This window comes from Gymnogyps californianus, chromosome 20 (genome assembly GCF_018139145.2).
Source record: "Gymnogyps californianus isolate 813 chromosome 20, ASM1813914v2, whole genome shotgun sequence".
Taxonomy (NCBI): Eukaryota; Metazoa; Chordata; class Aves; order Accipitriformes; family Cathartidae; genus Gymnogyps; species Gymnogyps californianus.
The window spans coordinates 936,502-1,003,289 of NC_059490.1; the positions used below are offsets into that span (position 1 = coordinate 936,502).

At 65.5% G+C, this 66,788-nt stretch overlaps 3 protein-coding genes across 4 annotated transcripts; all 3 read left to right on the forward strand.

Moving 5' to 3' along the window:
• The first annotated feature begins 8,915 nt into the window (after positions 1 to 8,915).
• Positions 8,916 to 33,282, forward strand: ELN (elastin). The gene is made up of 34 exons (XM_050909091.1): positions 8,916 to 9,028; positions 15,942 to 15,995; positions 16,466 to 16,492; positions 16,680 to 16,712; positions 17,983 to 18,027; positions 18,663 to 18,752; positions 19,195 to 19,257; positions 19,373 to 19,438; positions 19,524 to 19,571; positions 20,803 to 20,874; positions 21,117 to 21,143; positions 21,352 to 21,423; positions 24,492 to 24,518; positions 25,028 to 25,096; positions 25,395 to 25,439; positions 25,579 to 25,662; positions 25,753 to 25,821; positions 26,771 to 26,875; positions 26,967 to 27,014; positions 28,443 to 28,601; positions 28,683 to 28,742; positions 28,898 to 29,050; positions 29,174 to 29,230; positions 29,856 to 29,951; positions 30,165 to 30,218; positions 30,447 to 30,581; positions 30,766 to 30,813; positions 31,237 to 31,278; positions 31,505 to 31,546; positions 32,013 to 32,039; positions 32,445 to 32,486; positions 32,721 to 32,750; positions 32,871 to 32,921; positions 33,055 to 33,282. The coding sequence occupies exons 1-34, from the start codon at positions 8,950 to 8,952 to the stop codon at positions 33,102 to 33,104; spliced, it is 2,169 nt and encodes a 722-aa protein (XP_050765048.1). The 5' UTR covers positions 8,916 to 8,949; the 3' UTR covers positions 33,105 to 33,282.
• Positions 33,283 to 34,781: 1,499 nt separating this feature from the next.
• On the forward strand, positions 34,782 to 44,083 carry LIMK1 (LIM domain kinase 1). Of its 2 annotated transcripts, XM_050908815.1 has the most exons (17): positions 34,782 to 34,850; positions 37,070 to 37,166; positions 39,182 to 39,320; positions 39,716 to 39,825; positions 39,909 to 40,100; positions 41,050 to 41,155; positions 41,244 to 41,313; positions 41,374 to 41,428; positions 41,505 to 41,688; positions 41,835 to 41,921; positions 42,162 to 42,293; positions 42,407 to 42,466; positions 42,565 to 42,630; positions 42,728 to 42,884; positions 43,009 to 43,064; positions 43,193 to 43,350; positions 43,454 to 44,083. In XM_050908815.1, the coding sequence occupies exons 1-17, from the start codon at positions 34,793 to 34,795 to the stop codon at positions 43,605 to 43,607; spliced, it is 1,881 nt and encodes a 626-aa protein (XP_050764772.1). In that variant the 5' UTR covers positions 34,782 to 34,792; the 3' UTR covers positions 43,608 to 44,083. The 2 variants fall into 2 exon arrangements, with proteins under 2 accessions (XP_050764772.1, XP_050764771.1); XM_050908814.1 differs by having other exon boundaries at positions 41,244 to 41,428.
• Positions 44,084 to 55,837: 11,754 nt separating this feature from the next.
• Positions 55,838 to 64,255, forward strand: LOC127024255 (septin-4-like). The gene is made up of 13 exons (XM_050908701.1): positions 55,838 to 55,873; positions 57,288 to 57,416; positions 57,665 to 57,964; positions 58,196 to 58,289; positions 58,405 to 58,491; positions 59,364 to 59,487; positions 59,675 to 59,809; positions 59,898 to 60,015; positions 60,384 to 60,485; positions 60,924 to 61,020; positions 61,167 to 61,329; positions 63,763 to 63,862; positions 64,196 to 64,255. The coding sequence occupies exons 1-13, from the start codon at positions 55,838 to 55,840 to the stop codon at positions 64,253 to 64,255; spliced, it is 1,545 nt and encodes a 514-aa protein (XP_050764658.1).
• Positions 64,256 to 66,788: the final 2,533 nt, after the last annotated feature.

Below are 66,788 nucleotides of genomic sequence, written 5' to 3' on the forward strand. Positions count from 1 at the left end.
GCCAGCCTGCCGGGAGGAAACAGCGTGCGTTGGTGGAGGGCCAGGGCTTCGCTTGTGCTGGAGCTCGCTGCCAGACTGCACGGCGAACGGCTGATCCCTCCCGGGGGGCTGTGTTTTGGGGCTCGCTCCTCAGCCCAGACAGGCCGATGGGAACCGAAGGATGTTGAGACCTGCCAGGTCTGGGCAGCGGCTCGTAGGGCTTTTCGGGAGGGGAGCCAAACCCCAACAGACGGACAAAGTCATGACTTCCCCTGGGAAGCTGAGACCTATAGTGGGGCTTGGTGGAAAGAGAGAAGCAATTCAGTCAGCCCCAAAAATGCAATGCATGCTGCCCAAGGGCTCTTGCCAGCCTGCCCGTCACCCCAAACCAGAGGTCTAGCAGTGTTTCTCGCCTCCATCTCCAGGAGGAGGTAGCAAGAAGAGGCTCTGGATTAGCCCTCACACAGCCCTGGGAGAGATACAGGGGCAGCTCCTCAACATGATCCCTCCTGACTGTGCCGGGCATCGGTGGTGGCCTGGAGACGTGGGGGTCTGCAGGCTGATGGTAAACTGGCTGGGCTCCCCCTTCCCATCCTGTCCCACGGAGCAGACATTGAGAGGGAACCATGGGTTAGGAATGTGTCGGGAGGGATGTTTCCAGCACGGTCACTGGCTGGAGAAGAGCAGGACCATTGCTGGCCAGCCACCCCACAGCAATGGGGAAAGGCAGCCAGGCTGGGCTGGGCAGAGCCTGTCTGCAGGAGGATCTGGTCGCTGCTGCTGCTGCTGCTGCTCAGGGGGAGAGACTGAAGAACAGCATTGACTCAAGAAGAAGGGGCCAGAGATGGCCAGGAACGCACTGGAAGAATCTTGCAGGGACGTAGCTCTGGAGGAGCCCCAGGAGGTGTGAGGAAGTCCTGGCTGGTGCTGGGATGAAACGTGCCCCTGATCCCACCATGAACCTCCATACCTCCTCTGCCCTGTCACAGCTCCCATCCCTGATGTCTCTAACCCCAGCTCAGCTCACGCAGGAACTTCTGGGCGCCCTTCCCACCATCACCTCTGCCTTGGTGTCACCAGCCCTCGCTCAGACCCTGACCCCTCTGCTGTCTCTGGCACGCTGTCTCACTGTCACAAGGTCTCAGCCCTTCTTGTTCCCTCAGTTCCTGGCTCTGAGAGCTGGACCCTTTCATCCCGCATGGTGTTTGACATCTCCTCTTCACTCTCTCATCTTGAACCACACCGGTATCTCCTCCTTGGTCACTGCTCTGCAACACTGGGCCACCCATCCCTCTCCTCGTCCCTCCATGGTGCTCTCCTTTTCCATCTTTCCCCTGATTTTGGCACCTGGTTCTTCCACCCTCCTTGGCCCCCTAAATCTCTCCTGCATTGATGAACCCTTTACTGCTGCAGATACCCCAACCGGCAGTGCCGGCTGCGTCCCCCTCGCTGCAGGTCACGCTAGTTGGCTGCTGGCTGCAAGCCCTGCTCCAGCTCTCCTTGCCTTGGTCCAGCCACCTTCTCAGCCCACCCCCTGGTCCCCTCTGCCCTCTCCTCCTGTCCCCACGCCTGCATTGCTGTGGAAACCCCCCAACATGCCTGTCCCACAGACCCACGACCTCCCCCATCACTTCTCCAGGTTCCTCACCATGTTATTTTGTTAAGATTCATTAAACCCCACAGTCACATTTCCAGTTGTCCAGAGCCGACCAGCTGCGGGTGACCACCCTGCACAGCAGCGGGTGCTTTCCCAAGGGGAAAAATAATGGGGAAACCTTCCATGGGGGAGTCACAGGTCCCTGGGCAGCCCAGGGAGGGCGGCAGAGGGACTGAGCCACCAGTCTGCACCTATGTAGCCAGCTGCAGCCCTGCTGGAAAGGACATTTTTAGCTTTTTGGAGCGTTTCTGTCATTTCCCAGCAAGGAGATCACGAAATGCCAGATCTCAGGATTGAGGGGCTTTTAATCGCACATGTGGTGCCTCTTCGGGAGTCAGACGAGAAGGCTGGAGATTACTGCTGAACCAAATCCCCCCCTTGACAAGCGTTTTGGCACGGGGAACTTATCTCAAGGTCACCCCGCGGCTGAGCCGGTCCCTCCCAGCCTCCAGGTCACCTCGAAGCAGGAAAGACTGGTGTCCTCCAGCCTCGGTGGGGAGTTACAGTTCTCTGCAAGGGGACTTTTTGGGAAAGGACATCCCCAGGGCACTGCCTCTGTGGATCCACAGCCTTGTCGCCATTAGCGAATACATCACTCGCCTTGCAGGTTTTTTAATCCCCATCTCCCGGAGTCATATGCCTGGGGGAGACTCAGATTTCACTTCGCTGAAAGGAAAATGCTAAGCCCTTCTGGATGCATAGAAAAGCTGGAGGCATAAACCTTATGGCTTAAAAAGCAGAACACAAGAAACCATACCCAGTATGTGCTTTTTTTTTTTTAATAATTCTTAATTTGAAGCTCTGCTCTTGATTTTTGGGCTCTGACTCATGCTCGGGATTATCAGGGCTCTGGGAGCCATCGACTGGCATTTGCAGGGTGCATTGGGAGGGGAGGGAGACAGCCCAGCCCTGCCTGCTATATGTTTCCCCTCAACACCACAAGGATCTGGCTGCGAGATAATAGAGCTCCACCGCCTTTTCCTTAGGGCCCCTCTGTGCTACAGACACAAACTGGAGCACAGGCAGTGTCTAAAGTTCATGTTCTGGCTGAGTGTTACCAGTTACATCTCTGTGCTCAGTTGCCCACAACTTGTTTCAGTTTTCCCCTTCTGGGTTGATATTTTCCAGCCTCGGTCTCTGCACAAAGGCAATTTGAAAGTTTCTTTGAACACGCTTTGGCCATTTCAGAGTACGCAGGCAGTGAAAAGCAATATCTCCATAATAAACATACCCTTTTTTTCTTTCGAGAATACAAAACAATCTTCCAATTTTTAAGCGGCTCCACTGCCGAAACTGCTGGGGGTCAGAGCTGACATCTGGCAGGGAATCAGTCCTGACCGAGAACGACCGTGGTGCGTTCCAGTAAACACTGTGTTTCAGTTGCTGAAAGCTATATCCACACAGGCACAGCACGTTTTGCAGCGGTGGTACCTTTTAATCAACACTCGGAAAGCTCGCAAGCAGCCCGGAGAAGGATGAAAACGGCCACTTGAAAGATCTGCCCAAACGTCCCCGGCAGCGGGGATGGAGGCAGGCACAGGAGAGGTTTCAGGCCCGAGCTGGGAGCGGGGCTGCACCGCGGCCTGGAGTTACCTATCGTCAGCAGATGTTCAGCTGTCCTTGAGAAGGACAGTGTGAATGAGATGTATGGAGCCAGGACCACTAAATCCCTCCTTGGCCAGCATCGGATTATAACGATATATCACTGAAGGCTTCCCAGAACTACATAAATACCAAAGAGAATTTGATATAAATCATGGAAGGATTTAGGTTGGGAGGGACGTCTGGAGGTCTCCAGCCCAGCCCCTGAGCAAGTTAGCACTCCAAAGCTGGGTCAGGCTGCTCAGGGCCTTATCCAGGCTTGTTTTGAACATGTCCAAGGATGGAGATCCCACCACTGCTGTCCCAGGGCTGCAGCACTCACAACGCAACCTGAGCCTCGCAGGTGCTGCACATCCACGCGTCTTCTCAGCACAAGGAGAGCAGGTTACCTGCAGGGGAATGGAAGAGGAGAGGATGAGAAAGAGAGGCAAAGCCTGCAGAGAAGGCACCATCACAAACATCATCTGGTTGTTCATGCACAGCAGAAAGCAGAGGCCTGGGTTAGGTGTCTAGCCTAAGGGCTGGGGATCGTGTCTCCCCTTCTCTCCCCAAGGGGACTCCGATGACAAACGTTCCCGAGAGATCTCGGGGTCCCTCTGGCCGTGGGTGAATGATGCTGTTTCTGTCAGTCACGCCAAGGAAGAGCATCCCACCACCGCTCGTGGCTGTGGCTCCAGCACTGGTCCCACCAAGCAGTATCCTTGTTTCGGCAAAACCTCTTCCCATAAAAACCGTGGGAAGCGACTGCCAGAGAAAGAAGAGCTAATGGAAAGTTAAGATTGGGCAGGGTATGGCTGGGGTCACATGAGCCTCGTTAGTTACTCAATCAAACCCAACAGACACACATACAATGGGACCTGCCAGCGATCAGCGGCTGGCAGGGAAAGGCTGCCTAAGCCCCTGCGGTCCCCAGACAGCCCCCACGGTGCTGGTAACGCCCCTCGTGCTTTAAGAAACACCCCAGCACCGAGTGTACACGGGGATAGCTGAGAAGATCCTGCCCGTAATGCTGAAACCGGTCTCTGTGGTGGCTTCCAGCCTCATGCCCAGGACGGGATGGCTCTCTCGGCAGCGCCGGGTAGGTGCCAGATGGATGTCCCGTGGGGATGCGTCGTGGGCTGCACGCGGGGTGTTTGAACATTCCCCCCAGGGAACACATGGGGCTGATGTGGTGGGATGCACAGGGGAGTGAGAGATGGAGACCCCATCCCCGGACCATGCTTGGAGTGCCCAGTGGTCCTCAAAAAAGATGTCAGTGTTTTAACAGCCACCCATCCAGCCCGGTCTCGAGACCAAAGCCATGACTCTTGGATGGCTGATGTGAGCAGGGGGGTGATGTTCCCCTGCTCCAGAGCTGCCGCCATGCACCAGCCCAAGCACGCACTCCACCCTGGCCTCCCGCTGCTGCCCTCCTGCTTGGCTGCCTCCAGCGTGCCCGCCGATGGGCAGGGGTTATCCAGGTTTCTGGCCAGAAAACAGCAGAGCTACAGCCGCAGCCACGTGCTGGGGTGGTGGCTGATCACCTCCCCGCTGCCCACCGCTCGGACCTGGCTGCAAATGTCAGAGCTGGTTCGGGAGAGAGCCACGGAGACAACTGTGGGCTGGTGAAAATACCTCTGAATGAGGGACTTGACAAGCCTGAAGGTTTTGCTTGCCAAAAATAAGACTGAGCGGAGACTTGACTTGATTCCCAGGTACTACAGAGCCCCGTACATGCCTCAAAACCTGCCTCCTCCTCCTGCCCCGTGCCCTGGGAGGCATTTCTCTGGGACGCTGTAGCAGGCAGACTTACAGAGGTCTCCATTTCAGACAGCCTCTTTAGTTTGGAGCTTTCTTTTTGCAGCAACTACAGGGGTGATAACCTGTTAGTTAACAATTAACAGCCGGTGAACCAAGGCAGGAAAACATAAGGATGCTCAGCCACGGGAAGAGGCAGCTTCCCTGTCCCTTGGTGCTTTAGATGAAGACTGTACCGCCTTTCTGGAAGACAGACCATGGCCAAACGCGAGGCACTTGCTCCGTAGAGGGATGGGCAGGTGAAATGAAAATTTTGGCCCACACGATGCCGGTCAGGCTGGCTGGACCAAACCCACGTGTCAGCCTCAGCTTCCCTGAGACTGTGACAAGGCCATGCTATTTCAACCCCAGCGTCAGTGCATGGCAGCAGCGAGGACCTGCAGTGGCTCCGCTGCATCCCCAACGTCTCCCTGCCCCTTGGTCCCTGCAGCTGCATCTCTCCTGGCACCGGCACCGGCTGCCGTGGCTGGTCCCTTGCAGCAATGCAGCCACAGGACACAAGTGTAACGTGTCCTGCTCACGGCCATCTATTTTGAGGCAAGCAATCCTCTCTCCTCCAGCTCGCCAGGATGTCTGCATCCAAACGTGGAGCACTGGGCCCCTTCTCCAGCATCACCCACACGGCATGTCTCCTCTCCACCTCTTCTGTCATGAGCTGATGCAGGGCCGGGCTTCCCGTGGGTGCCGCCCTGGGCATTTCAGGATATCCCCAGCTGCAGACACAGCTTAGGTCCAGATCAGGAAAATTTCTTCCCCAGGAGGGTGGCGCAGCCCCAGGACAGGTCCCTGGAGAGGTGGGGGATCCCCATCCTTGGAGGATTTGCAGCCAAGACTGCCCCAAGTCAGTGCTGGCGACGGTGCTGCCTGGAGCCAGCGCCGGGGCTGGACACCTCGGAGGGCCTCTTCCACCGGTGTTTCTGTGATCTGCCCCTCACACATACCTTTCCTTTGAGCACATCCCGTGCGCTCCCGCACAGGCACCGTAAAGCCCCGTCACACCCCGTTAGCGAGCGCCGTTTCCTATGACAACGCCGTCAACAGCACATGGAGCAGGATTCGGGTCCCGGGGGGGGGCAGGTGCGGGGCTCCTCCGTAGCTATGGCAAAGGGGTGTTTACTTCTGTGTTTTGCGTGTCGGTGTTACCCCCGGGACAGCTCTCTGTGTGTGCAACAGCAGGGTAAGGCTGTTTGGCATCTCCCCCAGTAACTATGTCAGCATTTAGGGGAACCGCGTGCGACCTACCCCTGCCAGCCACCGCGACGGGACCCGCAGCGGGGACTGGCCGCAGGAATCATCCTCCCCGGAGCTGCCATGGCTCCCAGCAAAGCCCCTAGCCCTTCACCTGCCTCCACGCTGATACAGGCAGGTCCTGGACGCGGTTCCTGGTAGTCTTGCTCTAGCCCTCGTGGTGGGTTTTCTCACCCAGATATTGCACGATGCAGCAAACCCCCTCTTTTCCACGCGGGCCCCGCTGCGGGAAACGTTTTCTGCCTTCCCCCTTTCTCTTCAGACCATAGCCGTATCTGTGCCTTCCTGGCGCAGGCCAGATTGCACAGCTTTTCCCCGACACTTTGCAAACTTCGGGGAACGCTCCCAACCCTTCCCCGCGGGCAGCTCGCGAAGCATTCGGCTCTGCCCTGGCCGCATCGCAAAGGGCTTGGATCCCGTTCCCCGGCGTGAGTGCCAGGGGCGGGGAGATCTTGCCTCGCATCTATTCTTTCTAGGTACAAAACACGCTTTCAAAAGTCAGAGCCGTTTCACTGGCAAGAGATGGAAGCTGCTAGAGACAGCCAGCTGCCCCAGTTACGATTCCCAGCAAGGCCACTTTCCCAGCCCTGCTCTCTGCATGTTTTGCAGACACGCGCATCGAGGATGCATCGCCCGGACCTCCGGCCAGCCCCAACCGGGGGTCTGCATCCCCGCGGGCCACATCACAGCCCTGAGGCCGCTGGAACCGCTGCAAAGCTGCTCGTCCCCGCATCCATCCGCTCCCGTGTCGCTCCTCTTGAGCAGAGAGCTCGTGTTTAACGACCGCGTGTGTTTTCGCTCAAGCATTACGTCATTCGGCAACGCTAGCCAGGCGGACGGACAGGCCAGCCCGGCTGCTCTGTCCCTGCTGATGCTCACCCCTTCTCCGTGTCGCGGGGTGCTCCGTGCCCCCCGCCGCCCCAGCCCCCAGCCTTTGGTGAGGATGCAGGTGAACAGAAAATCAGCGTCCGTGCAAAGCCCACGGAGGGGCCAGCAGCTCCTGCACGGTCCCCTCCCCATCTCCTTGATGTGTCCCAGCACCAGGTGTGGAGGGCAAAATGCTCTGTAATTTCCACCTCCCGGATTTCCTGCGGCCGTAGCCATCAGCGCTTTCCCTAAAATAAAGTGGGAGCTGAGATAAGCCAGACAACTGGGCTCCGGAGGGACTCTCTTGAGCGTGGATTTAGCTCACACTTCTTTAAGTGGGCGTCCAGGTTTGGGACTTCGCACCTCTCGCAGGCGGAGAGGAACTGGGTGGATTTGCTGATAATTTGCTGCCAATTTCCGCAGCCGTGGAAGGAGTGTGGGGAATGGGGGAGGCTGCTCACGGGGAGCCCCGCGGGAAGGGGGTGCAGACAGGGCATTTCCTTGCACGTGCTCTCGCTCCCTGGGCGGTGGGTTGGAGCTCACAGGGAGCCGGGTACCGGGATGAGCAGCATCTCGGCTCCTGGCAAAGAGGGGAAGCCCCGTGCAGGACCTGTGGTGATGGCAGCCCAAGCCTGGCCGGTGCTGCGGGCTGCAGGGAGAGGGGCATTTTGCTTTCCTTGCTGTTCTTCGCCCCTGTTTCACTCGCTGCCTGCCCTGCCCTGCTTTACGTGCCCCAGCTGCTCCCCAGCACTTGCCTGGAGAACCCCCGTGAGATGGGGGACGAGGTGCCCAGCAGGGACACGCGGTGCCTGGGCTGGCACCCAGAGCTGAGCGGCTGACCGGAGGTCGGAGCCCGGGTGGCCCCGAATGAACAGCGGCTGGAAAGAGGGGAGCAGCCCAGCTCAGCTGCAAGAAACCCCCGCCCCGGCACCGGGCTCTGGACGTGGCTGGGAGACGCGGTGGCCATCACTAGCCACGGCCGGGCTGGGTGCTGCGTGTCCCCAGGACACCCCGGGGCCGGGGAGGGGGCTCCGCTCCCGGGTCCAGGCAGTAAATTTTTCTGCAAACCGCCCGGTTTCACCCTCCCGCCGACGGCCGGACACCCCGCGCCCGCCACCTAACGGCCACCGCCGGTGGTGCCCCGCCGCAGCCGGGCACCGGGACCGGGACCGGGCCGGGTCCCTTTCCCCTACGCCCCGCGGCACCCCGCGGCTGGGAGCGGCTCCTCGCTTGACACCCCGCTTGCACCCCCCCGGACACCCCCATCCCTTTACCCAGCCGGTCGCCACCTGCCCCCCATCCCCCTTCTGCCCGGTGCCACCCGGGATGCGACACCCCCCCCCCACCACCACCCGTTGCCACCCGGGGCACCAAAGCCCCCGGTGCCACCCGGGGCCGCGGTGGCCCGTCGGGGTGGTCGCAGCCCTCCCCTGCCCTCCCCCCGCAGCCTGCCTTGGCAGCTCCCCCCCCTTCCAGCTTTTTTGGCAGAGGCGCGCCCGGATTGGAGAGAGCAGCGAGGGAGAGGAATTAAAAAAAAAAAAAAAAAAGGGGAAAAGGGAAAAAAAAAATAAAAAATAACCAACCAGCCAGCCCAATCGGCTGGAGAGGCTTGTGTGTGTTTGCCCTTTCCTCATGACGTAGTGTCCTGTGCCTCTCTCCCCCCTTCTCCCTCTCCTTTTCCCCTCCCTCCTTCCAAGCCCCCCCCCCTCCCCTTCCCCTCGCATCCTTGGAAGCAACAATTAAGCAGCTCTGGGATAAAACACACTGCCTGCGGGAGCACGGGGGCATTGCTTCAAGAGATGGCAAGGCAGGCAGCTGCACCCCTCCTTCCCGGAGTCCTCCTCCTCTTCTCCATCCTCCCGGCTTCTCAGCAAGGAGGTAAGGAAAGAAAAGGCTCCTTCCCCTTAGCCCCGGCCAGCGCTTTTCCCCGGCTCTGCAGGGACCCTCCACCGGCACCGGGGCTCGGCTGCTGCCCCCCCCCCCCAGCCCCCCGGGCAGCCCCACGCCTGCCCCGGCTGCGTGTCCCCAAGCAGGGATAGGCAGCCCCCCTGCCCTGCCTTGGGGACATCCCCGAGGGTGGGAGGGCACCCCCCGCTGGGTGCCACCTCCCCGGAGGGCTCTTTGCCCCCCAACCCCGCGAATGGCGTCTGCCATGCCCGGGTGGGGTGGGATGTCACCGAGGGCAGTGACACAGGGCAGTCCGGGAATGGCACCGCTGCGCGAAGCACTTGTTGGGGGGGAGGCTGTGAGGTGCTGCATCCTGGCGAGAGGCTCGGCGACACGAGAGGCTTGGGGACACGCAGGCAGGGCGCAGGGCAGGGCAGATGGGGGTGGCTGCCAAGCTCCCAGGGGGCTTACAAGTGTGAGGGACCGGGGGAGCTGGCACCCATCACACCCCCCCGGTGCGGTGGCGGCGTGAGCTGGAGGGGCAATGGGAGTGTCTGTGCGTGCATCCCGCAGTTGATGTGTGCGAGCTGCTGCGCAGTGTGTGGCCGCGACACAGCCTGCCGGGCTGGTGCAGCTGCAGAGCAGCTCGACCCACCCGAATCGCAGGCTCTGGGTGCCTGGGGTGGCCCCCGTGCCACCCTCCTTGCACTCGTGTCACCAGCGTCGGGTCCATCCACCGGTGCATGGCACGGGTCATGGCTCGCTGGCCAGTCCCCGGCTGGGCAGCGGCAGGGGCTGCGTGACACCCCAGCGCAGGCACACGCACACGCACGTGCCGCAAACCCGCTGCCGGGGCGGGGAGGCGAAAGCCAGCGCAGCGGTGCGCATCCCACGGCGCCGCGTGACGAAGCCGGAGCCGCCAGCACAGCAGGTGCCTGCCCGCCGGACGGCTCACGTCTCGTGGTCTGGCCATGAGCACGCACGGAGGTGGGGAGAGCTGCTCTGAGCACAGATTTATAGCCCGCTACAGCGGCCAAACTGGGCAAACGTCTGCGAGGTGGGGACAGCACGGTCAGGGATGGGACAGCCACCTCCGGAGAGCCAGGCGGTGGTCACCCCATGTCATGCCGTGGAGAGCGTGCGATGGGCATTGAGCCACCATCGGTGATGGGGTTGGTGCCAGAACCGTCACGTGAGGCTTTTCGGCCAGAGAGGACTGAGGACCGGAGGAGGGGAGAGAGCAGAATCCCATGGGCAGGGGAGGGCAGTGCCAGGGCTGCCTGCGGCACCAGGCAGCTGTAGGCTGGGCCACCCTCGCCCAGGGCAGAGCCCTCGGGGCTCTGCAGCCAGCAGCTCCATCTGCCAGTGCCCTGCAGCTCCCTGCTCTGCCCCGGTGTGGTGGGCTCATGGGACCCCGACCACAGGCTGGTCTGCCCCTGGCTGTGCAGGCAGCGTGACCCCAGAGTGGTGCCAAGCCAGGCAGCTGCCTGTAAAGCCGGGCCACTGTCAGTGCCTGATCCTGGGTAGCTACAGCTCAGGGTCAAGGTGCTTGATGGGATGCAGCTCAGTCCTGGGCACTCTCCGTCTCCGACAGTGATGCTCTGTGCTGGCTTGCTGAACCACGGTGGCTTTGCTCCCCAGGTCTCAGGCAGCGGCTGGCTGGGACGGTCTCAGGAGGACTTTGGCCCCCGGGTGAGATCCTGCAGCAGTTTCTGAGCAGTTTGGGGCTGTTGGCCCCGCTCCAGTCCCCAGCTCAGTCTCCAGGGGTGTTTGCTGGTTTGGGAAGCAGCTCGCAGAGGAGGTGGCCCTGGCCCTGGAGATGGTCCCAGTGCTGATGGGGACACCGGAGAATGCTTCCTCATGGAGAAGTGACCAGTGTCGCTGCAGCCTGGTGTGCTGCGTGGCACCGGGCAGGCTCAGCTGTGCTCCTTGCCCTGCCAGCCCTTGGGGACTGAGCTGGGACAGAGGCACAGCCAGTGGCACGGTGCGGGGGGGATGCCAGGGTGCTGTGGGGTGCACCCAACCTGGAGAGGGCTCAGGGCAGCATCCTCCAGCACCCACTGCCTCTGCAGCTCCAAACCAGCCTGGCAGAAAAGGGACCCTTGAGACATCCCAGGATCAAGGGGGAAAAGGGGGGGAGCCCCCCTGCACACACAGGCTGTCCCCCTCGGAGCAGTGCCAAGGGGTTGAGCCCCGGGCTTGCAGCAGCTGGCGGTACTGGGGAAGCTCCCAGCAGCGGGTCAGGATCAGCCCCTGCTGCTCTGCACCCCTCGGGGGAGCGGAGTTGTGCTGGGCACCGTGGCGACGCGTATGGCGGGATGCAGGCCGCTGCGCGGGGAAGCTGCTGTACGTTTCCCTAACAGATGCCAAGTGCAGCGTGTCCCAGCGTTTGGAGCAGGGGATCTGTCCCTCAGTGCTTCCATCCGTCCCTCAGTGCTGCCTGTGCCGGAGGACAGCGACACCCCCAGGGGGGACAAGCGGGGCCCCAGGGGGTCCCAGCCCTTGCAGGGTCTAGGACCACGGAGGGGCAGCTCGGGTGGGTGCAGAGAGGCTGGCACCGGGTGTGCTGGCATCCCAGCCTGGGTACCGTACCCCAGGGCCAGTAGTGCCAGTTGTGGGGCTGGGATGGCATCTCCCCTTCCTAGCCGGGCACCTCCCCGAGGCACCGGCCTGCTGGGGTTGCTCCCGCCGCAAGCAACTTGCAGGGTGCAAGCTTGTCTGCCAGCGCTCAGAGATAAAAGCTGAAGCCTCGGGGGGGCTGGAGAGGAGCCAGGCTCTCAACAGCAGCCCCCCCTGCTCTCCCCCCGAGCTGCTACCAACGAGCTCGGGCCGGGATGCAACGCAGCTTCAAAGTTGCTTGGAGACTGCATGTTTCCAAAACTGATTCTCCCAAGAAAAAGAAAACAGCGGCGTGAGGGAAGAGGGGAAATATCTGCGGCGGTTACATGCTGAGCCTCCTCCGGGAGTGATCGCCCACGGGTGCAGGGAGGGCGGCGAGGTATGAGGTTTGGCCGCCCGGCGAGGGTGTGAGCTCGTGTCCTGCGGTGGATTCTCCAGCCTGGTCTCGGTCTCAAAAGATGTTGAATAGAGAAAACGTCTGTATTTCTGGCTTGTAAAGAAAGCTGCAAGCAGTGGTGCAGGTAGAAATGGTGCAGATGATACAAACGGTGGTCAGTCTGAAATAGCACAGGTAATGGAATAGTGCGGATATTGCAAATAGTGACCTGTGGTACAGAGCTCTGGAAGAAAAAGTCCGGTTGCTATAAACAAGGCTCCACACCAGATCCTGAGCACCTCCAGGGAGTCAAACCCTACCACAGCTGGGGCTGCACATGTGGGTGCAAATTCTCCTGCCCCTGGCTTGAGAAGACATCCCCGGGGTGGGTGCTGGGGTGCTGGGGGCTAGCCCCATGCTCTGCAGGCTGACAGCCAGCCCTGGCCCAGGAGACAAGCTGGGAGATAGGAGAAACCCTCCTTCCCTGAGTCCCAGCAGGCTCGGACCAGGGGCAGAGGCAGCACGGAGCTCCTTCAGTGCTGGGAGGCTGGTGACTCAGTTTCCCCTTCCCTGATGTGCCAAGGGAATGCGGGATGGAGAGGCCAAAGAGAGGCACGCTGTGCTGGGGAGCAGACCCCAAGCTGGGCTATGGGCTCCTGCCCCCGAGGCTGGGGAAGGAGAGGGCTGGGGAAGGACAGAGGCCGGCTGGAGAGCGATTGCCGTAGCCCGGTGCAGCCTTGGGGAGCCCACGGTGTAGCCAGTGCCGAGCGCGTGGGCTGCTGTCAACACCCAAGCTGCTGGGTGTTGGTGGTGCTGCTGATGGGTGGGACTGGTGATGCTGGGGTGAATTTGGCTGCTCGAGGCTGGTCCTCAGCCGGAGAGCCGAGCGAGTCAGAGACCCCCATGCCCCCTGGCAGTGCCCGCACTGGGGAGCAGACCCCGAGCTGGGCTCAGGGCACTGCCTCCCCACCGGGACGAGCCCGGTTCTGCCAGTGCCAAGGCAGCTTGTAAAAGAGCTTCAGGAGAAGTGCAGAGCTGGCCGTGTTTGGCAGCAGAGCTGGTCAGGGAGAGCAGCAAGGGGGGAGCAGCCTCCTGCGATGCTCCTGAGCAAAAACCTCGGCTCCCCAAAGCCGCATGGCATCCCCACCCCGGCCATCCCACTGTCCCCCAGCCATCCAGGCTCCTGCCAGGACTTGCTGCCCCCCTCCGCCTCCTGATCTGGGCATGGAGATGGTTGATGAACTGGCACATCCCCTGGAATCCTCCAAAAGGTGCAGACCTGCCACGAGGCACGGGGATGGGCACAGCGCCTTGGCCCTGGGATGGTGTCTGGGGGATGTCCGGGGAGGGGGCAGCGACAGTGGCACCACAGTGGGACCCCCCTGCCAGGGTCCGCAGTGCCCAGGAGGGTGACAATGATGAAGGGCTGAGTATAGCAGCCGTGGCTGTGGGCGGGTGTCACCTGGACCTTTCTAGGGTCCCCAGGCACCCCAGGAAGGCTGTGAGCCATCCTGCCTTGTCCCAGCTTCCCCGGGGATCTCTGCCAGGCAGTGCTGGCACAGGAGGACAGAGGGGTAGGGGAGCTCAGCCCAGGTCCCCTGGGTGCCCGGCATCTCCCCAGCACCAGGGACCTTGCCTGGCCATGGGGGGCTGACGCTGGGGGGTACCACAGGGGCTGAGCACAGCGGGGACCTTCCTGCTTGGTGGGGGACAGTCACTGGCCCTGGACATGGGGGTCCCCGGCCGGATCCTGGCCATCCCATCGGCTCTCGCTCCCAGCGGTGGTGGGGTGTCCCCTCCCAGCAGGGCGGGTAGGGGAGGACAGGCGATGTGTGGATGCACGGAGTTTGTTTGGAAACAGGCAAGAAGTTGGGATTTGTTTTTCCAAGCTGGGGGGGCGGTGGTTGGGGGAATGTGCCGGGAAAAGGAACTGCTCCGTAAACCCTTGGCCAGCAGCCAGGCCGGGCTGTGCCGTGCCAGAGGGGTGAGCCGGCCGGCCGGAGCGATGACTGAGCGTGTGCCCCCTCCACTCCAAGGGACGTAGGGACATCAGCTGCTCCAGGGCCGGATTCAGCCCCTGGCCCTGGCAGGGCCCTGGGAGGTGGTTTTGGGGGGCAGAGGGCTGAGCCCCGCTCTTTGGCATCACTGGGGCACGTGGGGGCTGTGTGACAGGTCCTGGCATGGGTCCTCCACCTGCGTGTGCATCCCGATGGGTTTGTGAGTGTGTGTCCTGCTGGCGCGTGTGTCCTGACATCTCCTGTGCACGCACAGCCTGACACCCCTCTTGCACGCGTGTGTGTCCTGACACACATGTGGGTGCATCCCGGCGCCTGGTCTCTCTGTGCGGCTGGGCTGGGGCTCCATGCCAGGTGCCCTGGGTGACGGGGGACACATGTGAGCAGGGCCCAGGGGACACCCCCATCCCTGCCATGTTGCAGTGGGCAGCTGTTGGGGTGAAGTGGGGGGCTATAGGGCACAGCGAGGGGGAACCCCCAAAGTTTGCACCACATCAGAGATGGAGAAGAGATGTGCAGCACAATGTGCCCCCCATCGCGGCATGCTAGCTCTGCCACCCGCCTGGCACCTGCCTGCGTTGGCTACCCTGCCCGGCCCCTGGGCACTGCGCAGCCTGTGGTGGTGTTGCCAGGGCTATACCACTGTGTGCACCCAGCTCCTGGGGGTGCTGGGTCCCCCCCCACCCTGGCCAGGGTGCCGGGGAGGCGACTACAGCCTCAGAGCAGGACAGCAGGTCCTCAGGTCCCAGCCATGCCACCGCAGGGTCCCCAGTGCCCGTCCACCCTGAACTCCGTCCCCTCTGCCCAGAGCAGGCAGGAGAGCTGGGTGCAGCTTGCTACAGGGGTGCTGGCCATGGCAGCCGTGCGCTTGCCTCTGGCAACCCCCAAATCCTCCTGCCAGCCTCACTGCAAGCCCTGCCAGCCGTCCTGCAAATCCCGCTGCAAATCCCACGGCAACCTCCTCAGTGCCAAAAACATGCTCCAGCCAAAAGCGGAGCATCCCTCCGCGTTGCAACCTCCTCGTGCCACCAAGCCACCTGCAAGCCTCCACCCCATCCATGGCCCTGATGGAGCAGGGGGGCCCACCCAGGGGATGGCTGCCTGGGGGTCTGCAGGAGACAGACCTTTGCCAGGGTCCAAACCAGCCAAAAAATGTTGCCGTGGTGTCTGAGCACGACCTCTGAGCATGAGCTCCAGAGGCCCTGGAAAGCGGTGGGACCTGGGTGCTTATCTCAGCTTCGCAGAGACAGGCAGAGGGACGCAGGTGGTTTCGATGGGTCTCAGCACTGTCCCCCAGTCCAACACCCCAGTCCTGCTGGCCTGAGCTGGCTCTTCCCGCTGGCAGCTCAGCAGGCAGGGCAAGGCAGGGCAGGCAGCGTGGGCATGGGGCAGCCACAGCCAAGCATGCTCAGGGTTGGCTGGGACCAGCGTGGGCTGCGGGGATGAACCTGGACAGCCTCACCCCCCCCGCCATGCATGACCATGCCTGGACCCGTCCCTCCAGAGACATGTGAAGCTGGCGGTGATGGAGACGGCGCTGGCTGTGGTACGGGACAGGTTTTGGGAAGTGGAGCTAGACACCAGCCAGCCCGGCTCCCTGCCAGCCCCGTGTCCCTCCCTCCCATGCGGGACCAAGTCCTGCTGACACCTCCACCAAGATGCCCTCCCCGGCTCCCGGCTGGGGCACCTCTGAGCCCCGTCACCACTGTCACACTGGGGAAACTGAGGTGTGCAAGGAAAGGCAGGGACCTGCCCTTGAGACCTCGCCCTGAGGCTCTGCATCCCACCCTCTCCGCAGGGAGCAGCTCCCCATCCCAGGAGGTGCCCCCCGCCCGCCCCGCCGGATACACTTGGATCCCTGGGGGGATTTTAACGAAGGTCTCTTCTCTTGCAGGGGTCCCTGGTGCTATCCCGGGAGTGGGAGTCCCAGGAGCAGGCTTTTTCCCGGGTAAGGGGGTCCAGGCAGTGTTGAGGGGGGGCATCACCCTGCTTGCAGGGATGGGGCAGGTGCCCGGGGGGTGCCTGGGTGCCTCTGAGCCAGCACAGAGAGCTGAGGACCTGCCAGCTGGGATCAGGGGACATGGGGACACGCTGTCTGGCCGCTCAGCCCTGGGTGGCTGCCCCAGCGCCAGCCCCGCGGCGTGGGGACAGGACTGGGTGGCAGTGCCAGGCTTATGCTTGGGGTCACTAGCCCAGGGCTGGCACCTACACCCCGCCCAGCCCTGGCCATGGGAGATGCTCTGAGGTCACAGCCTGTCCCCAGTGTTTCAGCCAAAAGCTTGGGGACATCCCAGGGGGGATGCCCCATCGCCTTGCACCCTTGTGACCCTCTCTGCCTCCTGATGGACCCCTGGGAGCCTGGCATGGGTGGGTGGGTGCTCACATGGATGGGTGCTAAGACTGTGCCATTGCTCGCAGGTGCTGGGGTTGGAGGTTTGGGAGCAGGTGAGTGCTGGGACCCCTTTGCCCAGGGTGTGCCGGGATGGGGAGCTGGGTAGCACCCCCGGCAGAGCTGCCTTGTGGCGGGCAGGGGGTCTGCCACGAGGCTGGCCCCATCCCGCACGGTGTCCCCCCCTTGGGGGATGCTCGGAGGAAGGATGGCTCTGACCCCTCTCCACTCGCTCTCCCCTAGGACTTGGGGCTGCAGGAAAACCTCTCAAACCAGGTAAGAAACCTTTCCTTGGCTCTCTCGCCATCCCTGGCCGTGCCAGTGGCCAGGATATTTCCCGACGCCTGTTGGCCTCACGTTTCTCCCACGTGGCCAAGGGGACCCCCCCACCCTGGGCACCCCTACGGCCAAGGCACGCAGCAGCTGGCACTTTCTGCCCTGCCCTGCCACGCTAACCCCTGCCAAGCCCCCGTAGCCTCAAGGGAGCCTTCCTCCCTCATCCCCCGCTTCGGCGCACTGCCCTCTGCCCTCCAGCCCCCGTGGACGGCCCTTTCGGGGTGCTTGCTGCCTGCCAACCTGCGCCAAAGCTCCTTGGGAAGATGCAAAGCCGGGTAACGCTCGCTCAGCCCTGCTGGGAGCTGGTGCCTGTGGGAAGCTGGCAGCACCTCCGCCTGCCTGTGTTCGTGGCCGAGCAGCTTTTGCTGGGGCTCCTGCAGCCCATGCTGGGGTTTGTCTGGCCTAGAAATGAGGGGGCAAGAGGGGGCATCACTAGGAGAGAGATGAGATGCTGGCAGGAGGATGCACAGCCCGAGGGCACTGAGCCTGGGACATGGTGAGGAGGTGCCAGGCATGGCTGGGAGGTGGTGGGGCAGCAAGGACCGAATGTGCAGGAGGCAAAACTGGTGCCAACGGAGACGCCCGGTGCCCATCGAGGCCCAGGGAGAGATGCTCTTTTAGGCAGAGACGCAGGTCTCCCCTCCCTGCCTTCCCCAGGGGCACCCTCTGTGCCCCGGGGCAGGGGCACGCTGCACCCCATCCGGCCCCCCGAGCCGGCCCGTCTGCGCGGCGGGAGCGCCAGCCCGAGGCGGGGGCCGGCAACCTCCGTTTACTCAGATTTCAGCTCGTGGAAAGAAAAACAAGGCCCTTTATTTCGGCGTAATTAAAACCAAACGCGGCGCGGCCGCGAAGCCCCAGCCGGAGCGGTGTCCGCGCCCTGAGCCAAAGGCAGTGGAATTTGCGCCTGGAGGGAGCGAGGGCTGATTAGCCCCAGATGTTGGAAGGCAGCGCTGGCCGGAGCCGGAGGGACTCATTCCTCAGCCATAAACATTTCGGCTCCATCCCCTCGCGGCCCGGCAGGGTGGGGGGCGGGCGAGGCAGAAAGGGAAGGGATGGGGGACCCAGATGCTGGCGGGCACGTTTGTCACCCGTCCCTGTGCCCGTCCCTGGGACACGCTCCCGTCCCACGGGGGATGGTGCAAGCGGGATGCTCCTGCTCCTCTGGCCCCGGCTGTCGCCCCCCGCTACCTCACCCCACTTCTCTTTCCAGGGGTCGGAGGCCTCGGGGGACTTGGCCCACTTGGCCTGCAGCCAGGTGAGCACAGACCACCGGCCGCCCCCGCTCCGGACTGTCCCCAGGGCGATGTCCCCAGGGCCCCACCCTGGGGACAGCATGTGGTTTGTTCCCATTGGGTGCTCTCCGTAGCCTGCCTGGTGGGTCCCATCCAGGCTGGGCACCCTTCCCAGACCTCAGGGTCTGGCAGCCACCAACAGGCAGCCCTGTGGTCCCCCAACATCATGGCATCAACCATGGCTGGGTGATGCCAAGCAGTCACAGGCCAGGAGGGACATGGGGTCCCCGCGGGGTCTGCAGCAGAGGGACAATGCCTGCACGTGGCCAGCCAGCCTGCCCAGGGCCGCTAGGGACCCCGGCGTGTGCGGCAGCCGGTGACACCGCAGAGTGCCCTGGGTGGTGTTGGCACAGCTGGTGACGGGTAGCATGTGGATGGGAGCAGGTATTTGGGGGGGACGCAGGGAGAAGCTGGTGCAGGACAGGGCAGTGCCTGCTAACCACCGCCTTGCCCAGCCTAACGCCAGCCCCCGGCACCGCTGCGCAGCCCCCCATGGCTCACCACCCCCTGCGCCCACTGTGGCCGGCGTGGAGGGCAGGACACCTTCTCGCCGGCCACTTTTTGGAGATGCTCACGCTGGTTATTCTCCTCCCCGCAGGTGCTGCGGGTCTCTTCCCTGGAGCCGCCTACCCTGGGGGCGTCTTCCCAGGTGCTGCCGCTGCCGCTGCGCTCAAGGCTGCTGCGAAAGCTGGTCAGTGCTGGGGGTGTCCGATGCGATGCTGGGCCAGGCAACAATGCCGAGCAAGGCAACGCTGGGGCTCGGGCAGCCCCCAGGGACTCCCGGTGTCCCCTGGGAGCCTGGGTTAGGAGAGCTTTCCCCATGGAGCTGAGGGACTGCAAGCAGGAGGTGCTGCTCTCGTGGGGATCCCCACCAATTCGGAGGGACCCTGGCACATCTTGGTGTGCCGGGAAAGGAGCGTTGCCCAAATTTGAGCCCCCAGGAGTGGAGAGCACCGAGCTGCCTGGTCCCTGTGCCCAGGTCTGGGGGACCCATCCCTGGTACTGCTTCAGGGCGTCCCCTTCGCCTCCCAAGAGCCGTCCTGAGCTTGTCCCTTCCTTTGGCACTGCTCTGGCCACCCGTAGCCCGGTGGTGGCATCTCACACTGGTACACTCCTCTTCCCAATGCCCCCGGGTGCTGGCATTGGTGGCATGGGTGGAGTTGGTGGTCCTGGTGGCCTCGGGGTCTCCGCAGGTGGGAAATATCCATCGTCCCCAGCATAGCCGAGCCCAGGGCAGACTCGTCCCCATGCCTGCCAGGGTGGGCAGGAGCCGGTGCCTCGAGCTCAGGGGGTCTCTGCTGCCTGCAGGTGCGGTGGTACCGGGCGGGGTGCAGCCCGGGGTTGGCGCGGCAGGGAAACCCCCCAAAGTACCAGGTAGGTGCACGGCCCCGAAACCGGGGGCCGGGGCGGGGGACGGCTCCGGCCAGGCGCTCATCCCTGCCTTTCTCTCGCCCGGCAGGTGCTGGGATTCCTGGAGCTTTCCCGGGCGGCGTGCTCCCTGGCGCAGGTGAGCTGGGGGTCCCCACCCCACCGGCAGCACCCCGACCTCCAAGGGGGTCCCCACCCTGCCAGCAGCACCCCAACCTCCGAAGTGGTCCCCACCCTACCAGCAGCACCCCAACCTCTGAGGGGGTCCCCAGCCGGTGCCAGCACCCCAATTTGAGTCGATAGCCTTGTGGCCAGCTGCACCCTGGGCATTATAACACCTCCTCTGCCTGCCCTGCCCACGCAGGCAGAGCACCCTGCCCTGCAGAAGCCTGCGTGCAGCCCCAGGCTGCCCGCCTGCCTAACTCCCTGCCTGCCCCATCACTGCTGCCTGCAGCTTCCAAACCCGTTTGCTGGGGCCATAGCGACATTTCCACCATGCCAAAGGCGGGGGGACCCGGCGTCTCCGGGGGTCTCATGCCAAGCTCTGCGGGAGCAGGCGGCATCAGCACCGGGAGAGGAGCTGGCACGGACCACGCCAGGGCCGGCTTGCCCAGCCAAAGGCGGCGTGGGAAGGAGGGGGAGGAGGTGGCGGCGGGGGGGGAGAGGAATTCCTCACTGCAAAGTAATTTGGAGGAGGAGAACTTGTGAAAACAAGATGTTTCGACATTGTCAGAAGGAGAAGTGTGTTGCTGGTCAGGAATGTCTTTTCCATGTCTGAAAACGCGTGAGTTATAATGAAAGACATTTGTAAAACGGAAAAGAAAACAAACCAAAAAAACCCTCCAAACCAAAAACCCAACCCAAATGACTGCGAGGCCAAAGCGCTGCCTGTTGCCCCTGGAGGGTCGGGGCTCAGCGGGCAGGACCCCCCCTCCCACTCCCCAAAGAGCCCCAGCTTGCACGAAGCCACTGCACATCAGCGGGGCAGAGAGCAGTGCCCAGGCTTGGCTATACCGTGGTGTGGGCTGGTGCTTTGCTGTCATGAATGGGACCCACTCGTGGGTGCCATGTACCCTGCAGGCACCCCGAGCTCCTGCGTGGGCAGCATGGCTCCCCACAAAGCACAGGCAGCCCCAGGGCTAGAGCAAACCCTTCCCCGGCAGCTCTGCCCCGGGGGGTGCGGGGAGGCTGGTACAGGGGGGTCCCAGCAAGCCCCCGGGGGATGAGGATACCCTGTCCCAGAGCACAAGGGTTAGTGCTGAGCCAGAGATGGGTGACAAGGGTTTGGGAGCTGGGTGCAGGGGTCTCAGGTACCAGCAACAACATGATGCCCCACCATGCTGACCTGGCCTCTCTGGTCTCTGCCGCAGGTGTCCGCTTCCCTGGCGTAGGGGTGCTGCCCGGAGTACCCACTGGTGCTGGAGTCAAGCCGAAAGGTCCAGGTAGGTCCCCTCGATCCCCTGGGGACACTGGGGTGGAGGGCAGGTCCAGGGCCGGCTCCAGCTCTGCCCTCATCCTCATCCTGCTGGGGCTGGCTCCAGCCCATCCTTTGGGGTCGCAGCCCCACAGGGCAGTGGGCTAGCGAAGCCGACCTCTGGCTGAGCCCACGCAGCCCACACAGACTAGTTTGGACCCCAAGGACCAGCCCCGAGGCTCACACGAGTGCCTTTGTGTTTCTGCCTAGGAGCAGGAGCCTTCGCAGGAATCCCTGGTGAGTGTCCCATCTCTCTCGCCCGTCGTTCTCTTCCTTCCCAAGCCTGTTCATCACCGCCATGGCCTCCCCACACCAGAAGATGCCTCAGGGCTTCCCAAGCCACCTGCTCTCCTCTCCCGGGGTGCCCCGGGGCGCTCCCCTCTCGCAAGGACTGGTGGCAGCCTGGGCGCGGGCTCCAGGTGAGAGTCTGCTGTTGGCTTTGCAGGACTGGGAGGTTTTGGAGGTCCGCAGCCTGGTGTCCCTCTGGGGTATCCCATCAAAGCTCCTAAGCTCCCAGGTAAGCTGCCACAGCCAACGGGGCTAGGGGTGAAGGACCCCCAGCAGAGCCAGGAGAAGGACCCGCCACTCCCCCAGGGCCGAGCCCCGGTGCCCCCGGGTCCCCTGGACCTGGCAGTGCTGGTGCTGGCCCTGGGACAGCAGGACAGAGCAAGAGGCGCTGGGCAGGTGAGTTCAGCAGCAGCCCTGCCTGTCGCAGCCCCGTGGGCAGCTGCCTGGATGCTGCTGCTGGTCTTGCCCCCAGCCCATGAGGACGATGCTGTTCCTCTCTCCGGCTGTTGTAAGGTAGGAAAGAGCATGTTTCTGGGGACATGCTTTGGGCCAGGCCACCTCAGGCTGTCCCTGCTGGCTCCTCCTGGCACGAGGCACAGCCCTTGCAGGGACCGTCTGCTTTCTGCAGCTCCTGGGGTTGTGCCCGGCATCGCTGGGCATTCGCCTGGGCCAAATGTCCTGGCTCAAGGAGCTCTGCCCAAGGCCACCAACAGCAGGCAGGCGGTGGGGATGGAGCTCCAGGCAGGTCTCCCTCCCCACTGCCCTCCCAGACGAGGCTCAGCCCCAGCCCAGGGAAGCCTGGGGGTGCTCAGCACCCCTTTCCCAGGCTGGGCTGCTCCGGGGACCTCCATCTCCCAGCCCTGCGCCGGGTGCCAGTTCTGCCCGTCCCCAGCCCACGCAGGGACAGTGGCAGGATGGGCAGCGCCAGGCAGCCAGTACTGGGTGCTGTGCCCTCCAAGGGCCACACTGCCAGCTTGCTGGTCCCAAACACATCCCCGAGGAGGAGGGCAGCCAGATCCGAGCGAGGACCCGCATCCCTGGGGTGCTGGGGAGCGAGTAGATCCACGGGCATTTTCCCACTTGCCGAAACAAGTTGCTGCAGGCAGGAAAGCCTTGGCGGGGGGAGCCCACCCCCGGGGAGCAGGTCCCACTCTGGCACGGGCGCCAGGCCCAGCAGCTCTGCCAGCTTCCCCCCGCCGGGGCCCGTCGCCGCAAACGGCGGCAGAAATACTTGGCCTGCTCCGGCTTCCTCCCGCGGAGGCAGAGTTACGCTCGTTAGGGCGACTCGGCCCCGCCGCCATCGGATACTGTCTGGCCTCCCGGCCGCAGCCCGGCCCCAGACCGCCTTTCATGGGGTGCCCGGTGCGGAGAGCAAACCACCGGCGCATGGCACGGCCGTGGCTGGCTCCATCCCGCGGCGGCCCCGCCAGTGGCCCACAGCCCGGACGGGACGCTGCTGCCGGCTGACCCACTTTATGGGGAGCCTTCGTTAAATAAATCAGGGGAGGACACGCATCCCCTTGGCCAGGGAGCCCCACCAGTGCATCACGCCACTCGCGGGGACCAGCAGGACAGTGGTGGTGTCCCCAGCTGTGGTTTCAGCTACTGGGTGCTGCCTGGCACCCCAGTCCTTCCCAGGGTGCTGGGGGACGCCAGTTTGTCACCTCTGAGGGCTTGGGGCTGGCGGCGTGGGGACACACTGGGCTGGCTGTTGAGGCTCTCGCTTTGATGCTGCGGACGGACCCGGGGGCTGCCACACATCCCTGTGTCCCCTGCGCCGTGTTCCAGCTGCAGTAGGTCCGGGTCGAGAGGGGACGAGAGGACAGCAGGGAAAATAACACTTTCAGTGGAAAGTCTCCTTTTTGTATGATTTGCCCCAAATGCCTTAGCCAGCTCCTGCTCTGTGCTGTCCCCGCTCAGGAGGCAGCCCCGGGGCCACCCCGCTCGCTGGGGGCTCAGCCTGAAGCTGTGACTGAAGTCAGGGTCCCACCCAATGCCGTAGGGATGGGGACTGCTCCCCAGTGCCCGGCCGCACTGGGGTGGCATTGGTCCGTGCGAAGCCCTTTCCGTGCCAGCCAGTGTGCCCATCGGCCCTGAGCCCCCCCGGCAGTGCTGGTGGCACCCCTGCGCCAGCGCAGGATGGGTGCGCATGGCCCCGGGGCAGGGGCTGCTCTCACATCCAGCTGGGGGTGGTGGGGAGCTGGACTTGGACCCAGCAAAACCCTCGGAGACCCAAGGGCTTGGACTCTTGACCCTTGGAGTCACCTCCACATGTGTCACCCAGTGCCGGACCCTTCTGCAGCTTTGGGGTGAGCGAGGCGCTGATGAGGTGCCCCAGGATGGGCAAGTGGGGTCCCCAAGGCGGGGGAAACTCGGCATGGCTCATGGCCACCACAGCCTGGAAAGCCTCTGCCTTCCAGCAACGCTGCACTGGTGTGGGACATGATGGGACAGCCTGGCAGAGTGGAGGGAAATCTGGTCCCCACATGCTGGCTGGTGGGAGGGGAAGGCGTCCCGTGCTCAAGGAGATGCTTTGCCATGAGCAATCCTGTCCTGGCTGCATGCAGCCGCATCCCCGCCCTGCCTGCAACCCGCCCCGGCAGGAGGCCTTGATGTGTGAGACAGCCTCCACCCTACGTGCCGCTCGAGGTGTCCCCATCGGGGATGTGGCAGCCCATCACCCCTCCTCAGGCCGCTGCCAGCAGTGATGGGAGCTCGGTGCTGCCGGCTCCGAAGTGCACGGTCCTCGTCGAGTCACGGGCATCCCCGCGCCGTCCTGAGCAGCGGGATCCTGCTCTTTCGCAAGGAGACGTTTCCCTGACCGCGATGTTCCAGTTTGTAATCCCTCCCTGTCCCTTCGCGCCAACCTCCTAACGAGGTCACGTTTCAGTGGAGGCTCCCAAGCCCTGATTCCAATTAAAACCTTTCATTTGGAGCTGGCCATGGCGTGGCCAGCTGGGTACAGCTCTCGCCGCGGGGGTCCCAGGGGACCCCCCCGCTGAAGCGGGGTCATAGGAGGCTCCTGCAAAACCGGCTTCGGGTGTGACAGCCCTCGGTGCGGGGCTGAGAGTGGGTGGCTCTTTTTGGAGCCACTGCTTCCAAGGTGATGGAGAAGAGCATCTCCTGGCCCAGCTCCATCATGAGGGCTTGTATCCTGGAGGATTTACTATCCCGATGGAAGGAGCCCCGAGGGCTGGTGCTGCACAGCCGGCTGGCAGAGAGGGGCTACACCGCGGGGCAGAGGGGGCACGGCCACCGGCAGCCAGGCGCTAACCCGCCGCCTTCTCTCCTCTCCAGGTGGCTATGGATTGCCTTACAGCACTGGTAAGCTGCCCTACGGTGAGTGCTCGTAGCCCTTGCTCCACGGTCGTAGCTCCTCACGGCTCCGCCGGCTGCCGCCGTGGCCTCGTGGCCACCGACCCTCGGGGCGGTATGAGGGGCATCCCGCTCCCAGGGTGAGGTGGTCCCTCAAGGGACCCATGCCTTGCCCTGCCGTGATGCCTGTGGACCCAGCTGGGAGCAACCCGGCTCTCCTGGCATCCCACGCCACGGGGCCGGGAGCCGTTAATCCACAGGCACGTCGCGGCACCGGCAGCAGTCGGCTGGCTGGCTGGCTCTCTGCTAGGACACGTCCTGAGCCGCAGCCAGCTCCAGGCAGGGATGTTTGAACTGGCATTGCAACTGGGGGGGAGCTGGCTCTGGCATCCCTCCCACATCCCTCGACGTCAGGATGGGGGGAGATCCTTTGGGCCGAAGGAGCTGCTCCGTCTGCCTCGCCCCCCTTCCTAGGGCCAGTGCCTGACCTGGCTTTGCCTTTCTGTTTGTGATTGCAGGCTTCGGGCCCGGCGGGATAGGAGCTGGCATCGGCATAGGAGGAAAGGCAGGGTACCCCACCGCGACAGGTACGCTCCCTTCCCAGGCAGCCCCAGGGTGGGGGACTGGCACGGGCATGGCGGGGGGGGACTGGGCACCCCGGTCACTTTGCCGGTGCTCGGATGGGGTGTTGGGCACTGCCTGGCTGTCTGGTGGCCCCAGAGAGGCTGTGTCACCCCAGGGACAGCCTGGAGGGGTGCACCACCTCCCAAAGGAGAGGCGGGTGGATGCTGACAGGAGGGGCCAGTCCCCAGGGTCCCTGCGGGATGGGGGAGCTGAGGTGAGAATGCTCTCGGGACCTCAGTGGCTGCCCATGTCCTTCCCCAGGAGTCGGAGCACAGGCAGCAGCAGCAAAAGCAGCAGCGAAATATGGTGAGTCGCCCTCCGCGGGCACATCCATCACCCATCTCCCCAGTGGGGCAGCTGCTCCCTCCCTCCCTCCCAGGCTGGGGGGGATGCTGGTTGTGACCCTGCATCACCGAGCTGACGGTCCCTTTCTCCCCTGTGGCAGGAGCCGGTGTCCTGCCCGGGGCTGTCGGCATCCCGGGAGTCGCCGGAGTGGTACCCGGCGTCGGCGTTGTCCCAGGAGCCGGAGGTGAGACGATGGCGGGGCTCGGCTCTGGGGCTCGGGGAGGGTCGTCTCCCCCTGTCCTGCACCCCTGACTCTCACCCGCTACCCCGGCAGTTGGAGTGCCGGCAGCGGCGGCAGCGGCGGCAGCAGCGGCGAAGGCAGCAGCGAAGGCAGGAGCTTTTGGTGAGTTCCTTGCTGTCTCGGACAGATCTGGCAGCTGCCTGTGGGGCCGGGCTCACTCTCGGGGCACAGAAGAGCCATGCATTGGTGCCAGGGCTGGGTGGCTTCACTGCCTGCCCCACCACCCCCTGCCCCATCTCCTGGGGTGCTGTCCCAGCCCCAGACCCCTGCCCCGGCTCCAGCGGCTGCTTGCCGGAGCTCGGGGTGAGGTGAAGCCACTCTGCCGAGCCAGCGGCTTTTGCGGATGGAAGGCAGCAAGGGGCGAAACCTCCCCCAGGGCTGCAGAGGGGCTTTACCCCCTTGGGTGAGCTTCCAGCAGCCTGTTGGGAGAGCCGGGCTTGGGCGTAGCAAAGCCTGCTTTGCAAAAACCAGCTTTTTCGGCGGTGGCTGGAGGGCTGGCTAGCCACCTCGCAATGCAGCAGCCCGACACGGGGCAGTACATCCCCATCACGCATGGTTTCTCCGTAAGAGATGTGGTTTTGCTGTGCCAGGCTCTGGCGGGGTGTCCGGGGAGACTGTGTCTGTAACGAGCCATCGTTCGTTAGCGGAGGGATGCGCTTGGTGATGCAGATCTCACGTTCGCTGCTCCCCTCCTTGGCTGTTTTGCGGGAGAAAAGCAAGTAGCAAACAACCGCTCATTGGAGCATCCAGAGGAAACATGTCAGCCCTGGGAGCAGCTGGGATTTACAACCACGGCCTTGGGGGACCTCGGGGGTCCCCAAGCTCCTGGGTGGCCGGGTGGGCTCCAGACCCCTGGGTTGGGTGTAGGGAGCTGGGAATCCCAATCCTGGGCACACCCCAGGTCCCCTGAGCAGCTGGTTTGGGAGGTGTGGAAAGCCCACCTCAAAGCCAGGTGCCCCAGAGCTTCCCATGACACCGGGGGAGACCGTGTCCCCACCAGTGGCATGGGGTATTTTGGGGGGGGGTGTCTGACTGCTCTGCTTCCCTCCAGCTCCAGGGGTGCTGCCAGGAGTTGGTGGCGTCCCAGGCCTCGTGCCCGGCGTTGGCGGCGTCCCCGGCTTGGTGCCCGGTGTCGGAGCTGTCCCCGGGGTGGCAGGTGACTGTTCCCAGGACCCCTGTCCCCACCACTCAGCTCTGTGGGGGCAGAGGGGCTGGTGGCTGAAGGTCCCTCTCTCCTTTGTCCCCAGGAGTCGGGGCACCGGCAGCAGCGGCAGCAGCAAAGGCAGCTAAGTTCGGTACGTGCTGCGCGGTGCAAGAAGCTCCCCAGCAGCTCCCTGGGGACCCCTGCTGACCCTCTCCCCCCGTGGCACTTAGGGTGCCCCCAGGCAGGCGGGTCTCCCCTGGGGATCACTCCTGATGGCTCATTACGGGGAAGCATCTGGGGATGGGATGAGCCAGCCCAGCTCCCAGCTTCTGCATCCGGGCTTGGCTTCATCCCCAGGGCAGGACCTTCCCCCTCTCCGGGGTTTCTGCAGGCTCCTTCATGGAGGTGAACAGATGAGACCGAACACGTGTCTTTGGACCTTGTCTGAATTCTTGGGTTTCGTACCAAATCCATTTTTCCAGCAGCAAACCTGACCCAGGATCTGGTGCCCGCGGGCTCAGCCTCGCTGCCCGGGTGGGCAGAAATCCCTGGCAGAGAGGACCCCTGCCCAGGGTCACCGCCTTCCAAAAACCTGGTGGGATCCAGCAAGTGCATCCAACGTGGTCTAGCAAGACCCAGGCCCACCACCCCCAAGGGAGCTCCAGCGAGGAGGAGCCCAGAGGGGACGAGGGACATGGCCAAGCAGCAGGGAAGCTGGGAGCCCGGGCGCAGAGAGGAGGCAGAAGTGGCCCTGAGGCTCCACACAGGGCTGGGGTATCCATGTGCTGCTCCAAAAGGCAGTGCCAGAGGTTTCCTGGCCAGGTCCCAGGACCTTCTCCTGCATCATCACTGCAGAGCCCTGGGAGTCCCCTGGGAGCAGCCATGCTCGATGGCAGCTTTCCTTTGAGGGCTGAACCATTGCTGGCCATTTCTTCCATTTCTCTTCCACATCATGTAGAAAAAAATCCCACCACGTGCCCAGGGAAGGATGGGATTTAGGGAGAAACGTGGCAGTGACAAGTTAATGGATGTGTGCTCTGTGCTGGGGTGCCAGGCACCTGCCGAGCAGGGGGCCATGAGGACAACCCCTCTGGCACTCAGCCCTTCCAGAAGTGACCTGATGCTTGTCCCTGTGGCACTAACAAGTGCCAGCGGGTCAAAGCTGTCACTGCCCTGGGCAGCTTCCCAGTCTGGCCAGTGCCCAGGGTGCCCAGCCCTTCCAGGGAGCTACTGGGGACCACCAGCCACTTCTCCTCTGTGGCCTGTTTGGCTGCAAGGCTTGATGTCCCCATGATGAGGACCATCTGGAGCCCCCCGTGATGATGAGGATCATCGTGGTCCCATGTGCTGGTGACTTCCCAGCCTCTCTTTTACAACAGCAGATTTCCCATCCTCACTGGGGCCTCTTGGGAGACACGGGACCGGTCCCTCCCTTGCACCCCTGTGCATCTCTCCTGGGACAAGGTGGTGGGGTGCTGTCCTCACCACAGCACAATGATGAGAGCAGACCTATGACGAGGTCCCGCCTTTCAACTGTTGCTGCAATGAGATCTAACTTCTCCCCTCTTGTTGCCTGCAGGAGCTGGCGTCGGCGTTCCTGGTGTCCCCGGTGTCCCTGGTGTCCCTGGTGTCCCCGGTGTCCCTGGTGTCCCCGGTGTCCCTGGTGTCACCGGTGTCCCCGGCGTGCCTGCCGTGCCCGGCGTGGCTGGGGTTCCTGGCGTGGTACCTGGCGTTGGAGGTGAGCAGATGGGCTGGCACGAGCCGATGGGGTGGTGCTGGCCTCACCGGTCCCCTGACCCTCTCCCTTCTGTCCCTACAGTGGGTGGCCCAGAAGCCGCAGCAGCCGCAGCGAAGGCTGCAGCGAAAGCTGCGGCGTTCGGTGAGTCACCGTCATCCTTTCTCGGGGTGGAAGGAGGGATGCTTGCAAAGGGGCAGCGTGGGGGGCACCCCTGGCACCGTGGATGGTGGGGAGGTCAGTGGGACCCCTGCCTACGGAGCCTGCCTGCTCGGCCACATCCCTGAACCTCTCTGCAGGAGCAGGGCGCGTGCCCGGAGTCGGCGTGCCCGGCGTTGGCGTGCCTGGCATCGGCGTGCCCGGCATTGGCGTGCCTGGCGTTGGTGTGCCTGGAGTTGGCGTGCCCGGAGTTGGTGTGCCTGGTGTTGGCGTGCCCGGTCTGGTGCCCGGAGGCATACCAGGTGAGAAGGTGTCTAAGGGATGCTTGGGATGTCCCCAGCGGTGCTGGCTGAGGGGTGCCGGCATGGCCACCACAGCCCATCACTGCCCCTCACGCTCCTCCTCTCCCCCAGGAGTCGGAGTTCCAGCGGCCGCCGCTGCTGCCAAAGCAGCCGCCAAAGCAGCCAAGTACGGTAAGCCGGGATCTCTCCGGGGTTATCCCACATGTCCTGTCTCCTGCCACCTCCCCACCCCAGGCTGCTCCCCTTGTTGGGGCTGAGGCCTGGCACTGCACAGGGTCCCTGTGGGTCGGGGCGAGGGATGACCTCTCCACGGGGCTGTACGTGGGATGAGGTCCTGGCTGTGTCAGGGGGTGCTCTCCAGAGAGCTGGTCTGCATAGAGGGTCCTAGATTCACCATCCTTACACCTTATATTTTAGTCCATCCACCCTCCCTTCTACCCACCCATCCACACCACCAGCCAGCGAGCCAGCCACCTCAGTATCCATCTGTCCACTCATCTGTCCATCCATCCATCCATCCATCCTGCCATCCACCTATCCACTCCACATCCAGCCAGCCAGTCACCCATCCACCCCAGCATCCATCCACCGCACTCTTTATCCATCCATCCATCCATCCACCCACCCGCCCGCCCACCCATCCTACCATCCATCCACCCACCCATCCTACCATCCATCCACCCACCCACCCCAGCCTGCCATGCCTTTTCAGCCGGCTCCTTCCACGGCCTCTCTTCCTGAGCCGAAGCCCCAGTCCTTCCCTCTCTCCTTGCAGGTGGCCTGGCTCCTGGTGTAGGTGCTCTAGCTCCCGGCGTGGGTGGCCTTGTTCCTGGCGTAGGTGCCCTGGCTCCTGGAGTGGGTGCCCTGGCCCCCGGCATTGCAGGTGTCCCAGGTGAGGAGGAGGAAGGCGGGTGGTGGTGGCAGCTTGGCTGGTGTAGGGGCAGGTCTGGGGCAGAACAGGCGTGAGGAGGACCTCGGTGGTTTCCATCAACTCATGGCCATCCCTTGGGGGATGCAGACAAGGCAGGAGGGATGCGCTCTGCCCAGCATTGCTGGAGAGCACCCCCCTGGGGACACTGACCCCCCTCTTACTGTCTCTGCTCAGGGGTTGGAGTTCCGGCCGCAGCGGCAAAAGCAGCAGCGAAGGCAGCCAAATTCGGTGAGTTGGCCAGAGAAGCCCATCGCTTGCGGCTCAGCCCACAGCCAGCAGCCCTACCTGCCCGGTGGGCATCTGGGGTCTCCCCATGAGCCCTGGCGTGGCACAGACTGGTCCAGGGGAAGCTAGGGGGCTTCGGGGGTGGGCACCCCACACCGGCACATCATTCCATGGGAGTATGAGGATCACACAGGGTTCACCCCCACGCTGCCTCATCCCCTCCCTCCGCAGGTGCCGGGGTCGGAGGGGTGCCAGGTGTGGTGCCCGGTGTCGCCGGAGTGCCAGGAGTGACACCTGGCGTCGGCGTCGTGCCCGGGTTGGTGCCGGGCGTGGGGGTACCCGGTACCGGCATCCTGCCCGGGGCAGGTACGTGCTTCGTCACACCCTGGTTGGGGACCCGCTTGGGGACAGCGGTGGCCAGGGATGCTAAAAGCCACTGAGCCACATGGAGGGGTGGCAGGGGGGGATGCAGGTGGGATGGGGGACGGTGGCATGCAGGAGGGGTGCAGAGGTGACCATCCTAACCGCCGTGTCCTCATTCGCTTTGCAGGCATCCCCCAAATAGGGGTGCAGCCTGGTGTGAAACCTCCCAAATTCGGTACGTACCTCTGCTACCCTGCCCCAGGTCCACCTCGGACTGTCACCAGGCACCCTCCTCATGTGGCCATCGGGGTGCTGGCCTTGCTTCGTGTCCCCTGTGTGCCCCCTCGTGTCCTGGTGGAGGGTGGCCCAGGCATGGGAGGTGGCGTGCTGTCACCCATGGGCGCTAAGTGCCACCAGTGCCCCCTCCCCTGCACTCGCAGAGGACATTTTTCTCCTGCTCTGCATTGCCTCCAGCAATGTGTCATGCAGGGGATGAGCCCCCTCTGGGTCTTCTTGCTCTGGGTGCTGTGAGATGGGTGCTGGGGACACCCAGGATGGGTGTCAGGGCCATCCCAGCATGTCGAGCACTGGCTGGGCGTGCCCTGAGCTGGTGGTGCCGGGCTGCCAGGGGACAGGGCTAATGGTCTCTCTCTCGCAGGTGTTCCCGGGGTTGGAGTCCCAGGGGTCGGCGGCATCCCAGGTAGGTACTGGCAGGAGCTGAGCACAGGCAACGGGCATGTGCAGGCAGAGGGCATCCCTGCTCTGGGATGTGGGCAGAGGGATGCTCCCCCAGGGCATGGAGGGAGTGGGGCTGTCTGAGGAAGGACGGGCACACATGGGGCTGGGCGAGGAGCAGATCAGACGCTGCCCCGCTGCCCGTCCCTGCTGGTGCTCACCTGGGCTCCCCATCTTAGGTGGCCTCGGAGTCGGTGGCCTCGGAGTTGGTGGCCTCGGAGTTGGTGGGCTTGGTGCTGGTGAGTGATGCTGGCCCGTGGCATCGGGGCTCCCCAGGGTCGGGGTGCAGGGAGCAGAGTGGCGGCAGCATGCTGGCAGAGAGCCGGAAAGGAAAGGGGATGGATGGGAGGCAGGGGATGCAGGGTCGCTTTTGTCCCCTCCCGGTCCCACAGCGCGGCCCCACCCCACACTGTCACTGTGCCCTGTGCCCCATCTTGTATCTGCCACCTGCCCTGCTCCCGGGGTGTGATCGGAAAGGAATGTCATCGCTGAGCAGGTACCAAGGGCCATAGCACCAGTGTTGCCCATTCCATGGGGACAGGGGACGGTACTGTACCATGTCCCCAACATGCAGAGATGCAGGTCCCTTCCTGGGGACCCTCTGGGCTCATAGCAGGGTCTGGCTGCAGCCCCGGGGGCAGCGAGCGCCGGTGGGGGCTGCGCTGATGCCCCTCTCTGACGCAGGGATCTTGTATCCAGGAGCTGTTGGGAAACCTCCCAAGCCAGGTAAGGAACAGGGGCTGCTCCGGCCGGGGGGGCTGGAGGGGTGACCCCCATCCCCGTCCCCATGCTCCCCGCCCTCCCCAGGGCTCTCCCATCCCACAGGTTTTGGTGCTGGGGGGCTGCAGCCAAGTGAGTGCTGCGGTTTGGGGCTGGGGTGGGAGCGTGTCCCCTACCACGCCACGCTCGTGCCCGCTTGCTGTCCCCACCTTGCTGCCGTCCCCCACTGGGCATGCCACTGCCCAGGAGAGCACCCCGAAGCCAGATGGGTGCCATGGCGGGGACAGGGGCTTTTGCAGCGACTCCTGTCCCTGCAGTGAGCAAGGGTCCCCAGCCAGGGTGTCCCCAGCCAGGCAGGGTTGGGGTGGCACTGCTGTCACAGGCTGTCACCGGCTGTTGCTTTTTCCCCAGGGGCTGGAGTTCCCGGCTTTGGTGTGTCACCGATATTTCCAGGTACCATCCCCAGCTCGGCGCCTTGGCACACACCCGGGGCACATCTCGGTGCCCGGCTGGCTCACGGGGACATGCACAGCCCACGGAGCACGGGGACATGGCCACGGCCTGGGGAGGGACCCAGGGGGCTGGGCTGAGCCGGGGGGTGCTTGGCTGGGGGGTGCGGGGCAGAGCAATGTGGGTGCCCGGTGGGTGCTGAGGGCTTCGGTGCTGAGGGCTTCGGTCTCCTTTCAGGTGGGGTCGCCGGCCAGCTGGGATTCGGTGGTGAGTGTCCATCCCCCAAGCAGGGCATTTTTGGGGGACGGGGGGGGGTCGTATTCCCCTTGCCCCCAGCAGCTGAGCGGTGTGGGGGTCCTTCTCACCCCGTTCTGCCTCCCCCTGCAGGGAAGCCCCCCAAGACCTTCGGAGGAGCCCTTGGTGCCCTGGGCTTTAGAGGTGAGTGCTACTGCCGGGTGACCCCCAGCCCTGCTGGGGCCGGCTCCTGCACCCCCTGCCCTTCTCCCAGCCACCCCCCCAGGGGTTCAGGAGGTGCAGGGGGGGGTTCACTCTGTGCATCCCCCCCCCCCAGGTGGCGTGGGCTGCGCACAAGGGAAGTACTGTGGGAGGAAGCGGAAGTAACCGCCCGCCGTCACCGATGACCTCATGAACTTTGGTGCTACTGCATGGTCCAGAATGTAAATCCCAAGCAAAGCTGAGACACCCCCCCCTCCCCAAAACCCCGGACCCCTCCCCCCCCCCATCCCGGGGCCATCCCTGGCCCCACGTTCCCAGGAGGGACCCCGCACCTCCGGCAGCGCCCATCCCCCCCCCCCCCCCCCAGCCCCTCCATCCCAGCAGGGAGCGCGGAATAAACTGCGGGGAGCAGCCGTCCCCCTTGGTGCTATCGCTCCCTGCGGGATTTGCGGGGGGGGGGGGTGTCTTGGGGTGTCACACCCCCCCCCTCCCCAGCCCCAGAGCTGACCCCGGGGAGGGGGGGGGAGGGGGCAGGATGAGGGGCACCCCGCATTGGAGGGAGGGAGGGAAGGGGGTCCCAGCGGTGGGGGGGGCTGCACGGGGAGGGATGTCCCCGTTGGCCGGGGGCCCCCACCCCAGTCCCCATGTTCCCCCCGGCCCGGGGGGGCCGCGGGCAGGAGGGGCTCGGTCCCTTCATGTTACTCACTTTGCTATAACTGGGTGGGACGCCCTATACAGAGGGACTTGCTTCCGACAGACTAATAAAGGACAAGTTTTTAAAGGACTCTGGCTCCGTCCCGTGTCCCTGTCCCCCTCCCTGTGATGGTGGCAGTGGCGGGTGGCCCGGCCCGGCACTGCCCCATGTCTTGTGTCCATGGCTTTGCCCAAGCCTGGGGACGTGCTGGGTCCTTGGTCCGGGGATGCCATGTGCCTCACTGCGTGGTCACTGCCCTGGGACACAGCGGGTGGGCGAGGGGACCCAGGGGGATGCCCGTGCCCTGTCCCACAGTGACAGCCCCAGGGATGAGGGGGACATCCATGTTCTGCCCCCACAGTGACAGTCTGGGGGATGACCTGGATGTCCATGCCCTGTCCCACAGCGACAACCCAGGGACCCAGGGGGAGGTCTGTGCCCTGTCCCATGGTGATGGCCTGGGGATGCAGGGAGATGTCCATGCCCCGACCCATGGTGACAGCCTGAGGACCAAGGGGGATGTCCATGCCCTGCCCTTGGTGACAGCCCAGGGGACGAGGGATACATCCATATGCTATCCCATGGTGACAGCCCGGGGGATAAGGGGGACATCCATGCCCTCCCCATGGTGACAGGCCACGGGATGATGGGGGCGTCCATGCCCTGCCCCACAGTGACAGCCCAGGGGCCCAGGGGGACGTCCATGCCCTGTCCCATGGTGACAACCCAGGGAATGAGAGGGATACCCGTGTCGTACCCCACGGTGACAGCCCGGGGTAGTCGGGGACACCCGTGCCCTGCCCACGGTCACAGCCCCGGCGCCCCGCGTTCCCCCGGCCCCGCCCTCATTCACCCTCGAGCCCCTCCCCTGCCCTTCTGACCACGCCCCATCCCCCTGGCCACGCCTCCCCGCCCCCTTCTCCCGGCCCCCCCCTGCTCCCCTAGCTCCGCCTCCGGCCCCGCCCGGCCCCGCCCCCCGGCAGCCGCGCCGGCGCCGTGCTCCCGCCCGGCCGTCCCCGCCCGCCCGCCGGAGCCGCAGCGGCAGCGGCAGGGCCGGGGCCGGGGCCGGGCCGGGGACCGGGCCGGGGCCGGGGCGGGGCGGGGCGAGGCGAGGCGAGGCGAGGGCAGGGCCTGGCGCGGCGCCGGGCAGCGCGGCTGCATGAGGTTGATGCTGCTGTGCTGCACCTGGAGGGACGAGCCTATGGGAGAGGACGAAGGTGCGTGACCCCCCCCCCCCGGCCCCCCCCGCCTGACTCAGCGCTTCCGCCGCCACTGGGGCCCCCCGACCCCCCCCCCGGGCTCACCCGCACCCCCCAGCCAGCCTGCATCCCCCCGCATCCCCCCTGCACCCACCATCCAGACTACATCCTCTCCGCAGCCCCCCGGCACCCCTACATCCTCTTCTGCACCCCCCATCCAGCTTGCATCCCCCCCACACTCCCCATCGAGCCAGCATTCCCCCCTGCACCTGCAAATCGCCCCGTGCACCCCACATCACCCCCTGCATCCCCCACTGCACTCCTCTTCTAGCCTGCATCCCCCTTGCACCCCCACATCTCCCCCTGCACCCCCTGTTCAGCCTGCATCTCCCTCTTGCACTCTCCATCCAGCCCACATCACCCCCTGCACCCCTGTAGCCCCCCACTGCACCCCCATTCCAGCCTGCATCCCCTACATCCACAGCGTGCATCCCCAAATCCCTCCATGCACCCCCCTGTCCAGCCTGCACCCCCCCCGCACCCCCAAATCTCCCCCTGCACCTCCTGTTCAGCCTGCATTTCCCCTGCACCCCCAAGTCTCCCCCTGCACCCCGTTTAGCCTGCATCCCCCCTATATCCCCCCCTGCACTGCCGTCCAGCCTGCATTCCCCCTGCACCCCTGAATCTCCCCCTATACCCCCAGTCCAGCCTGCATTCCCCCCTGCACCCCCGTCCAGGCCGCGTCCCTGCCTGTACCCTCCCTGCACCCCCACATCTCCCCCTGCACCCCCTGTCCAGCCTGTGTCCCCTCCTGCATCCCTGCCTGCACCCCCCTTCCAGCCTGCATCCCCCCTGCACCCCCAAATCTCCCCCTGCACCTCCCATCCAGCTTGCATCCTTCCCTGCACCCCCACATCCCCCTTCTGCACCCCTCACACTGCCACATCACCCCCTGCACACCCCATGTCCCCCTACTGCACCCCATCCAGCCTGCACCCCCACATCCCCCTCCAGCCTGCATCCCTGCCTGCACCCCACAAACACCCTGCACCCCGCTATCCCCCCACACCCCCTATGCCTCCTGCCTCCTTCTCTGCACCCCCACATCCCTACTGTGCCTGCCATCCACTCTGCACCCCCCAGACCCCTCATCCCTCCCTGCACCCCCATTGAACTCGCACCCCCAGTACCTCTGCAGCCACCCTGCATCCCTCGCCTCCCTCCCTGCACCTCCATATCTCCCCGCTGCACCCCCTTCTGTGCCCCTGCACCCCTTTCCATCCTGCGGTCCCCCATCCAGCACCCATCCTGCACCCCTCTGCATCCCTGCACTGCTCCTGTACCCCATCCATGCCGCATCCCCCAGCACCTTCTGTGTCCCTGCACCCCTCTGTGTCCCCCTATGCACTTTATGTCCCACTGGATCCCTCTTTTACACCCTCCCCATCCTGCACCCCCCCCAATCCTGCACCCCTTCATCCCCCTTGCTTCCCCCCTGCACCCTTGCATCCCCCCTGTATCTCTCCCTGCACCCCTTCAGCCCCCCTGCACCCTCTGTCCCCCTCCTACACCCCATCATCCCTCCTGCACCCATCCTGCACCTCCGCGTGTGCCCCCCATCCCGCCTCTCCTGCACGCCCAGCCACGAGCACCCAGGCACCCCTCCATCCCCAGCATCTCTGTGCGCCCCAAACATCTGTCCTGCTGCTCAGCACCCTGCTGTGTCCCCAGTGCCCCCCATCACCCCTGCACCCCCCGAACTGCCTGTGCTGGCCGAACCCTGCGCCCCCTCCAGCACCTCCGTGGGACACCCCTGGGTCCTCAACGCTACCCCCCGCCACCTCTGCACCCCATACGCACCCCAGACTCCCTGTGTCCCCCCACCCCCGTGGGCACCCAGCACCCCCCGGTGACGTGGGCACCCACGGTCACGGCAGTGCCCCCGGGGGACAGGGGCTCTGGAGGTGGCCTGGCACAACGCGGGCCCCGGCTGGCACCACCGCGCTGAGCCCCTGCCCTGTCCCCAGCCCCGGGGACATCAGCGCCACGACCTTGTCCCCATTACGGGGCCGATGGGTGGGGGCCAGGGGGGGCGGAATTCGTCACCCCGGACAGAGGGACTTAATCCTGGGGGATGCGCTTGGGTGCTGCCGTGGGGAGGATGGGGACAGCTGGCAGGGTGACAGCCCTGTCCCCCTTGTGTCCCGTCGTCCCCCCCCCCCCCCGCCTCCATCCAGGGACCGACCTGCCGGTGTGTGCGAGCTGCGGGCAGGGCATCTACGATGGGCAGTACCTGCAGGCGCTGAACGCCGACTGGCACGCCGACTGCTTCCGGTAGGAGCCTGCGGTCCAGCCGGGATGGCCTCGGGGACACCGGGATGCTCCGCGGGGACAGGGACGGCGGACCCCCTGGTCCGACTACGGCACGGACACGTGCGAAGCCGTCGCACGCACCCGGATGCTCGCCCGAGCGTGGCTGCGTGTCCTCGCGCCCGTGGGGCGGCGCAGGCAGCGGGGTGCAGGCAGGGCTCACCGGGTGATGCCAAGCCTGGCAGAGGGCTCTGCTGCCTGTACCCCGCTGCCGTCCCGTGCTGTCCCTCGGCGGTGACGGGGCGCGCGGGGCTGATGTCACCCGGCCCCCTCCCTCCCTGTTTCCTCTTTCACTCGCGCCCTCCCGGCAGCTCGAGCGGTGGGAGCCCTGAGGAGGAGGAGGAAGGTCCCAGGTTGGGGGGCGCAGGGGGTGGCCGGGACCTACCGGGGGTCCCCGTGGGACAGGGGGTGCTGAGCGCGGTGGGGGGACCAGGGTGGTCCCCCCCTCTCCTGTGGAGGATGCTGGCGGCGGTGCTGAGGAAGAGCCACGTCCTGAGCGCCGGAGCCAAGTGAGTGGGAGTGGGTCAGGCTGGACTCTGCACCCCCCGGGCCCCCCGGGTGCTCTGCCTGCACCCCCGGGTGCTCTGCCTGTCCCCCCTACCCCCATGCTCGGCTTCCCCCCCCCCCCCCCCCCCCCCCCCCCCCCGCCCCGGGCCATCAGCTCCAGCGAAACCACTGTGGGGGCCGCAGCTGGATCCGGCCTTCCCCGGCCCTCCCACGGGAGACCGGCTTCCGGCAGCCCTGGGCTCGCTGGCGCAAAAGCCTTCCTCCTCCCCCTCCTCCTCCTCCTCTTCCTCCTCTTCTTCCCTCCCCCCCTCCCGCTTGCAGCCGTGGAAGAGAGCGTGGGCCTCAGCCCAGTCACGCGTGGGAGGAGGAGGAGGGATGCGGCCGCCCCGTCGGGGTGCCGTGGGGCGGCGGCGGCGGCAGCGCGGGGGTTAAGGGGGCGGGGCCGCGCGGCCGCCCCTCATTGGCCACCGCGCACCCCCCCCCGCTCCCCCCCCGAAGCCCAGGGGAGGCTTCGGGCTGCGCAATCGGGCGGTGGAGTCCTCGCGCGGTGACGTCATGGGGTGGGGAAATTCCGCGCCGTGACGTCACGCCCGGTTGGTATTCCACCTGCGCGCGGCGCCCGCCCCCGGCTGAGGCGGGGGGGAGGCGGGGAGGGACTGCGGCAGTCCCCGAGCACCCACTTATAGCACCCCCCCCCCAGCAACCCCTATAGGAACTCCCCACTTGCAACCCCTCTGCACCCCTCCTACAGCACCCTCCATGCACACCCCCCCAGCAAATCCCCTAGTGCACCCCAGCTGCACCCCACTGCACAGCACCCCTGCGCCTGCCTGTGCACCCCCTAAAATTCACAGCCCCCTCCGCACCCCTGGGCGCACCCTCCTATTGCACAGCCCCGTGCACCCCCCACTGCACCCCCCCCATCCCCCTGCACCCCCCATCTCACAGTCCCAGAGTGGCTCCCCGCCCCCCCCTGCACCCCGCACTGCAGCTGCACCCTCCCGCACCCTGTTTGCAGCACCCAGGACGTTGCACCCTCAAGGCTGGCGTGTCCGTGACCAGGGTGGCACGTCCCTCTCTGTATCTCTGTGACCAGGCTGGCACGTCCCTCTGTCCGTGACCAGGGTGGCACACCCCTCTGTGTATCCGTGACCAGGCTGGCACATCCATGGAGGGCTGGCACCTCCTTCCCCATGCCTGTCCCTGTCCCGGTGTCCCCTGCCCTGTCCACCCTGGTGTCCCCGCATGTCCCCACACTGCCAGCCTGCGCTGGCAGCCCTGGAGCCACTGGCTGCCACCCTGGGGACGGTGACACACGGATGCGGTGGCCCTGCAGCAGGGTAGGAAACAGGGGAAGCAGCTTGCCCGGAGAGCCGTGGGGTGGATGGGCACCGGCTGCCCCCCAGGGTGATGATGGGGACAGGGTGGCGATGGGGACAGGGTGACAAGGGGATCCCCATCCCCTGCCGCAGGTGCTGCGAGTGTGGGGCCTCCCTGTCCCACCAGTACTACGAGAAGGATGGGCGCCTGTACTGCAAGAAGGATTACTGGGCGCGCTTCGGGGAGCTCTGCCATGGCTGCTCCGAGCAGATCACCAAGGGGCTGGTCATGGTGAGCGCCGGGGGGGGCACGGGGGTCTCCAGGGGGGGACACGGAGCCTTGACCCACAGCTGAGTGCCTTGGAAAGGGGCAAGGTGGAGAGGGGGTGCAGACCCCCAGCACAGGTTGGGCTCTGGGGGTGGCAGGGGTGTCCTCTGCGTTTTAGGGGACGTGCCCCTGCGTTGGGGCTGGGGGATGCAGGGAGGAGGCCAGGGTGGTGGGGAGGTGTCCCCGCAGCCATCCCCAGCCCAGTGGCATGACCGTGCTCCCTGCCCCGCCACGGCTCAGCCTGCCCTTCTTTTGGCCCTGGTGCACCCATGGGTGCTCCCAGCACCATCTGGGCCCTGGCACCCACGCTCGGTGCCCCGGTTGCCTGGGTCCCTGGGGCTGATGGCATCTGCCCGCAGGTGGCCGGGGAGCAGAAGTACCACCCCGAGTGCTTCAGCTGCCTCAACTGCCACACGTTCATCGGGGACGGGGACACCTATGCGCTGGTGGAGCGCTCCAAGCTCTACTGGTACGTCCCAGCCTGGGTGAGTGGGTGGGGGGGGACACATCCCCTGGCACCCCCCACCCACCCGCCTCCTCTCGGCCCCGCAGTGGGCACTGCTATTACCAGATGGTGGTGACGCCGGTCATCGAGCAGATCCTGCCGGATTCACCGGCTTCCCGCATCCCGCACACCGTCACGCTCGTCTCCATCCCCGCCTGCTCTGATGGCAAACGCGGCTTCTCCGTCTCCATCGACCAGGGCTGCGGCACCGAGCACCCCCGCACCGTCCGCGTCCGAGAGTGCGTCTGTCACCCCCTCTGCCACTGTCCCCTCCCCGGGGCTGGGGGCATCCTGCGCCCCTTCCGCTGGTGGGATCCACCCCACAGAGACTTTTTGGGGTGGGAGGGTGAGGGATGGGGCTGGTGTGTCCCCGTCGGCTGGGGGTGGCCAGAGGGGGGACCGTGGTGGCATGTCCCCAGCCGTCAGGGTGGCTTGGGGGTGACACGCTGGCGTTGCCCCATCTGCCAGGGTGGGCTGTGGGTACCGGGCTGGCATGTCCCTGTATGCTTGGGCTGGCTCGTGGGTACTGTGCCAGCGTGTCCCCGTCCAGGAGGAGTAACTCATGGGCAACATGCCTGCGTGTCCCCATCTGGTAGGGGTGACCCGTGGGCAGCGTGTCTGCATGTCCCCAGCTAGCAGGGGTGACCTGTGGGTACCATGCCTGCATGTCCCCAGCTAGCAGGGGTGACTCATGGGTGCCGTGAGTGCGTGTCCCCATCCCAGCGGGGTGACTCATGGGTACCGTGACAGCATGTCCCCATCAAGCAAGGGTGGCTTGTGGGCAGGGTGCCTGTGTCCCCATCCAACAGGGGTGACTCGTGGGCAGCGTGCCTGCGTGTCCCCATCCAACAAGGGCAGCTTGCCTGCATGTCCCCAACTAGCAGGGGTGACCTGTGGGCAGCTTGCCTGTGTGTCCCCGTCTGGTAGGGGTGACCCGTGGGCAGCGTGCCTGTGTGTCCCCATCTAGCAGGGGTGGCTCGTGGGCAGCTCGCCTGCACGTCCCCGTCTCGGAGGGGTGACTCGTGGGTGCCGTGACAGCATGTCCCCATCTCGCAGAGGTGGCTGGCGGGGCACATGACAGCCTGTCGCCATTGGCTGGGGGTGGCTCGTGGGCAGTGACCCAGCACATCCCCACCCGTGACGGTGTCGGGGCCGGGGGGCTGACCCTGCTGCCTGCCGGCCCCGCAGGGTGGATCCAGACTGCATCAGCCCTGACATGAAGAACTCCATCCATGTGGGCGACCGCATCCTGGAGATCAACGGCACCCCCATCGGCCATGTCCCCCTGGATGAGGTACGCTCCCCCCCGGGATGCTCCCCGAACCAGCCCCCCTCCCTGGGGTGCCCCCCAAACCACCCCCGCCATAATTTTCTGCCCCCAGATCGACCTGCTGATCCAGGAGACCAGCCGCCTGCTCCAGCTCACCATCGAGCACGACCCCCACGAGCCCCTTGCCCGCGAGTCGGGGCTTGCCTGCAGCCCCCTGCCCGCCCCGTGCAGCCCCCTGCGCTCCCCGGCCCCCCTGCCCTGCGGGGAGCCCAGCGCCATGCGCCAGCGGACTGTCACGTAAGGCCACCAGCTCGCCTGCCTCTCCCATTGGGGTCCCTCCTTGGGGGTGACCCTCTGTCCATCCATCCCGCAGGAGGAGCTGCAGCACGGACAAGTCTCCGGGCTCTGGCTCGGTGGGCTCGCCCGCATCCCAGCGCAAGGACATCGGTCGCTCCGAGTCATTGCGCGTCGTCTCCCGCGCCCATCGCATCTTCCGCCCCTCCGACCTGATCCACGGCGAGGTGCTGGGCAAGGGCTGCTTCGGCCAGGCCATCAAGGTGGGGCTGGGCGGCTGCAAGTGTCATGAGCGTGAGGGTCTCAGCTCTCCGGGGTGGAGGGGGGCGGGTATCATCTCCCCTGGGGTGTCCCCAGAGGTGGAGGTGGCAGCGGGAGCCGGTGGCTCAGCCCCTGTGCTCCCTGCTAGGTAACGCATCGGGAGACGGGCGAGGTGATGGTCATGAAGGAGCTGATCCGCTTCGACGAGGAGACGCAGAGGACCTTCCTCAAAGAGGTGAGCGTCCCCTTTCTTTAATCCCCCTGGTTTGGGGGACGGGGACACCAGGGATGGGGCTGTCTGCTCCTGTCCTCCACCCTGACATGGGATGCTGGGCACAACACCTGGAGTGGGGGTGACCACGCACCGTGGGGTGCGGGCAGCCCTGCCTGTTTAATGGAGAACACGTGAGCAGCGGGTCTGTCCGGGTGGGTGCTGAGTGCCCCGGGGTGTCACAGGCACGGGGGGGTCCTGCAGGTGAAGGTGATGCGCTGCCTGGAGCACCCCAACGTGCTGAAGTTCATCGGGGTGCTGTACAAGGAGAAGAGGCTCAACTTCATCACGGAGTACATCAAGGGGGGAACCTTGAGGGGCCTGATCAAGAGCATGGTGAGCACTGGGGGGGCAGGTTAGCCCCCCACCCCCACCCCACAGCCCCGGTGGGGCTGGGGGACCCCTCTCCTCTCTCCTCTTCTCTGGCAAATCCCCCCTCCTGCCCCCAGGACAGCCACTACCCCTGGAGCCAGCGGGTCAGCTTCGCCAAGGACATCGCCGCCGGCATGGTAGGTGCCCCTGGGGCATGGGTGGGTGGGATGGGTGCTGGCGGGTGGGGGACTGCGGGGTGGGGGTGCCCCTGGCTCTCAGCCCATCCTTCCCCCAGGCCTACCTCCACTCCATGAACATCATCCACCGTGACCTCAACTCTCACAACTGCCTCGTGCGGGAGGTGAGTCCCACCTCGGTGGTGTCCTCCCCTGGCCCGGGTGGGGGTCTCGGCCCCCTGCACAGCTTCCCCCGTGCCTCACCCCTCTCCGTCCACCCAGAACAAGAGCGTGGTCGTGGCTGATTTTGGGCTGGCGCGGCTGATGGTGGATGAGAAGAACCAGCCCGAACATCTCAAGAACCTGAAGAAACCGGACCGCAAGAAGCGGTACACGGTGGTGGGGAACCCGTACTGGATGGCCCCCGAGATGATCAATGGTGAGCCTGGCCGCAGTGCCGGGAGCGGGGATGTGGCCAGCCAGGGCTCTTGTCCCCAAGCAGGGGACGCTTGGTGGGGCAGGGACAAGATGTGTGGCAAGGCCTGACCCATCTCTCCCCGCAGGGAGGAGCTACGATGAGAAGGTGGACATCTTCTCCTTCGGCATCGTCCTGTGTGAGGCAAGTACCGCTGGGGTTGGGGGGGTCTCCCCTTGGGGTTGGGGTCGTCATCGTGTTTGGGGTCTCCCCTTGGGGTTGGGGTCCCCGCCTTGGGACTGAGCCCGCTCCTCTCTCCCACTCTCCTCCAGATCATTGGCCGGGTGAGCGCCGACCCCGACTACCTGCCCCGCACCACCGACTTCGGCCTCAACGTCAGGGGCTTCCTGGACCGCTACTGCCCCCCCGCCTGCCCCCCCAGCTTCTTCCCCATCGCCGTCTGCTGCTGCGACCTCGACCCCGAGAAGCGGTGAGTGGTTGGGACCCTGCAGCCCGGGGGACCACTGGGGCTGGTGGGGGGGGAGACGGGACGGGGCCAGCGGAGCTGCCACGTGTCTCCCCTTCTCACTCAGGCCGTCCTTCAGCAAGCTGGAGCAGTGGCTGGAAACCCTCCGCATGCACCTGGAGATCCACCTCCCGCTGAGCTCCCAGCTGGAGCAGCTGGACCGAGCCTTCAGGGAGATGCACCGGCGGGGCGAAGGCGGGCTGCCCGCGCCTCCCCGATAGAGCCCCCCCACCCGCACCCCCTCCGAAGCCGCAGGAGAAGGAGCTGCACCCGCCGCCAGCATCTGCTCTGGCTGCCGCCACCCCCGGGGCTGGATCCCTGGGGCTCCCCGGATGAGCCCCCCACTCTCTCTCCTCTGCACGGGCTGCCCACACTGCTGCCCGCACCGCTGCCTGCACCGTCCCTGGGAGCTGGCTCTCCCTGGGGCTGCACGGCTCCTGTGCATCCCTCCCCTACGCCATAGCTCCTGCTCCCAGGACAAGCCCGACCGGCCACACCACGGGGACCGTCCCCATGTCCCCATGTCCCCCCCTGCCCCGTCCCGGCTCGCTTCGCCTTTGCACGCCCGGGGGCTGCGTGGCCGCCGCACCCGCACGAGCCCCGTGGGCTCCCCCGTACAGAGCCGCGGCCTCGCGGCGGTGCCTTGGCTTTCCGTGAACTTGCACTGCGACACAGGAGGGACCCCCCGGTTCCTTTGGGGGGGGGGGTACACGGCCCCCGGCCCCCCCCAGGGGAGCACGGGTCCCAGGGCAGCCTCGTAGCAATGCCCTCGTCCTCGGCCGGAGCCTCTCACGCTGCTTCTACCAGCACCCCGGGCTCGGGGGGCTGCCGGCACCCCTGGCTGAGCAAGGGGTCCATGGCGCAGGGGGTGACAACCTCGTGGCGTGGGGACAGGCATGTAGCGATCCCCACCGCCCCCACGTCCCTGCTGCCCGTGCTAATCCGTGACCGCGCATCCCTGGGGATGGCGACGGGTGGTCCAGGGGGATGCGGGGATGCGGCTCGTCTCGGTCCCCTTGACCAGGGGTGGTTCGGGGGGCGGGGGGGTTGCGCCACGCGGTGCTTTTCATGCTCTTTATTCAGGTTCATTTTTCTGTAAGATATTTAAAGAGAAGAGTTTGTATTATTTTTTCATACAACGTAGCGTTTGCCATTTGTCACTGCCTCGGTTCTGCTTTCCCGAAGGGATGAAACTGTGAAGCCTCTCCGCGCACTTTTGCCCGGGAAGTCCAAGGCGACGTCCTCTCCGGAGGTGGGAAGGGAGCTCAAACTGTGATGTACCCCGAGCCGTGAGTTAATAAATCCTTCCCCGCTCGCTGCCCGGCCTGCTTGGGAATCGCTCGCCTCCCCTGGGGGGGCTGGGAGCTCTTGGGGAAACTGAGGCAGGAGGGGCTGGACTCTCCACTTGGGGTGGTGCGGTGGTACCGGACTCGGTGGCATCCCCCGGGCTCGGTCACCCCTGTGGTGGCACAGCACTGTTGTCCCCCTTCGTGCTGTTCCCAACCCATCATGGTGTCCCCCCCAGCCCTGGGGCTGATGCCATCCCTGCCTGTACCACCTGGCTGGCCCGCAGGACCCCCAGCCCGTGTCCCCTCCCTGCCTGGCCGTGCCCACCGTCACCCTACGCAATGGCAGAGCCCACGGTGGTGACAGGCAGGTGATGGGCCTGCACAACCACGGGCACCGTGGAGCGGCTTTGCCTTCGATGTAAAACAAGCCTCGGGGGACAGTGAGGTGGCCCGTGCCCCACGCAGTGGTGGCCCATGGCCGTCCCATGCTGTCCCTTTGTCCTCGTCACCTTCCTAAACCTAAAATTAAGGTCCCCAAGGTGGGGGATCTCCATCCTCGAGGGGGGTTTGAGCTTTGGCTAGAGAAAACCTGGACCCTGAGGAGCTCATGGGGGGATGACAGGGAAGGGACTGAGGGATGTCCCCAAGGATGTCCCCAGGGATGCTGCAGCTGGGCGAGGAGGGGAGGAGACAGCGCAGCCCGAAGGGGTCCCGGGATCCAGGCTGGACCCCCCCTGTCAGGAAAACCTCATGGTTTATTGCTCTGGGGATGCTCAGCCTCAGCACAGGAGGGACCAGGGGGGTTGGGGAGGTGACGGTGGTTCCGCACCCCCCCAGGGTGGCTTCTTCGTCTGACTGCCTGTCCCACGTCACCCTGGTGAAGGGACAGGGGCAAACACCCTGCCAGCGTCACAGTGCCGTCACGGCGCCCTCGGTGACATCGCGCCGCACTGGTTCTTTGCTCTGGGAGCAGGACACCATCGCTCCCCAGGAACATCGGGGTGGCGGGGGACCCACTGCGGCCGTCACTCTTGGGAAACACCATGGTCCCCAATCCCCTGCTGCCACAGGAGAGCAGGACCCTGGTGACCCCCAGCCCCGCAGTGGGAGCCCCCCATCCCTGCGGGACCCCCAGTCCCCCCGCAGCGCCTCGCCCAGCTGGATGGAGCTGCGGAGCGGGATGTGCCTGGTGCGGCCAGTGCCATCGGGCCACTTGCTGGTGATGCTACAGAGGACCCTCGGCGCCGGGCAGGGCGAGAGCCAGGCGAGAGCCGGCAGCCAGCCACGGCAGGGCCGAAGTTGTGGCCGCTCAGTCACCCCTGTGACCAGTGACTCGTCCCAGACCGAGCCACCGGCCAGGAGCCCCCCCTCACCAGGCAGGGAGGTGGCCCCAGCACAGCCCCGGTGGCCCCACGCCATGGCCGTCACCCACCCAAAGCCCCCCCATGGGGGTGTGCAGCACCCTGTGCCCAAATCCGGCCACCGGCGTGTGCGGCACCCAGTCCCCCGCCGGCCCCCCACCCAGCCGATGGCAGCCTGGCAGGGCTCCTCACCCCTGCAGCCCCCCCCAACCCTGCCTGACACCGGCGTGAGGGGCTTGGCCCCCCCGCTCCCAGCACCCGACTCTCCCCCCAGCCGTCACCTCCCAGGAGCGACAAGGGCACCCAGACCAAGCCGCAGGCCACCGAGAGCTGCCTCCGCATCCCCTGTCCCCCCCGGGGTCCTGCTCTGTCCCCACCTGAGGTGGTCCCCAGGGACATCCCCAGCAGGGCTCTGCCCAAGCTTGGCCCCTGCTCGGCGTGGTGGCCCTTGCTGCAGGCGGGGAGCCAGGTGTCCCCGTGTTCCACGTCCCCGCTGGCGGGCCAGCAGCCAAGTGCCACCACGGTGGTGGCAGCCAAAGGCAGCGATGGCTCCGGCAAGGACAGGGCTGAGCCGGTGCTGCTCAGCAGAGCCTCCCCCACTGTCCTCCTGCACGAGGCCCAGAGCGAGAGCTCCGGCTACGGCCACGATGATGGGGATGAGTCACCGGCCACTGGGTTTATCACCTTCTTCGTGGGTAAGTTTGGGGGACCGGGTGGGAGGGAGAGCACAGCTTCCCCCCAGCATCTCAGCGGGGTGGGCACGGGTGCTGCGGGGACCCTCCCCGGGGGACAGCAGCTGCCTGTGGGCAGAGGGTGACAGGCAGCGGGGTCCTCGTGAGGCTTGAGATGTGCAAGGAGAGGAGGTGCTGGGGTCCAGCTGGGGCACCCAGCTCCATAGGGATGTCCGGAGCTGGAGAAGGATTGCTGGGATCCCACCAGGGTACCCAGCTCCACAGGGACGTGGGGAGCTGGAGAGGGGCCACTGGGGTCCAGCCAGGGTGCCCAGCTCCATAGGGGACAGGTCCCTGTCCTCGGCTGCAGGAAGGCTTGCCCACACTTGAGGATTTTCCGGCAGCAAGCGGGAGGTGGCAGTGGGGACCTCCGGAGCCCTTTCCACCAGAATTTCTGTGGCTCTGGCCATCCCTACTTTGAGCCGGAGGCTGGACTAGAGATGTCCCGAGATCTCTCCTGTCCTACACCCCTCTGATCCACCATCCTACACCTGGTGCCTGGCTCTGCAGGGTCTCTGTCATGGTTGGCACTGTCCCCAGAGCCACCCTTTGTCCCCTGGGCACAGCGTCCATCCTTCCAGCTCAGGACTGGGAACTTTGCATGGTCCAGGAGCAGCTTGAGCCCTCCTTCCATGATTTGGGCAGGGAGGTGTCACTGTCACAGCTCCATGTCCCCCCCACCAGCAGCCTGGGCTGGGACAGGAGCCACCTCCTTGGGTTGCGCATGGCACCGGGTCACTGGGACCTGGTGGCTCCATGGGGTGAATCCAGACCCCAGAAACCCCTGCTGGGTGCCGAGGCCGATGCTGGTGGGTCAGTACCCGCCTGCCTCAGTTTCCCCTCTTGCTGGGGTGTGGGACGGGGGTGCTGGATGTGAGGATGGGAAGAAGGGGTCGTTGCTACAGCTCCCTGTCCCCCCACAGATGGGGCTGACGAGAGGCACGCCAATGTCCTCTGGTCACTGAAAATTGAGGCTCGCCCTGGGCAAAGCTGGGCAGGGAAATCCCATGGACCATGCATTGCTGCCTCCCTTGCTGGTGTTTTTTGTAGGGTCTATGTAAATGTGGCGTTTTTAAACACAGCACCAGGGATACGGCTCTCCCGTGCTTCCCTCCAGCATCACTGCCTTCCCTGATCGTCCACCCACCCATCCCTGCCCCTCTCTGCCATCCCTGTGGGTCCCATCCCTGACCTGGCTGGTGGTCCCTGGTGGGGGGACATAGGGGCCTTGGAAGGGACAGCCAGGGCTTAGTGGGGGGCCCTGGAAAACCTCAGCTGCTTCTGATGGGAAAACTTGTTTCTCCTCGGTCCTGCCGCCGTCCTCCACCGGCTCTGGTGCAAACCCCTTCCCGGCTGCGGCTCCAGAGGAGGAGGTAAGCGATGGGCTGGGGCTGCGGGGTGGGAGCTCGGGGTAACACTGGGGTGCTCCCAATTCCCCAGTGCCACCAGGTCGAGCACCGGAGATGGGCAGCACTGGCCAGTGAACCCTTTGCAAAGGGTTTGTGGAGGCTGGTGACATGTGATGAGTTGTGGGAGGGCTCAGCCGGGGGCAGGGGGGGGCAGGCAGGGAGTCTGTGTGTTATCCGGGGCTTCGGGTGTGATCCCAGCTGGGTGGGACATCCTGGGCTTGTGGGTTTGGATGGCCATGACTGTCCCCACTGCCGTGCTGCCATCCCAAGGAGCTTGTCCCGTGCCTGAGGGGCTGGCATCGGCTGGACACGGGGGAGCGTGGCCCCCAACAGCCCCTGGTCCCTGACGGGGGACCGGAGCTCCCTGCAGCTGCCTGGGGGGCTTGGAGCAAGGATGGGGAGACCTCGGCGCATGGGTTTGGGGGTCTGGGAGACCCTGACGTGTGGGGTTAGGGCTTGGGGGACACTGGTGGACGCGTTTAGTGTTTGGGAGACCCCGGTGCATGGGTTTGGGGGACTGGGAGACCTTGGCATCATGTGGGTTTAGGATTTGGGGGACCCCAGCACATGGGTTTGGGGGCTATTTGCTGCCCTGCAGGGATCAAGCATGGGGAGCAACCCAGGCATGGGCAGCTCTTACGGGCTCAGATCAAGGGAAAGCAGACAAAAGGCAGGAATCAAACCCCAGGCTTTCGGGGTGCCACCCTGAGCACAGACCTTCAGCCCACCTGGACCCCGTGCTCAGGATGGCTGGAGCAGATCTCGGGGGGCACCGTGGGGTGCACGATGTGGCTCATCCTCTCCGTGCTGGGAAAAATGGGTTTATCCCCAGCTTGGAGGCTGTTTGACTGCTTCAGAGACTGGAAAGCGCAGCCTCCCTGCCCGGCTGCCGCCTCTGCCCATCCTTCAGGGTGGCTTTTGGGATGGACCCTTCGGGGCTTTGTCCCCTGGGACATTTTATTTGGAGCAGCGGCGAGGTGCTCCGCTCTGGCTGGCATTCCTCAGCCCAGCCTCCGCTCTGGGAAGGCCCCAAAACTGGACCCGTTGCAACAGAAAGAGCTAAAAATAGCAGTTCTCACGGCGGATGCAGAAAAGCATCCAAACATGCGGCCTCTGAACCTGCCAGCAGCTGAGGACGGGGCCGACCCCCCCAGCCCCATCCCATGCCTGGCAGACACCCCGTGGCCTCTACGACCCCAAGTCTTCCCCCACTGAACCCCCTTCTTTGAAACCTCCCCAGTACAACCAAAGCCACCAGGACCTGCCTTGACGCTGGGGCAATGCTGGGTGCAGGCAGGGGGGAGCAGGCAGCCTCCCCGGGTGCGGGCAGCGAGGAGGCAAGGGGTTAACCTCCCTGCGCCTGCCGGATACAGCATCCTGGGCTGGGCTCTTCCCATCTTGTTTTGGTTTGAAGGAATAAAAGCTTTGGCAGTGGCGTAGCCACTTCCCAAAATAACTCAGCCTCCCATGGTAATTATAGAGCTCTGGTCCCCAGTAGCGGTTCGCGGTGGCTTCTCAGCCCGGCCGTGCCATGCTGGGACCTGATAACGCTGCTGCCAGCTGGGGTGAGGGAGACCGGGGTGCCTCAGGGACCTCGGGGACCTCTCGAGCAGTGCCAGCCTCCCTCAGCGTCACCGTCGCTCCCCTTGCGTCATCCTCCGGCCAAGAAAAATGCAGCCCCTTGCATCCCCCCTCCCACTCCACAGCTGATCCCTTCAGCTTTTAATGCTCTATTTAAAGCTTGGGCTGCAGCTCGCCAGCCTCGATGGGCGCTGGGCTATTGGAGCGAGGCCATGGCAAGCTGGTGGTTGCTCCAGGCTATGCCCGCCAGCCCGGCTGAGAACGCCCAACTCATCACAGCAGTGCTCAGCCTGCTCTCCTGCCCCCCGCGGGGCTCAGCGCTGCTCCTTGAAGGGCAGGGAGAGACGGGGCTGAGCTCCTGGAGCACCCAAGCCTGTAATCCCCAGTAATCTCAGAGGAAAGCGCTCGCTGCGGGGATTAGAGATGCAAACAGCCACCCTCACCTACCTGCCCCTGCCTGCTCCCCTGCCTGCGGTGCTGCCTGCAGCCCCCTAGCCGGCAGCGGGCGAGGAAAGGCTGCCGGGCGAGCGGGCTTGCTGCCTGGCCGCCCCAGATGGACGGGGTCCAGGTGGCGGCTGGGGCTCCCCCACGCCGCATTGAGCCTGCGTAGGTTATTTATGGGAATAAAGGGAACGCGGAGCCATCTGGCCACAGCCTGGCCCTGTAACATGGGGGGGACGAGGCCCTGGGCGGTGACAAGGTTGGGGACAAGGCTGAGATGCTCCCTGTGGCGTCACCCAGCCTCGGTGGGAGTCTCTGTGGGATCTGGCTTTCCCTGCTGGGAAATTGCCGCCGACTTCGTCTTATCGATAGGGAAACTGAGGCAGGGAGGAGCTGCCCACGAGAGGGATGCTCTGGGGATGCGTGTGGTCTTGCTGCCCCCCCCGGCATGGGGTGCATTTGGGGGGGGGACGAGAACAGCCCCAGTGGGCGGCTGGACCGGGAGGCTGAAATTTGGGGATGGCTGAGCCTCTGCCAGCTGCTCGCCGCAGGGAGCGGCCACCGCCGGCCAAGACTCCCCCGGCCCCTTTCATGGCCAGGAACACGAGCACCCCACACCGCCCCGGCCAGCTGTGCCAGCGTCCTCCCCTGCCCTCGGCGGGGACGGGGGATACAGCCATGTGCCACGGGCTCTTGCTGCCTTTGAAAGCACGGGCCTGGGGCCAGGGGCATCCCGGGAAGGGGCTGCAACCCCTGGCATGGGATGGGGATGGGGCCAGGGACACAGCCCGCGGGGTTGCTGGTTCCCCCTGCCAGAGTTCCGGCCAGTCGCAGCTGAGCCAAGGCAGGGCCACAGGCAGGATCGCCTGGCATCAGCCACGGGAAAGGCTCTGGGAGGGGGAAGCAGGCTGGGATTTTGCAGAGGGAGCACTGGGAAAGACTGGGATCCAGTGCCTTATGCCTAGTGCAGTCCCCAGTCCCTGGTACCTTGTGCATGGTGCCTGATGTGTGGTGCCAGCGTGTTTGCCTGGTGCTCAGTACGTGGTGCATAGTTCCCAGTACCCAATACCTGCTAACTGGTACCCGGTGCCTGGTGCCCAGTGCTCCCAATACCCGGTGGCTGGTGTGCAGCAACTAGTGCCCAGTGCCTCCTGCCCAATACCTGGTACCTGCCGAGCAATGCCCGGTACTGGTGCTCGCTGCCGGGAGATCACTCCCTGGTGCTGGGGCTGTTCCTTCTCACCTGTATCAGTAGCCGGTGCTGGGGCCTTGTACCCGCTGCCCGTGCCGGGACGCTGCGCCTGGTGCATGGTGCACCATGCTGGTGCCCTGTACCCGGTACTGGCGCCCTGTACCTGGTACCCAGTGCCAATGCCCTGTACCCGGTGCAGGTGCTGTGTTCCCAGTACCCAGCCCCCTGTACCAAGGCCCCGGTGCTGGTGCCCCGTACCCCGTGCCTGGTCCCGGTGCCCCGGTGCCGATGCTGGAGCCCCGTGCCTGGTGCTACTGCCTTGCACCGCTGCCCTGCACCCAGTGTGGAGTCCCCGGTGCCGGTGCCTGGTGCGTGATGCTGGTGCCCGGTGTACAGTGCCTGGTCCCGGTGCTGGTGCCCAGTGCTGGGTGCCGACACCAGTACCCGGTGCCAGCACTGGCTGCTGATGCCGGTGCCCGGTGCTGATTCCAGTGCCAGTGCCCGGGGCTGTGCAGTGCCTGGTCCCGGTGCACGGTGCCGGTGCCCGGTGCCGGGGGCTGATGCCGGTGCCCGGTGCCCGGTGCCGGTGCCGGTGGGGCCGAGCGGCCGCCCCCGCCCCGCCCGCCGCCCGCCCCGCCCCGGGCCGCCCCCGCCCCCGCCGCCTGCTATTTCTGCTAATCCCGGCGGCGGGGCCCGGCCGTGCCGATCGGCAGCCGCCGCTCCCGGACGGCGCCCGGCGCCGCAGCCATGGTAAGGCCGGCGGCGGGGCGGGAGGGGGGGGAAGCCGGGCTGGGCTGCACCGCGCTGCACCGCACGGCACCGGGAGGCCGGGCCCGCTCCCGCATCCCGGTGCCCTCCGTGAAGGTGACGGTGCGGCGGAGTGCGGGGGCGGAGCGGGCCGGGGCCGCCGGTGCCGCAGCGGGGTGGGGAGGGGGGGGCACGGGCAGCACCTGCCCGGTCCCGGCGGGCAGCAGCGGGGCAGCGGCCCGGGACCAGCCCTGGGGGAGATGGGGGGGGGGTTTATGTTATAACGGGACCCGCCTGCACGCCGCCCCTCACCCTGGCATCGGGGCGGGCGCCTCCCGGAACGGCGACGCTGCTTCCGAGTGGCACCTGCGTGTCCCCGCGACCTGCGGCACCCCCGGGGTGTCCCTGCGTGGGCGGGGGGGGGGACGACCGCTCTCGGGTGGCCCCGAGCGTCGCGTCGCTCCCCCAGCCGTGCCTTTGGCAGGTCCCCCGGCCTGCGGTCCCGGCGGTGCTGCCAGGCTGGCCGGGCCCTCCTGCGGGGACCGTCGCGCACGCCTGGAGCCTAGCTGCGCTTTGGAGCCGTCCCTGCAGTTACCGGCAAGGTCCGGAGCTGCCAACGGCCTTCCCGGCTCGGCGGGAGCCTGACCTGCATCACTCATCCTGCCTCACCCCTCTTTGGTGGTGGCAGGTCCCCAGGAGCCGCCCGTCAGGGCCACGTCCCCGCGGGGACCTGGAGGCACTCGCCATGCCCAGGGCGGGGATGGAGATGGAGGGTTGTGGCTATGGCTCTCGTGGCACCAGGGTTGCGGCCGCTGGGACAGCTGCCCTTGGTGGGGACCATCGTGGCCGTCCTTCCCCGGCAGCCGCCGTGGGAACAGGACCGGCACATTCCTCCGGAGCGGGACGCAGTGAAACCAGATAGGAGGGCGGCTGGCTGAGCGTGTCGCAACCGGCTTCCGAAAGCCTTCCCGAAAGGCTCCAAACCATGGCTTTGGGGATGGACAGATCCAGGCATGGAAACATCTGGGGGGGAGGACAACAGCGGCAGTTAGGGTACTGGAGGGGAGCTGGGCTCCCTTAGCCGTGGATGTGGGGCGAGCTGGGGCTGGAGGTGGGTGTGGACACATCCAGAAGGACCCGCGGAGGTGCAGCCAGTGCCCCCCAACACCAGTGCCACATCCCTCTGTCCTCAAAGTGGTCCGTGGCTCGCCCGGAGAAGGATGAGCAATGGTCCCCCTTGACCTCTGCTCCTGGCTCTTAGTGGGCTGGATCTTCTCGCCCGTCCCCACGTGCTGAGGCGCTGCCTTGTTTCCAGCCCGGACGGGCCCTGCTGTCACTTCCCGGCTCCCAGGGAGCCACCACGCGTGGTCCCATCACGGGGTCCCCACGTAGGTGCTCGCAGGTCCTTCAAGCTGGAGGATTTCCTGCAGGAAAGGGGCTGGAGCTGCTGCACCGAGGGATGTGTTGGAAAGGCTCTCATCCCACGTGCTCGCCTGTCTGGTGCTGACACCCTGCCCAGACTGGGGACCTGTGCCGCTGCCTGCCCCTGCATCCATAGGGTGCCCAGCACCCTGCTCCTGTTAAAGCTGTTGGTAGACTCAGTTCCCAACTGGGATGCTGCTGACGGGGTGGGAGGGGAGAGCTGGGGGGAAGAAACTCTGATTGCAGCATGCTGGCGGGAGTATCCCATGCATCTGGAGGCAGGTCGGAGCAGACGCAGCCCAGGTGCCGGCTGCCCCAGGGAAGAGCCGGGCTCCCCGGGCTGGTCCCAGCAGAGCTGGGCTTTGGCGGGGGCCACCGTGCACTTGTCCCGCGTGGGGTTCGTACCTTTGGGACAGGGTGGTTGTGCCTGGGATGTTCAGCCGTCGTGCCGCAGTGGAGCGGCACATGCTGTGCCGTGGGTGGCACATCTGGATGTCACCTTTAGGTGGGCTGGGGACACCTCGGCAGCCAGGCTGTGGGGACAGCACCTCGCCGGCACGTTCCCTTCCGTTTCCCTGCAGAAACAGGCTGGGAAAACCCATCCCATGGGAACGTGGTGCCAGGCAGAAAGATGCTAACGGGCAGCCGGTGGCTTTCCCAGCTCAGGCTTTGCCTGCTGCCCCTGTACCTCCCTCTGCCACGGCCCTCGGGCTGTCACCACGCGGGGAAGGTGTGATGCAGCGTGACAGGCGGGGAAGAGGCAGTGCGTGTGCCACCTCGCTGGAGCTGCCGGGCCGTGACAGCCCCGGCACCGAGTGCCGGCTCGCGCGCGGCCGGGCGTGTAATCCGCTTACGGGGGCACTGGCGCAGCCCCAGGCTCTCGCTGCGGTAAATCCCCACTCCTGCCGGGAGTCCGGGGTGGGACGGTTGGAAAGTGGTGGGTGTTGTAGGAGAACTATGCTACACTGGGCAGGGGGGATTTGGGGAGCGAGGGGCACTGCTGATGGGGTGCAGAGCCTGGCCAGGGTGGTGGCATGGCAGGGGGGTGCTGCAGCCTGCGATGCGGGGGAAAGGGGCTGCAAAGCCGTCGGGGAGCTCCCTTAGGGAGGTGTGGTGTGAGCCGGGGATGGTGGCACTGCTCCCCCGGGACCGGGCTGAGCAGGGACAGCTGAGGCCGGGTGGGGATGGCAGGTTCTGCACTGCTGGCGTTGGGTGGCCTCGAAGCTGGGTGGGGGGAGATCCAGCGTGGCTGGGACCCAGGGATGCTGGGGATCAGCACAGAAGCATCCAGGCCCCTCTCCATGTCGGCAGGCTCACGGTTCATCGCGCCTGTCCTGGCACCAGCCGATGCTTCCCGCTTCTTAGTGCTTTCCTGGCGAATGCAGCCCTTCCACGGCTGAGCGACCCCAGCTCCGTGCCTGAGCTGCTCTGATGCATCTCGACATGCATCAAGGTGAATCACCCTCCCGGGTGACCCCCGGCAGTGACAGCTCGGGTGCCCTCGCTGCCACCCGCGGGGCACTGTTAACCCTTAACCTCCCCAAGGATGAGCCGGGGAAGCTGAGGCAGGACCACTGGAGTTTCTGCCAGGGATCCCTGTGGTGAGCATCATCCCTGCTTCTCCCAGCCCGGGGTCGGGTCCTTCCCAGCCAGACCCACCAGGCGCAGCCAGAGCAGCGACTTGGAGCCGTGCGGGGAAGCTTTCATTGTCAGGCACAAGCGTTGAGTTTTCCAACAGTCTTTCATGGGAAACTGGGTTTCTTGCCTCAAAGACGCTGGGGCCTGCTGGGGCAGCTGCGGGGTGCTCCAGGGTGGGGAGCGGGAGAGGATCTGGCATGCACCGGGATGGAGGAGGTTTTTGTCCTGGGATGGAGGTGTTTCCAAAGGCTGAATGTCCTCCTGGGCTATAGCCAAGCTGTGTGCTCAGCCCAGGGAGGGGGGTGGTGGTGATGATGATGGTGGTGGTGGTCATGCAGCCCCCCCAGGGCCTGCCTTGCCACCTCCTTGGCCAACGGTGCCTTGCTGGTCCTTGACTTCTCGACAACTGGGCAGGAGCTGGGCTTGGCTCTGCCCCAGGGCTCCCCCTCCCCTCCTGTGCCTCCCACACTGGTCCTGCCCCCCAGCACCCACAGGGGCTGTGCCTGGCTGCTGGGTGCCGTGGACGCCTGGGCCACGGTGCCTGCCCAGGGTGGCGTTATGCTAATGCCGCTCCCTATCCCTCCGCGCAGCCAGTGCTGCTCAGCATCCTCTCCCGGCCACGGGTGATGCCGGCTCTGCCATGGCCACCTGCCCTGAGCTGCAGCCTGGGCAAGAGGTATGGGGGCAGCGTCCCTCTCCGGCGGGGCAAGAGAGGGGGCAGATGGGGATGGGGGGACCCAGAGCACCCCAGTGCTGTGGGAAGGTGCCACAGCCGATGCTCTGTTCCTGGGATGGCCTTGCCGGGGGCTGAGCTTGCTGCAGGACCCCCGAAGATGCAGTGCAACCCCCCCCCCCCCCCATGCTGCAGCATCGCCAAGGCCATCGGCTTCTCTGGGGTGGGGGATGAGGGGGAGCCCCAAGGGATGGAGCGGCAGCGGGGCTGGGAGCGCTTGGTGGTGGTGACATCATCTCCCATCCCTGTGTGGCCCCCTGCCGGGCTGTGCTGTGGTGGGGGCTGGTGCTGAGCCCCCCCAGGTCAAGGTCGGTGAGGAAGAGGATGCTGTGGTCACACAGAACCATGGAGCGATATTGACCCGCTGGGGGAGAGGAGAGCATGGGGGTCCTGCAGCCCCCGCCATGGGGGCACCTGCTGCCCCCCCCCAGCCTGGCACCATGGCCCCCCGTGCTGGTGGCCGCAGGGGTACTGGGGAGCAGGGGGCAGGCGTGCAAGCACACAGCCCTGGCAGCACCGTGACCTTGTTTCCAGCCCACTAATTCAGTGCATCTCGCCTTGCCGCCGGCACGGCTGCCCTCCCCGCCGATGGAGCTGGGACACGGGACAGGGGAGGACACGTGTCCCCACGGAGGGCTCTTGCCTCGAGGCCGTGATCTAGGGGGGCACTGACCCCAGGTGTGAGCCTGCAGGGTCGGGGGCTCCCCCAGACCCTATGTGCCCCCCATATGGGGGTCTCCCTGCCCATGGGGCTGGAGTATCCTGGCGGTTGCTGTGGCAGGGCATCGGGGACCCCGGTGTCTGCTGGCAGGAGGGCTTGGTCCCACGGGAGCCGCTGCCGGCCGTGCCCTTGGGAACGCGTCTCCTCCCACCAGCGCTTGTAAACAGGATGTGGAGCCATCCCAGTCCCGGCATCCCCGTCCCTCGTCCCAGCCCCATGACCCCACGGGGCCACCAGCTCGGGGACTGCTGTGCCCGGCCCCCCAGGCCCCTGCCTGGGTGCTGCTGCCTGCACCAGCTCCAGGATGGGCAGAGCCAGGGCAAGGGGGTGTCGGGGTTCCTGGTGCGTGCGAGGACACGGCCTGAGTGTGGCCATGGGGTTCGTAGCCCCTTTGCACGACAGGTTGTGTTGCCCCGAGCCCTTTGCTGTGGGTCAGGTCCCAGGATGGGAGCCCCTTGTGCCGTTGCCCGTGCTGAGACCCTGCAAGTGGGCAGGCAGGGGGGCACAGGCAGACCCCTGCCCACCATCTGCCTCCCCCCTGGGTCCGGCCCCACTGCCAGCTCCTCCGCCGCTGCTGTTCATCTCTTCTTGGTGTCTCTCCCTCCTCCCCGGCACCCCCTCCCCGTCCTCCCGCAGGCCATGGGGTGTGCGGGGGTTCTGGCTACCCCAGAAGACCCCGAGGAGCGGCGGGGTGCCCAGGGGGAAGGTCCCTGTCCCTGTCCCCTGGAGTGCCAGGAGCTGGCTGCCATCCCTGCGCCACAAGCTGTAAGCGCCTGGGGTGCATGGGGCCATGGCTGTCCCCACTGCCATCCCTGTGGCTGTCCCCATCACTGGCCCCAGGGTGGTGGCTGGTCCCCTGGGGTGGCCGTGTCCCCCATCTCCTCCCATCCCTCCCATCCTTGGGGTGCATGCGTCTGAGTGCTGCGGGGTGGGGGCTCGTGATGCCGAGTCGGGTGATGCCACCTTGGGCTGGCGCTGCCACCATTGATGTCACCTCCTCCCTTGGTCCCCAGATAAAGCGTTTCCTGAAGGAGGACTCGGAGGAGGCTGAGCTGACCCAGCTCCTGCGGGACTGCCCACCGGCCGACAGCCCCAGGAAGGTGGAGCCCCCAGAGAGCTGGCGGGAGCCTGGCCACCCCCTCTGCGGTGTGGGCAGGGTCCCCCCCGACGAACTCGCTGACGAGAGGGACGCCAGGATCTTCTCCCGGTCTCGGCCCCTGGATTTCCAGCAGCACATCGCCGCCCCCCCACCCCCCAGCCCCAACCGTCCACGGAGCCCCTGGGGGCAGCTGGACCCCTACGACTCCTCCGAGGTGCAGGATGTGTCCCCGGGGAGCGGGGGGACACGGGGCGAGGGGCTGCAGGAGTCACGGTGCAGGATGTTTCCACCCTCTGAACCCAAGGGGTTCGGGCAGGCATGGCCGCATCCCGCGGTACTCCAACCCTGGGGGACCCCTTGGAGGGGCGAGGGGAAGGGGGTGCCCTGCCAGGATGGAGGGGGTGGGATGGTGGTGTCCCCTGTCCCATGTCCCCTCTGCCCGCAGGATGACAAGGAGTACGTGGGCTTTGCCACGCTGCCCAACCAGGTCCATCGGAAGTCGGTGAAGAAGGGCTTCGACTTCACCCTCATGGTGGCAGGTACGGGGGGGCCGAGCCTGGCACGGGGGATGCTGACCCCACTCTGGATCCCAAAAGCCATGGAGCGGGGTGGGGGGACCAGCTGCCCCCCCTCACCCTTGTCCCCCTGTCCCAGGGGAATCCGGGCTGGGCAAGTCCACCCTGGTCAACAGCCTCTTCCTGACGGACATGTACAGAGACCGCAAGCTGCTGAACGCTGAAGGTGAGGGGGGGGCCAGTCCCAGCGATGGGGTGTCCTGGGGGGGTTCCACAGCCCGTGCCACTCCAGGGCTGCAGCCCCTCTCCCTGCCCAGCCGGGCTCCTCCAGCTCTCCAAGCTGCGTGCGGCTCGTTGCCAGCTGCCCGCTGGCGCTGGGGACTGCTCCAAGGCAGCGGGGACCCCCCTGCCCGGCACGGGGACCCCCCGTGGGGCTTTGTCCCCGCTGGGAAAACAAGTCCCAGCTCGTTGGGGATCAGCTGGAGCCGCAGCAAATCCATGGACAGTTGCGGTCCAGGGCACGGTGCCGGTTCAGCTGCAGCCAGTTTTTTGAATTAAAATCGCCCAAACTTGCCCAAATCCCCAGGGGTTCGAGGCGGTTGTTTGATTTGTTTTGAGGCGGTTGTTTGATTTGTTTCCGTTGCTTGGAGCAAAAGCCAAACCGCCTGTGGCCGCATGCACACGATGCAACGGAAGCATCCTTGGGGATGCAGGGACATGGAGGGGTCGTGAGGGTAAAGGGGTATGCGCAGTCCCGGAGCCGTGGGGTCACGTGTGGGGGTACAGGGAGCCAAAAACGCTCCCACAGGGATGCTCGGCCCCAGCAGACCCCCATGCTGCTGGAGCTGGGCCGTCACGGGGTGGCAGTGGCACAGCCACCGAGGGATGGGTGCGCATCCACATGGATGCGGGGGCCCATGGCATGCAGCATCATCTCTTGGTGCTGGACCCCGGTGCACGTCAGGGCTGATCCTGCAAAGCCACCTCAGCCCCCCCCGGGTGGGGGGTGACACCCAGGGGCTGCAGCATCTCCTCGTGTCACCCCCATCGTCTCTTGCCCGGGGTGCCCCTCTGTCGATGAGTCTCCTGCCACTGCAGAGCGCATCACGCAGACGGTGGAGATCACCAAGCACGTGGTGGACATCGAGGAGAAGGGTGTCAAGCTGCGCCTGACCATTGTGGACACGCCGGGCTTCGGTGATGCAGTCAACAACACCGAGTGGTGCGTCCCATGGCGGGGTGGGGGGGTCTCCCCAGGGCCAGGCGGTGCCACCGTGGGTGCCAGCGGCTCTGAGGGTGGGATGCCCATGGTTCCTTGGGCTGCGATGCTGAGCCATGGGAGATGTTGAGCTGGGGGTCCAGGGAAAGCCCCGCAGGAGACTCAGACAGTCACCTCCCTGTCCCCGCAGCTGGAAGCCAGTGGCCGACTACATCGACCAGCAGTTTGAGCAGTATTTCCGTGATGAAAGTGGCCTCAACCGGAAGAACATCCAGGACAACCGCGTCCACTGCTGCATCTACTTCATCTCGCCCTTCGGCCACGGGTACAGGCAGCCCCCGCCTGCGCTGCCGGGATGGGGGACGCTGGGGAAGGGGCTTGGTGGGACAGTGCTCACCAGGCTCCCCCTGCAGCCTCCGGCCCCTGGACGTGGAGTTCATGAGAGCCCTGCACCAGCGAGTGAACATCGTGCCGGTGCTGGCCAAGGCTGACACCCTGACCCCCGCCGAGGTGGAGCGCATGAAGAACAAGGTAAGGGGAGGTCGGCCCAGCCTGGAGCTGTCCCAGCGGGTCCCTGGGGATGGGGGTGCCCTAGGGGCTGGGGTCCCCGCTTGGCTGGGGACTCTCTCCAGGCCTTGCCCGGGCTTTGCCATGGAGCATCCTCCATGCTTGCAGCACTGTAGAGGACCATGTTGCCCACGTGGCCACCAAGGATATGTCGCCCTGGTGCTCAGCTAGGGGCTGGAAGGGTGCGGGGGGGTGTCCATGACATCTAGCCTGGGGGGTCCTGCAGGGGAAAGGGTTTTGTGGGTCCTTGGGGGACACCGGAGCTGTGTGGCGCTTCCCACCCTGTTTCCGAGGGCCAGAGCCCTGCCCTCAGCGGGGCTGTCTGCCTCCAGATCCGGGAGGAGATCGACCACTACGGCATCCGCATCTACCAATTCCCTGAGTGCGACTCGGACGAGGATGAGGAGTTCAAGCTGCAGGACCAGGCACTGAAGGTGGGCCATAGAATCATAGAATGGTTTGGGTTGGAAGGGACCTTTAAAGGTCATCTAGTCCCACCCCCCCTGCAAAGGGTCGGGCTCCTCCAGCTCCATCCTTGTGGGGGCAGAGCCCCATGGCCGGGAGAACACGTCATCCTGGGGTACCCTTGGGACTCTTTGGGGCCACGTGAGCCCTCCGGCAGCCTCAGCATGGTGGGGTTAGTACATATCTCACTACCCGGGCATGTCACCAAGACCCCACAGGTGCCACCTGCAGCTTGGTGGGATGGAGCTGGGGTGGAGAAACCCATGCCATGAATGCTGCCATCCCACCTGGAGCTCTGGGATATCTTGGCAAATGGGTGCTGGATATGGTCGAGGAGATGCATGTGGTGGGATATTGGCCACGGTGGACAGGATCGAGCTCTGCTAACCCCCGCCATCCTCTTGCAGGAGAGCATCCCCTTCGCCGTCATCGGCAGCAACACAGTTGTGGAAGCCAAAGGCCGGCGTGTCCGCGGGCGCCTCTACCCCTGGGGCATCGTGGAAGGTAACGCTGGGCAATGTCCCCGGCGTCCCACTGGCCTTTTGGGGACGGGGACATTGCATGACCTATCTCCATGCTGCTCAGCCCTGGGGGGCTTGGGAGGATGTGGGGGGCTGGCTATGGCCCCCTGACCTCGGGCTCCCCTGCAGTGGAGAACCCGTCCCACTGCGACTTCGTGAAGCTGCGGACGATGCTGGTGAGGACCCACATGCAGGACCTCAAGGACGTGACGCGGGAAACCCACTATGAGAACTACCGCACACAGTGCATCCAGAGCATGACCCGCATGGTGGTGAAGGAGAGGAACCGCAAGTATGGGGCCGGGAGTGGGGTGCCAGGCTGGGGGGGTGTGTTGGGGGGGAGCGTCTCCTCTTTTTGGGGTGACCCCGGCCCATTGCAAGTGGTGATCTTGGGGGGGTTGTGGTTGTGTGTGGATCCATGCCAGGCATCGTGGTGGGCTGGGCGAGGAAGACTTGGCAGCATGATGGGGTGCCCCGGTGCAATGGGGGGCCCTTCCCGTGTCATTGGGCTGGGGCTGGCTGGGGGGGGGGGGGATGCTCTGGCAGCAAGGGGGACCCTGCATCCCCCCAGGGCTGGGTCTGTCTTAGGAAGGATGCTCCAGCAGCGAGGGGGACGCTGTGTCCCCCTGGCCTAGCTGGGGAGGGATGCTCAAGCAGTGATGGGGACCCTGTGTCCCCCGGGGCTGGGACTGGCTGGCAGGGTGGGGGAAATGCTCTGGCAGTGAAGGGGACTCTGCATCCCCCTGGGGCCAGCTGGGGGGGTGATGCTCCGGCAGTGAAGGGGACCCTGCGTGTCCCCCTGGGCTGGGTCTGTCTCAGAGGGAATGCTCCAGCAGTGAGGGGGACCCTGCGTCCCCCTCGGGCTGGGGGGGATGCTCTGGCAGGGAGGGGGACCCTGCGTCCATGCAGGCTCCGGGGCTGGAGCGGGAGCCAAGCAAGCAGCCGATGCTGGGGCTCTGCCCTGGTACCAGCCAGATTCATGGCACTCGCATCCCCTTTAGCCACCCCAAGAGGCTGGGGGGGCCCCCCAAAGCAGGGTCCCTGGTGGGACCCTCCAGCCGGGGACCTGGAGCGGTGCAGGAGCGAGCAGAGGCCCCGTGGGTCATGGGGGGGCCAAAGTAGCGGTGCTGGCGGGGGGGGCTGGCAGTGGCTATAGGTGCCTTTAAGCTGGTCTCTCCATACGTGCTGCTGGAGAAGGCGGCATCCCTCCGTGCTGAGGCTGTGCTGTGCCGACTGCTCCGCCGACTGAGCCAGGATCCGGCCGAGGCCACGCTGGGCCCCCGCCGCCCTCCTCCCCCTGCCCGTCCCCCTGGCCCCTATATAAAGTACTTGCTGGTATCCAACGCTGTCTTGGTCCTTCTGTGCCCACGCAAGGGCCAGGCAGCCGCTCTCGGGGAGAGCCGGCCCCATGGCCGCCCAACCTGTTGCCCGCACAAGTTGCCCTTGGGGTGCCAGCACCACCGGCGCTGCCGGGAGGACTCTGTATGCTGGTGGCATCACCCCGGCTCACCCAGGCAAGGTGGGGTTGGGGGGACGTGTCACCGTTTGGTGGCACCTAGCTTTTCCCAGCCAAAGGCTGCCCAAGGGGAGGGCTGCAGGGCAGGCACCCCCATCGTACTGCCCTCCCAGGGGGCTGCGATTTTGGGGTGCAGGAGGCAGGGGTAGATAGTCTTTCCTGGGCTGGTGAAGCTGCTTGCCCTGTTGCTGGTGCCCACCTCAAGCCTTGTCTTGCTGCCAGGGATGGAAGGAGCTCGATGCGCTCCCCCCGGGTCCCCCCACGGCAAGGAGCCGTGACAACGGGCAGCAACTTCCAAAGCAGCTCAGGATGCGGCCAAACCCATCCCTTGCCGTGGCACGCTGGCACCGCCTGCCCCGGCACAATGGGACCCCACAGGGCAGGGGTGGCCCAGCCGGCCCGTGCAACATCCGCTGTGTCCATCACCCCTTTGCATGCAGAGGGGCTGTGCCGGCGCTGGCACGTGGCAGTGGCACGTGGCGGCATGCGTGACCCCTGCCAGCCGCATTGGCGGTGTCCCAGCCATGTCGTCACCTACCGGGGTAGCACGTGGCAGCCACAGGGACCCGGCTGGGAGAGCTGGTCCCTCCCCATTGCTGTTGGCAGTTGGCATGGGAGAAGCCATCGATTTGGCTGGCCACGGTCCTGCGCGGTGGGGTGGCCCCGGGGGGATCCTCGCAGCTCCCTCCAGCAGGGATGGGCTTGAACGGGAGCTGATACTCGGGAAAAGGGGTGCGGAGCATCCCTGGCGCTGGCCGCGCAGCAGGGTGCACGGGGAGCCCGTCCTGCAGTGGGGCTGCGGCTGTGGGAGAGAAGGGAGATGCCGAGTTTAAGATGTTTTAAAGCAGCAGAGAAAACATTGGGTGAGGAGAGCCTGACCCCACCTTGAAGCACCCAGGCAGGACTCTGTGCCCTGGGGGTTCCCTGGCACCCTTGCTGTGGTGGTGCCTCCCTGGGTCCCCCCAAACTGGTTTGCAGTGGGTCAGGAGTGCTGAGGTTTGGGGGGATGCCTGGAGCTGCCCATATTTCCCCCTGCCGGGAAAAGGGCTGAGCGTGGCCCTGGTCAGGGGGGCTCAGGGTCTTTGCAGGCGGGTGGTGGGTATCTGCAAGGTTTGGGGTCTCTGGGGCTGCAGCACCCATGGGGAAATGTCCTCCATGGGGGGCTGGGGGGGCTGTGGCAGCATCCTCACCACCTCTCTCTGCCCACAGCAAGCTGACGCGGGAGAGCGGGACAGATTTCCCCATCCCTGTCATCCCCCCAGTGCCAGACGTGGAGACGGAGAAGCTCATCCGGGAGAAGGACGAGGAGGTGAGTGTCGGGGAGGGCTGAGCCCCCCCAGTCACCCCCCACCATGTCCCCAGCGCCATTGATGGCATAGCTGTGAGGAGCCACCCTTCCTGCAGCATCCCAGCATCTGCTGCTCCTCAGGCCAGGGGGAGGCAGTGTTGGAGAGGCATCAGAGGGTTTCCCCCCCCCAGCCCACAGCTCTTGGTGATCCCAGTCTGCTTGGGATTCTTGACCCAAATATGTTTGCAAGGGAGCTGGCATGGCTGGGGGGTGCCAGCTCCATGCTGGTGGTGGCATGGAGCTCCATGCTCCATCATGGGGGTGCCCCATGATCCCTGCTCTGCTCCCTTCCAGCTGCGGCGGATGCAGGAGATGCTCCAGAAGATCCAGAAGCAGATGAAGGACTCTCACTAGCCCCTTTTTCCTCCTCCTCCTCCTTGTCCCTCCCCCCCCCCCCCCCCCAGATCAGAAATGTTTACATCATGCTCCATCCTGCTCTGGCCCCGCTGTGAGACTCGGTACCAACACCGCACCCACCACCTTAAGCTGCTGCAGTTTCGCCTTATCCAACCGGCCAGCGCCCGTCCCACGGGGACGGCGAGGGGACAGGGCACCCAGCCCGGGTGTCCCCTGTCCTGGCCATGACAGCAATCGCTGCCCCAGCCCTGCCCCAGGCTTTGGCTTTCCCTGTTTCCCCCACAGCTCTGGGGAGGGCCACCGGCCAGCCTGCTCCTTGCGTCGTGTCCTTGTCCTCGTGTCACCTCGGGCTGCCTGCTTACAGCCTTTACACACAGCTTAGCCCTGGCTTAAGAGGAAAGGAGGGGGGACTGGTCCCAGCCCCCCTAAACCCCCAGCTTCCCTGCTGTGGGGGACAGGGTTGCTCCCCCCTGGCCTTGGCTGGCACGGGGGGCCAGCAGCTCCTGGGGACCACAGGTGACCAAGGGGATAGAGGGGCAGCCACCACCCTGGCCAAGGTGGCAGCTGGCACCTCTATGCCAGCACCGGTGCGAGGAGGGACTGAAGCTCAGCGGTGTTCCAGCCCTGTGTCCTTGGCAGGGACCCTGTCCCCACCGAGCGTTGCCCCTTGGGAGCACCCCGTGTCCCCGGGCGGTGGGGAGGGCCATGGCAGGGGGAGCATTGGGGAATCACAGTCCCTGGAGAAAGTCCCTTGAACTCCAAATCACAGGCCAGGTCCCCAGCCTGGCCCCCCGCCTTGATGTTGGCCCTGTAAAGCAATAATGACTGTCCCGTGCCCGCAGTGCTTCCCAGCCTGTGGCAACAGTATTGTCCCTTGCTGGCGTTGCGGCCCTGGTGCCACTTGCTTGTCTGTGGTGTCCCTGTGTGTCCCCAGGATGCCCCTGTCCCTGCTGCTTCCTGGCAGAGCATCACTGTGTGTCCCCCAAGGATGTCCCCATCCACGTTGCTTCCCAGCAAAGCACTGCTGCGTGTCCCCATGTTCCCCCGTGATGTCCCCATCGGTGTTGCTGCCCTGCAGACCACTGCAGCGTGTTCCCCCCCCGGCTGTCCCTATCTGTGTTGCTTTCCCACAGAGTACTATGTCATGTCCCTATGTCCCCCCAGGATGTCCCCACCTGTGTCGCTTCCCAGCAAAACACCGCTGCGTGTGCCTGGGGTGAGCCTTGGCCTGCACCTCCCAGCCAGCAGCCGCAGGGCATCCCTGGGGAGATGGACCCGAACCCCCCACAGGTCCCTGTTCCCCCCGGGATACAGGGAAAGACAAAAGGGGATGATGAGGCTGCAGGGTGGAGGCAGAACTGGGAGCAGTGGGATCACTGGGAGCTCGCTGGCACGGGTACGTGTCCCCTCCCTGGCAGGGCCACCCGAGTCGGGGTCCCCCGGGTGGGTTCACCCGTGGGCGAGGGGTTTGCATCCAGGGGGCTCAGCTGATGGGGGCTGCGTCTGGCCGAGGCTGCGGGTGGGTGCTGCAGGGTGCTGGGGCAGCGTCCAGCATGTGCCACCCATGTCCCCGTGCCAGCCAGAGGGTCCCTTGGCCCCCGCGGGCAGGGACCCCACAGGCAGGGCCTCGCAGGGTGTATTAGCGCTTTCCTTTTTTTAATCTTGCTATTTTCTTACAGAAGTACCTACCTTCGCATGACCGTCATAGAGGCATTTATTAAAGGATAAGCAGAGTATAGGTTTATAAATTCTTATAGAGCTAGTGGAAATATTTTTATCCCTCCACAACCGTTCTCAATAAATACGGCTGACCCGGCTTGTCTGCAACCCCGAGTCGCTTCTGCGCGGGCAGTGGATACCTCACATCCCTGGGCAGGCCAGGACGGGGGCTGATGGTAGCCGGCCCCGTAGCCTCTTGCTCCTGGCTCCTGTTTCCCTGGCGAAGGCTCAAAATGGATATTGGGAGGTTTGTGCTGCACCCACAGGGGCGCCCAGCTTGGGGTGAGGTGGGAGAGTCCCGTGGGACCCAGCTCTGGGGATGAGGGGACACACAAGGATGAGGTCCCCCCTGCCTGCTGCTGGGTCGTCCACCTCTCACGCTCTGCCTTGGGGTCCCATGGCCCTGGGCACTGCTGGTGTTGGGGTCGTGATGGGAACTGGGGGGGGCAGAACGGGGAGCCTGAGCCAGGGGATGGAATTGCCCTCCACATGCTGCCCCCGGGCATCCTCACGGCCCCCGCGGTGGGGTGAGCCATGCTGGGAGGCACCGGGGGCACTCGGCATGGCTGGGTCTCCCCTCCGAGTACCAATGCCCAGCTACCCCAGTTAGGCTTCACCAGGAGCTGGCGGGGTGAAGGGGTGGGCAGAGCGGCACTGGGATGGGTGAGCTGTGTCTCTACCTGCCTTCCAGTGGGCATCATCTACCTGCACCCCGTTATCCCTCCCTGCACCCTGCTATTCTGTCCCTGCACCCTGCGACCCTCCCCTGTCCCCTGCCCCTGCCATCTCCACACAGTGCTGTCGGACTGAT

Bases quoted from the DNA above. Each gene is read 5' to 3' on its own strand.
- ELN (XM_050909091.1), top strand. From the start codon at position 8,950: ATGGCAAGGCAGGCAGCTGCACCCCTCCTTCCCGGAGTCCTCCTCCTC. The intron at 25,097-25,394 runs GTACGCTCCCTT...GTCCTTCCCCAG, and splicing joins AGGGTACCCCACCGCGACAG to GAGTCGGAGCACAGGCAGCA. The intron at 30,582-30,765 runs GTACGTGCTTCG...TTCGCTTTGCAG, and splicing joins CGGCATCCTGCCCGGGGCAG to GCATCCCCCAAATAGGGGTG.
- LIMK1 (XM_050908814.1), top strand. From the start codon at position 34,793: ATGAGGTTGATGCTGCTGTGCTGCACCTGGAGGGACGAGCCTATGGGA. The intron at 41,429-41,504 runs GTAAGGCCACCA...TCCATCCCGCAG, and splicing joins ATGCGCCAGCGGACTGTCAC to GAGGAGCTGCAGCACGGACA. The intron at 43,065-43,192 runs GCAAGTACCGCT...ACTCTCCTCCAG, and splicing joins TCGGCATCGTCCTGTGTGAG to ATCATTGGCCGGGTGAGCGC.
- LOC127024255 (XM_050908701.1), top strand. From the start codon at position 55,838: ATGGCCACCTGCCCTGAGCTGCAGCCTGGGCAAGAG. The intron at 55,874-57,287 runs GTATGGGGGCAG...GTCCTCCCGCAG, and splicing joins AGCTGCAGCCTGGGCAAGAG to GCCATGGGGTGTGCGGGGGT. The intron at 61,330-63,762 runs GTATGGGGCCGG...CTCTGCCCACAG, and splicing joins GTGAAGGAGAGGAACCGCAA to CAAGCTGACGCGGGAGAGCG.